The sequence below is a fragment of the Myzus persicae genome, unplaced genomic scaffold (genome assembly GCF_001856785.1).
Source record: "Myzus persicae strain clone G006 unplaced genomic scaffold, MPER_G0061.0, whole genome shotgun sequence".
Classification (NCBI taxonomy): Eukaryota; Metazoa; Arthropoda; class Insecta; order Hemiptera; family Aphididae; genus Myzus; species Myzus persicae.
The window spans coordinates 1-72,089 of record NW_019101761.1 but is presented as its reverse complement, the minus strand read 5'-3'; the positions used below and the strand labels follow the sequence as shown (position 1 = coordinate 72,089).

The 72,089-nt window shown below is 29.8% G+C and overlaps 4 protein-coding genes, 1 long non-coding RNA gene and 1 pseudogene across 7 annotated transcripts; 4 read left to right on the top strand and 2 right to left on the bottom strand.

Annotated features, from left to right (window-relative positions):
• Positions 1-148: 148 nt before the first annotated feature.
• On the bottom strand, positions 149-13,526 carry LOC111030334. Its single transcript, XM_022309769.1, is given in 4 exon segments — positions 149-250; positions 1,851-2,803; positions 11,081-12,068; positions 13,233-13,526. Coding segments are annotated over 3 exon segments (1,989 nt in total). The 5' UTR covers positions 12,015-12,068; positions 13,233-13,526.
• Positions 13,527-43,272: 29,746 nt separating this feature from the next.
• On the top strand, positions 43,273-44,274 carry LOC111030333. The gene is made up of 2 exons (XM_022309768.1): positions 43,273-43,816; positions 43,901-44,274. The coding sequence occupies exons 1-2, from the start codon at positions 43,273-43,275 to the stop codon at positions 44,272-44,274; spliced, it is 918 nt and encodes a 305-aa protein (XP_022165460.1).
• Positions 44,275-45,838: 1,564 nt separating this feature from the next.
• LOC111030344 lies at positions 45,839-51,173 on the top strand. 2 transcript variants are annotated; one of them, XR_002604092.1, is made up of 4 exons: positions 45,839-45,980; positions 50,516-50,738; positions 50,880-50,927; positions 51,063-51,173. It is a non-coding gene; the product is annotated as an uncharacterized LOC111030344 (long non-coding RNA). The 2 variants fall into 2 exon arrangements; XR_002604093.1 differs by lacking the exon at positions 45,839-45,980 and adding an exon at positions 50,010-50,181.
• A 79-nt stretch (positions 51,174-51,252) lies between these two features.
• LOC111030343 lies at positions 51,253-53,630 on the top strand (annotated as a pseudogene).
• Positions 53,631-61,845: 8,215 nt separating this feature from the next.
• On the bottom strand, positions 61,846-68,380 carry LOC111030346 (E3 ubiquitin-protein ligase RNF8-like). Its single transcript, XM_022309784.1, has 6 exons — positions 66,121-68,380; positions 65,567-65,661; positions 63,626-63,692; positions 63,514-63,551; positions 63,011-63,204; positions 61,846-62,872 (listed from the first exon to the last, which is right to left on the bottom strand). The coding sequence occupies exons 3-6, from the start codon at positions 63,628-63,630 to the stop codon at positions 62,621-62,623; spliced, it is 489 nt and encodes a 162-aa protein (XP_022165476.1). The 5' UTR covers positions 63,631-63,692; positions 65,567-65,661; positions 66,121-68,380; the 3' UTR covers positions 61,846-62,620.
• A 247-nt stretch (positions 68,381-68,627) lies between these two features.
• LOC111030345 lies at positions 68,628-72,083 on the top strand. Of its 2 annotated transcripts, XR_002604095.1 has the most exons (8): positions 68,628-69,303; positions 69,383-69,695; positions 69,792-70,431; positions 70,503-70,712; positions 71,029-71,157; positions 71,251-71,593; positions 71,664-71,861; positions 71,952-72,083. XR_002604095.1 is itself a non-coding variant. In XM_022309783.1 (5 exons), the coding sequence occupies exons 1-3, from the start codon at positions 70,370-70,372 to the stop codon at positions 71,495-71,497; spliced, it is 519 nt and encodes a 172-aa protein (XP_022165475.1). In that variant the 5' UTR covers positions 69,712-70,369; the 3' UTR covers positions 71,498-71,593; positions 71,664-71,861; positions 71,952-72,083. The 2 variants fall into 2 exon arrangements, 1 of the variants encoding a protein (XP_022165475.1); XM_022309783.1 differs by lacking the exons at positions 68,628-69,303; positions 69,383-69,695; positions 71,029-71,157 and having other exon boundaries at positions 69,712-70,431.
• Positions 72,084-72,089: the final 6 nt, after the last annotated feature.

The following is a 72,089-nucleotide window of genomic DNA, read 5'->3' as shown; positions in this document are numbered from 1 at the left end:
GTAAAGCTGTACCGCAAAACTCGTTTGGTATTGACTTTAGGTCGACTAAAAGTTCGACAGTATCATAGTGTATAACCTAAGCCCTTATTGTAATTTTTTCTGGCCCCCGGGTGAAATACTAAAATGTATATAGTCGAGTCGCGATAACCTAAACCTCCATAACTCGCAAAACTTGACAACTCGAATTTTTTTTTATTCCCATATCAATTCTCATAACACTCAATGTATTATGAATCTTGATAACTGCAATCTAAAATTGTGATAAAAAGCTTAGTAAAAGTTTATTAAATCTGTTTTTATCAATTTTTTATAACTTTTACAAATAACTCGAAGTTTTGATTTAATTTTGATAAATTCGAGTTAGGTACCTCGAATAATACATATCTCGAAGTGTATTATTCTCACCCTTCAACTTCGAGTTATCGCGACTGGACTGTAATTTGTATATTATAGTATATATATGTATATTATATTTATATACATCACTTTTTAATTAGGTAGTTAGCGCATATTATTTTGTAGTTGACTCGTTAAAAGTAACTTTGTTGAAAATCATAAACTAAGAAATTCAAAATAATCCCGTCCAATCTAAATTATTTACAAACACTGTTGTGCCTACAATATACAACTACATATCCATCAATGCTCGTACCGATCTCATCAATCTTCATATCCAGCGTTAAAATCGGAAGATTACAACTATATTTAAAACGAAAACGTTCTATTCAATGTTGACACAGTAAATGATATTTTATTTTAATCTACTATTTCAAATTTCAAATTGCTTTGTTCGAGTGACAATCTATTTATTATATTAAATATTAGGTTATTAAATCTGGCATCAATACATATCAATCATCATATTCTTATTATATATCGTATATACAATATCGTCAGTACCGCCTTCCGTAGAACCTCGAGCTTTGCGACTTGAGGAACCAATTATTTGTCAAACAATAGATTGGGTTTGGTTAATACATTAATGATGAATTAGATGGATGATTTTAGTAATTATTAATAATTTTAATGTTATATTATATTTTAATGTTCTTATAACTTAATAATGTGTTATTAAACTACACGAGTTTATAATACAAAATTTGAAAAAGATATGTATTCCTTTATACTGATATTTACTATTTAGTAATGTGATGAAAATGTACCTGTTGTGATTATTTAATTGTATTAACTATTTATTGTGAACTTGAAACTCAACAAGACTTCTACATAACCTTGTTCAGTGGATACCATTATTTTCTTGAAGAATATTAAAAATTTTAAAAATAATTGTAAAATAGCATTTTAAAATACCGTATTATTGAAAAAATCTATTTATTCATTTCAATTAACATCGACATTGATGCATTTTTTTAATAGAAAAAATCAATAAGGAGTTTTCGGTACTTATTTTATTTAAACATAATATCTTGTTGTCCCTATACATAGTTACGATGCAGATGACGACAACTAACATAGGTTAGATAAGAAATAAAATATTTTGTGTATTGTATACGTATATCTATCGAAATAATTCGGATACTGATACAACTACTCATACATTTGTTTGTTAATTTTAGGTTTAATGTACCTGTACATTTTTAATTCATAAACAAAAAAAAAACCACTTAATTTTTGACATGAAATATTTACCCTTTTCTACTAATATTTTTTTTCTGAATTAAAATGAATAATAGGAATATTGGGTGCAAAATATTCAAAAAAATGATTGAAGTATCTATGTCTAATTATATTTGAAAACAAATTATTCATAAATAGTTACAAAAAATTTAATAATATAAACAATAGGTATACAATTTATGAACGACACGGGTAAATAGGTGTCGAATTACACTTCTTGACATATAGGGCATTACTCGTACAGCTACAACACTTTTAACTGGTGTATGAAAGAAAGAAAACTCCACTATAATGCCGGGCTGATTTAAATGCTTTAGGCGGGTTTGAAGCTCAAACTTCACAACCGAGTGGCTAGAATTTCGGTTAAACCGGAATTCGTTTTCCGTAACATATTTGACGAACTCCGGATCCCCGAAGTGCCCATAAATGTTTAGTAAGTCATCTTCCCATGGGCATCCTTTGTCTCTGCAATACTTAATGCACTCCACTTTTCCTCCCATCATTGCCATGGTAGATGTGTATTTATTCCACGGACAACCATTTTGTCGTGCGTAAGTCAAACACTCGATTTGTCCATATTTCGCAGCTTGGGTACAAGTGTCCATGTCCCAGGGGCAACCGTTATTGTGTAAGTACATAAGTCAGTCCAAATGACCCCTTTCCGCGGCTACCATGCTCGTGTACTCGTTCAAAGTACTGCCGTTCACGTGTGCGTATGCTAGGCATTCCAAGTGGCCCGATTTCGCGGCCTTGTAGCTCGCCGACTCATAATCTTCGGTCGAAGTAGACCACGGGACACCGATTGCGCGAGCGAACTTCATACAATCGATGTGTCCGAGGCTCGCAGCCGTTTCACACAGGTTGTCGATTATGTAGTCGTCGCCGAACTGCGATTTTGCGATGGGCTGCACTTTGGCGAACATGGATCGCCGGTCTTCAAGTGGCCGAAAGCGCTCGACGTCCGAATTCAGTTCCATAACTCTGAGGAGCGATTTGCAACAAATTTGTAAGTCAACGGGTAAAGTCGGCAGCTTGTCGTACATTTTCTGCTGAGTATCATTGCATGCGTTGTAGGCCAACTTCAGTAGACTGCAGGGTAAATTGAACTCGTTCGCAGCCATTGCGGTAGTGCTTTTTAATAAATTGACGGTGAATTGACAGGTATGTTAACCTTACTGTAAACATAAAAGCCAAAATATTAATCCATATCGACGGGATAGACATATAATACTCTTATATACTCCGTGCCATATATGACGACCAGAGAAGTGAAAACTCAAATAGTTGGGGCGTAAAAAACAAAACACAAAAAAGTATGCCTATAATGGCTGCAAGATGACTGTGATTTAAATTTTCAACCGGCGGATTATATGAACATATAAAATATTGCGATTTAAAAAATGCTTACAACCTTTTTCAAGTGTAAGATGAGTCACGGGCCACTAACCTCGCGTCGTGGGAAGCCGGCTTTGTATTAAATATTTTATTAATTGTATAAATTGTTCTTAAGTTTGTTGTGCTTAGCGAAATCGATAATAATATTGATTTTAACAGTGTAGGGCCAAATTATCTTAGTTTAATAAAAATAAAAGTGGCGGCTGGAAAGTATGATAGAAACCTAACCTAACGGGCGAGCTCACACACCCGCTAAATGAATGTTTACGTACTGTATGCACATGAAACAATATTTTATATTTAAAAAAGTTAGAGTTAGGGTATATTTTATTTTATTTTTTCGATTTTATAATTTCTATTTATTTTTATTATCTAATTGACTATAACTATTACTAATACTATTTACCACCGTATTTTAAGCAGTTTGCGTGTGTGTGTGTGTGTGCGTGTGTGTGTGTGTGTGTGTATGTGTATGTGTGTGTGTGCGCGCGTGTGCACGTGGTGTGTGTGTGTGTGTGTGTGTGTGCGCACGCGCGTAGTGTGTGTGTGTGTGTATGTTAATTTTTATAGCATTATTAGATTCATTGATAACATATATTTATAGGCTGTGAATATTGTTATTATTTTTCATTATTATTATAGGCAGCACCTTCTTATAGACTACATTGGTTGTTCTTCCGTTTGACGCAAGAATTACTAAGCTTGTAGGTGAACTAACTCTGGAGCATGCCGCATAAAATTGCCCATGTGTAAAGCAGTCATCACTCAAGTCAATCCCTAATATCTTCAACGACTGCCCGTATAGTCATTCGCTGAGCATGGGCCAAGGCTCGTTTTGGAAAATAACATTAACGGGTTCATACGTTATTTTTGAGTCATTGTGCAAAACCCATCATTTTAGAAAAAAAACTAACTTACTCCTAACTGTTTCTTTTATTCTAACAAAATAAAATATTTTAATATTATTATGTACTTACGGATAATAATTATTATGATTTTCTGAATGATGATTTGAATGTACCTGGCGTCACGGACGGTCACGTGCTGAACAACTACTGAACTGCAGCCTGTAGAGCGCAGCCGTGTAGTCATAGCAGAGATCTTTTTTGGCCTCCCCCACCATAAATTCGATGTGTCTGGCCATTGCGGGTTTTCTCTATAATGTTGTATATTATGATATCACAGCGTACATTTGGTCCAAATCCCAGCTTACTATGATTTTAAAATGCGTATTTTAAATTGGCCTGACGGTCTGTATAACAATATGACAATTTCTTCCACATAAAAAATAAAATATTATTTAATTATTTCTCGGAAACAAAAATACTCATGTAGAAGTCTATTCTTTAACTTACACAAAATTAATTAGTTAATAATTTATATAGAATAGCGGAAACATTTTCCCACAATATTTATAGTTGTTTATCAAAAAATGTAAACATTATGTAGGATAATCGTCGTATAGTCGTATATAACCATAGTGGTGAGGAGCAGGGACGGATCCATTGGATGGAAGGTGCCTAGACCTTCCCAAATACATTATTATCCAAATTCTACAGCTCCTGATATCGCTATATTTCAAATTAACGGATCGGGAGAATGGCCGAGAACATCGATCACAAAAGTCCATCGTTCATCACAGATACACCACAACACAAAAATATTCTGCTTATAATATAAACCCCTCAAGTCATAATCACTCATATAAATTTTTTGAATGATGACTACATTTATATTCAACGATCACTTACTCGGGAGATCAATAAGCACCAAGAAGCTACTTTTGTAGACCACGCAAAGCATCAACTTTCATTTCTTTTACATACAAAACTCATATCATTTAAATATCATTATTTACTGAAATGAATATTTTAAAATATGGGGATATATTTTATTTTACATTGTAATGTGTAGTATCATACATAAACATAAAAATTATTTACAATAAAAATACTAACTAGGTTAAGTAAACATGTATGTAACGATATATAGTATTACGCCTAAGTTCTAGAAGATGTAACAAAACAAAAACTAGGTTCAGCGATGATAACATATTGGTCAAAGTACCTTCTAGACAAATGTGGTGGTGGTGGGGGGGAGCAGTGGTAGTGGTAGTGATTGTGGGCCTCGATTACCACCAGATACTGGTGTATATGAAATGTGTTAAAATAATATTATTTGTTTATTTAATTGTGTACGTCTAAGTGATCGGCGTATATGAAGCGTCCTTAAGTTTTTCGTCATATCGTATTCATATATTACTATCATTGTTGGGTATATTAAGAACAATAAATTATGTAGGTGGGTATTTTTTGTTATGACTTATGGACTACGTTAATCCAACGAATGATTTTTCGAATTTCGATAAAATAGAAAAAATATCATATTAATTACTAAAAATAATGATTTCAGACATTTTTTGACAACATTGAAAACATATTAAATGTAGAAACTAAAAACATTCTACTTATGTTATTGTAACTTAATCACTCAATAACATTATAGCTTACTGCACAATAACGCTGAACATACATTTTCTAATGTTAGGAGTAGAAAAACGAAAATTTAAAATATGCATGATTTTCAATTAAAAAATGATCGGTGACAAAAAATTGAGAATCAATTAGTTGTGACGTAACAATACAAAAAAACAATTTATACAGATATTAAAAAAATGAATTCTCAATAGTATATATTAAGTGCAACACAGCCGGTTGTTGTAGGTACCATGCCATGTACATCACCCAAAGCTGTACCACAAAACTCGTTTGGTATCGACTTTAGGTCGACTAAAAGTTCGACAATATCATAGTGTATAACCTAAGCAATTATTGTAATTTTTTCTGGCCCTCGAGTAAAATACTTAAATATATATGTTACGGGCAAAAGTCGAAATCGGGCAAACCTCAGAAATGCCCGGGCAAAACGCGAACTGCCCACAATCCTTGGGCAAAATGTCATATTTCGGCTTTTGACCGGGCAAACCTAGTTATGACCAACCTAATTTGGGCAAAACCATATACTGACTTTTATTGTAATGGCAAAACCATAGTGTCTTATATACGTTCGGTAATATTAAATATAAATAATTTTAAAATAAATACAGTAGACGCCGCTTATAAGACTCACTTTGGGACCAGCACAAAGTGAGTCTTATAACCGAATGAATCTTATAGGCGAAGTGGAAAAAAAAATTAATTACGTATTTATAAATTTTATTTTACTACATATTTTGCTTTGATTTTAATACTTTAACACATATTACATATTACATACTTTATTGTTGAATAAATTTAATAATCCTGATAAAAAGAAACTAAAATTATAATAGGTAAATAATACATATAAAAATATTATAAAAATTATACATTAATAAAAAATTATAAAGGTTAGGTATATACGTATGTGTATTTATGTACCCGTAATTACGATAACTGTGCAGCCGCCAGATAATCAGATACCTCACTATAATAACGATAATCGTTGCGATAAATGTGAACTTTTATCTGCTATAAAAATTATTATACGTTATAAGGTACCAACAGAAACTAGGAATAATCAACACGAATATTATTTAATTTTTCAATACCAATTTATTTCTAAATTATAACCAAAAAAGTTTATTTTCTACTATTTATTTTACGAAATGTGAGTCTTATAACCGAAGCGTTGAGTCTTATACCCGATTTTTTTTTAATGTATTTTGATACGTCCGGTCCGTTCCAGACGATTTTGAGTCTAATAAGCGACTGAACAAATATAATTGAATAAACTTAATTAATACATTTAAACCCCACTTGAGCCAAACCGTAGCGTTTATAATCCTGGTTAGCTCGCTCAACACTCCCCAGCTGGCTTTGCGAATGACGTGGCTTCTCGTGTAGAATTTTTAAACCATCCCTGTGACAAAAATCACTATTTATATTTAATATTATCGAACGTATATAAGACACTACGGTTTTGCCATTACGATAAAAGTCAGTATACGGTTTTGCCCAAATTAGGTTGGTCATAACTAGGTTTGCCTGGTCAAAAGCCGAAATATGACATTTCGCCCAAGGATTGTGGGCAGTTCGAGTTTTTCCCGGGCATTTCTGAGGTTTGCCCGATTTCGACTTTTGCCCGTAACATATATAGTCGAGTCCCGATAACTCGAACCTCCATAACTGTCAAAAACTTAACAACTCGAATTTTTTTTATTCCCATATCAATTCTTATAACACTCAATGTATTATGAATCTTGATAACTGCAATCTAAAATTGTGATAAAAAGCTTAGTAAAAGTTTATTAAATCTGTTATTCCTGGATAGTGGATATAATATTATAATGTTTTATTTTTTTGAGTACTGTATAATAAAGATTAAATGAGTAGATAGAAACTGATTATTAGAGCATGCAAAATATAATAAATATGTATTGGTTAGTATGTGTCTACCTGTTGTGTCTATCGTGTGTATTTTTATACGTCTTTAACATGTCACAAAAACGAAAATTAAATCATTTAACTATAGTTGTCAGCTGACAAAGTTCATGCGATACAATTGGTGGAGAAAGGTAACCGGAAAAAACAAGACATCGCGAATGAATTTAATTTTCCACCAAATACGCTGTCAATATATTTAAAAAATAAGGTGGATATTTAAATAAAAAAGTTGAGGACAATAAATCTGACAATAAAAGGTCGAAACCAGCTGAATATCCAAATGTAGAGGTATGTTTATTCAAATGGCGTACTCAATGTAGAGATAAAAATATACATATAAGTGGACCAACACTAAAAGAAAAAGCAGAATATTTCGATTTTGTCAATAAACAGCCGAAAATTACAAATTAATTTTCTACTGTACCTAATAAATGATACATATATACATACTTATAATACCATTGTATCTATTTTAGTTTTTGTATAACATTTATATACATATTATATTGATCTCAATTTTTTATAACTTTTACAAATAACTCGAAGTTTTGATTTAATTTTGATAAATTCGAGTTAGGTACCTCGAATAATACATATCTCGAAGTGTATTATTCTCACCCTTCAACTTCGAGTTATCGCGACTGGACTGTAATTTGTATATAGTATATATATGTATAATGTATATTATATTTATATACATCACTTTTTAATTAGGTAGTTAGCGCATATTATTTTGTAGTTGACTCGTTAAAAGTAACTTTGTTGAAAATCATAAACTAAGAAATTCAAAATAATCCCGTCCAATCTAAATTATTTACAAACACTGTTGTGCCTACAATATACAACTACATATCCATCAATGCTAGTACCGATCTCATCAATCTTCATATCCAGCGTTAAAATCGGAAGATTACAACTATATTTAAAACGAAAACGTTCTATTCAATGCTGACACAGTAAATGATATTTTATTTTAATCTACTATTTCAAATTTCAAATTGCTTTGTTCGAGTGACAATCTATTTATTATTTTAAATATTAGGTTATTAAATCTGGCATCAATACATATCAATCATCATATTCTTATTATATATCGTATTTACAATATCGTCAGTACTGCCTTCCGTAGAACCTCGAGCTTTGCGACTTGAGGAACCAATTATTTGTCAAACAATAGATTGGGTTTGATTAATACATTAATGATGAATTAGATGGATGATTTTAGTAATTATTAATAATTTTAATATTATATTATATTTTAATGTTCTTATAACTTAATAATGTGTTATTAAACTACACGAGTTTATAATACAAAATTTGAAAAAGATATGTATTCATTTATACTGATATTTACTATTTAGTAATGTGATGAAAATGTACCTGTTGTGATTATTTAATTGTATTAACTATTTATTGTGAACTTGAAACTCAACTAGACTTCTACATAACCTTGTTCAGTGGATACCATTATTTTCTTGAAGAATATTAAAAATTTTAAAAATAATTGTATAATAGCATTTTAAAATACCGTATTATTGAAATATATTATATTTTTACAAATTTTAAACTGAACGAAAGTGGAACCTTTAATTAATTACATTTGTATAATATTAATTTATTGCTTCTCAAAGATTATAGTCGCATTAAAATTAAAAATTATTGAACTAAGAATTTATATTCCTTACCTAATTACTACTTACATTAGTATTCTGTTGTCTTTATATGAAAATTACTGTACAATTTATAGAAGATATTTTTTGACTTGAGCCAAAATTGTTTGTTCCTTATTTCTTTATAGCAAAACCTTCAGTACGAATTTCTGAATTACAGTAATTACTTACCTCGCACGGAATAAAATTTCAAATATTTAAATACTCATACATATTATTATGTATTATAAAGCTTTAGTCCAACAGTTTTACACCATTAAATTTTTTTTTTTTTTTTTGGGGGGGGGGGAGCTGACGAAAATATGTTCGTATATTATACATCTAACAGTCGGACATGCTGAGTACTAACAATAATAATATGTCCTGTCGCCGAAATACATCGCTAAGTACATTAACAAAGACAAACAAAACACTGTATTTTATGTATATTTCATTTAATTGTTGGTGGACTGCAGGTTAGCCGAGCAAATTCTAAGAGTGTGTGAGTGGTGAGTGTGTACGTGTAACTTGAACTTATGGTTTACAAACGTAAGTAACTCGAAAAAATAAATAGTAATAGTCTTGTACAGTTGTACGTATTTTCTATAAATAATTTATTAAGTAAAAAATAATGATTTTACGGTCCCGTTGGTCCTACTACTAAAAAGGGTAAGATAAAATAATGATAATCAATTGCCTGCTATTGGGTACAATGAATTTATATATTAAGCAACAATAATAAATTAATAATATCTCACGAAATTAGTTGGCGCACAGCCGGCCAGCTGCTATACCAGCCTATACCAGGACCTAATTTTAGTTGTTTAATATTCAATCACAAAATAATCGTGTTCACAAAGGGAGTAAACTAAAAAAAGTATAATACTTTTGTTGCCGAACGTTACAGAAATTTTAAATTTATTTTTATATTTTTTCTAAAAAAATAAATGTCGATAAAAATTTTTACCAACAAAATCCTTGCCACTCATACATATGTGCCCCAATCAACCTTCCTCTCCCCTCAAAGTACCTGGCTAATAAGCTCAGGAGTTGAACATTAAATTCGAATGAAAAAAAAAAAATAATAATATCAATTTGAGTTGTTTTGTTGTAATTTAATGTTATATATATATATTATTCACGAGTACTTGAAACTTTAAAACTTTAAAGTATATTTTTATATTTTATGCCTACAAAGATATTTTAACATTCAATATTTTCGGAAAACATCAATTCAACTTACTATGTATTACCAATTGTAACATATATTACTTTATTAGGAATAATATCATACAATATACTTACCTTGTAGGTGATAATATATACTAGGCCGTCGGCTGATTCATTCAGAATCGTTTTTCGTATAGAATGGTCAGTGATAATATGATTTAATTTAATTTATCTAATATTTATTGGTGATCCACTCGACACCTTATTTAATATATACAGCAGAATGGTACTAACATTTTATTATCTATTTATTCATTTCAATTAACATCGACATTGATGCATTTTTTTTAATAGAAAAAATCAATAAGAAGTTTTCGGTACTTATCTTATTTAAACATAAAACCTTGTTGTCTCTATACATAGTTACGATACAGGTTACGACAACTAACATCGGTTAGATAAGAAATAAAATATTTTGTGTATTGTGTACGTATATCTATCGAAATAATTCGGATACTGATACAACTACTCATACATTTGTTTGTTAATGGTAGGTTTAATGTACCTGTACATTTTTAATTCATAAATAAATAAAAACCACTTAATTTTTAACATGAAATATTTACCCTTTTCTACTAATATGTTTTTTCTGAATTAAAATGAATAATAGGAATATTGGGTGCAAAATATTCAAAAAAATGATTGAAGTATCTATGTCTAATTATATTTGAAAACAAATTATTCATAAATAGGTACAAAAAATCTAATAATATAAACAATATGTATAAAAATTTTCAATAATACGGGTACGTCGGAGTCGAGTTCCTCTTCTCCTCGACATATCGAGCCTAACTCGTACAGCTGCAACACTTTTAACTGGTGTATGAAAGAAAGAAAACTCCGCTGTAATGCCGGGCTCATTTAAATGCTTTAGGCGGGTTTGAATCTCAAAGTTCGCAACCGAGTGGCTAGAATTTCGGTTAAACCGGAATTCGTTTTCCGTAACATATTTGACGAACTCCGGATCCCCGAAGTGCCCATAAATGTTTAGTAAGTCATCTTCCCATGGGCATCCGTTGTCTCTGCAATACATAATGCACTCCACATCTCCTCCCATCAAAGCCATGGTAGACGTGCATTTATTCCACGGACAACCATTTTGTCGTGCGTAAGTCAAACACTCGATTTGTCCATAGTTCGCAGCTTGGGTACAAGTGTGCATGTCCCAGGGGCAACCGTTATTGTGTAAGTACATAAGGCAGTCCAAATGACCCCCTTCCGCGGCTACCATGCTCGTGTACTCGTTCAAAGTACTGCCGTTCACGTGTGCGTATGCTAGGCATTCCAAGTGGCCCGATTTCGCGGCCTTGTTGCTCGCCGACTCATAATCTTCGGTCGAAGTAGACCACGGGACACCGATTGCGCGAGCGAACTTCATACAATCGATGTGTCCGAGGCTCGCAGCCGTTTCACACAGGTTGTCGATTATGTAGTCGTCGCCGAACTGCGATTTTGCGATGGGCTGCACTTTGGCGAACATGGATCGCCGGTCTTCAAGTGGCCGAAAGCGCTCGACGTCCGAATTCAGTTCCATAACTCTGAGGAGCGATTTGCAACAAATTTGTAAGTCAACGGGTAAAGTCGGCAGCTTGTCGTACATTTTCTGCTGAGTATCATTGCATGCGTTGTAGGCCAACTTCAGTAGACTGCAGGGTAAATTGAACTCGTTCGCAGCCATTGCGGTAGTGCTTTTTAATAAATTGACGGTGAATTGACAGGTATGTTAACCTTACTGTAAACATAAAAGCCAAAATATTAATCCATATCGACGGGATAGACATATAATACTCTTATATACTCCGGGCCATATATGTCGACCAGAGAAGTGAAAACTCAAATAGTTGGGGCGTAAAAAACAAAACACAAATGAGTATGCCTATAATGGCTGCAAGATGACTGTGATTTAAAATTTTCAACCGGCGGATTATATGAACATATAAAATATTGCGATTTAAAAAATGCTTACAACCTTTTTCAAGTGTAAGATGAGTCACGGGCCACTAACCTCGCGTCGTGGGAAGCCGGCTTTGTATTAAATATTTTATTAATTGTATAAATTGTTCTTAAGTTTGTTGTGCTTAGCGAAATCGATAATAATATTGATTTTAACAGTGTAGGGCCAAATTATCTTAGTTTAATAAAAATAAAAGTGGCGGCTGGAAAGTATGATAGAAACCTAACCTAACGGGCGAGCTCACACACCCGCTAAATGAATGTTTACGTACTGTATGCACATGAAACAATATTTTATATTTAAAAAAGTTAGAGTTAGGGTATATTTTATTTTATTTTTTCGATTTTATAATTTCTATTTATTTTTATTATCTAATTGACTATAACTATTACTAATACTATTTACCACCGTATTTTAAGCAGTTTGCGTGTGTGTGTGTGTGTGCGTGTGTGTGTGTGTGTGTGTATGTGTATGTGTGTGTGTGCGCGCGTGTGCACGTGGTGTGTGTGTGTGTGTGTGTGTGTGTGTGTGTGTGTGTGTGTGTGTTAATTTTTATAGCACTATTAGATTCATTGATAACATATATTTATAGGCTGTGAATATTGTTATTACTTTTCACTATTATTATAGGTAGCACCTCCTTATAGACTACATTGGTTGTTCTTCCGTTTGTGGCAAGAATTACTAAGCTTGTAGGTGAACTAACTCTGGAGCATGCCGCATAAAATTGCCCATGTGTAAAGCAGTCATCACTCTAGTCAATCCCTAATATCTTCAACGACTGCCCGTACAGTCGTTCGGTGAGCATGGGACAAGGCTTGTTTTGGAAAATAACGTTAACGGGTTCATACGTTATTTTTAAGTCATTGTAAAACTAACTTACTCCTAATTTTTTTTTTTATTCTAACAAAATAAAATATTTTAATATTATTATGTACTTACGGATAATAATTATTATGATTTTCTGAATGATGATTTGAATGTACCTGGCGTCACGGACGGTCACGTGCTGAACAACTACTGTACTGCAGCCTGTAGAGCGCAGCCGTGTAGTCATAGCAGAGATCTTTTTTGGCCTCCCCCACCATAAATTCGATGTGTCTGGCCATTGCGGGTTTTCTCTATAATGTTGTATATTATGATATCACAGCGTACATTTGGTCCAAATCCCAGCTTACTATGATTTTAAAATGCGTATTTTAAATTGGCCTGACGGTCTGTATAACAATATGACAATTTCTTCCACATAAAAAATAAAATATTATTTAATTATTTCTCGGAAACAAAAATACTCATGTAGAAGTTTATTCTTTAACTTACACAAAATTAATTAGTTAATAATTTATATAGAATAGCGGAAACATTTTCCCACAATATTTATAATTGTTTATCAAAAAATTAAAAATGTAAACATTATGTAGGATAATCGTCGTATAGTCATATATAACCATGGTGGTGAGGAGCAGGGACGGATCCAGGGGGGGGGCAAGGTGCCCAGACCTTCCCAAACACATTATTTCCCAAATTCTTTAATAATTCTACAGCTCCTGATATCGCTTTATTTCAAATTACACGAATGTTCTGATAATATATTATATTATTATATATGTAAGTATCATTGTGGATTGCACAAACTAAGTTAGTCCCCCCCCTCCCCATTGACACAGTTTATTTAAGCCATTAAAGATGTTAATATATTATTGATATTATATATTATAAAGTACCACGGTTTGGTTAGGTTAAAAAATAAGTGAAAAAAATATATCGGCGGTACGACCGTGTATATTATCACGAAACAGGAGATGCCTATTTTAACAGTGTAAATGTTGGGGTTTTTTTTTAAGCGGACCTAACTAATCTATCTACTGATCTACTTAAGCAATTAATACCTAAATAATTGGAAAAAATCAAACGAATTGTGCGGATGATCTTTTCACAAAAATTTTCGAAATCCTAATGTTAGGAATTAAGTAATTAAAGGAAACTTGCAAACATTTTAATGAGAGATTATAATTCAATCTGGAATCATGGCGGCCGCATCTCGCGTTTTCTCACCAACCGGTTCCCTCTCCATTTCGTGTACTCAATACAAATTTATTGCCATCTCACATTCGCGTATTTATTATTTATTTAATTTCGTTATCGACTATCGCTTATTAAATTAAATTATATTTTCTAAGTTATAATATAAGACAGTGTGTTATTACTTATTACCATGTTCGAAATTGTAAACATGCCAACTAAAGTACACAAACAAAGAATGCAAAATAAACATAGTGATAAAATAAATTAATAAAAAATAAGTATAGATATAAAAGGGTACCATCCACGGTATAAATAAAATATATATATATAAGAAACACTACCAAAAAACGATGTAGGTTGCGTGCCGCCCCAAAGGCACACCAGCAAAAACGGCGCTTACTCGCTGTTCATTTTTCTGAGGTGGGAGAAAAAAATGAATTGATCGGCCGTCGTCCTGTCTGCCGATCTCAAACCGTTTTTCTTTCAAGAACAGCTGACGGGCGATAGAAGGGGCCTAAGTGCTCGGGGTTCATTTTTATGTATACAACTTCAATACACTTTTGGCATTAGATAAAGGTATAGTAGTGCGAGAATACCTTAACCTTTAGTCTTTGCCACTGGAGGAAGGTGGTGAGCGGGTGTGCGACAGTCTCATAGCCGCACCGCCTTTATTTGACGAAGACCTGAAGCCCGCGGTATAAGTTGCCTTATCACACGTTGCAATCTTAATGTACATGCTTGGTATATATATATATCGAATTGTGAATTTATTTGCGTTGGACGTCACATTCTACTAAAAATACATATCTTATACCTACTATATTATTTTAAAAAAGGCTTAACTATTGAATATCAGATTTAATGATGTCATTGATTTTTTCAACACTCGGGGTCTTCTTCAGCATCAACACATATCTTGTTTTCTAAATAAAATTTTTATAACTCGTCGAAAATGAAATTTTACATTAATTTTTCTAATTTACTAATTTACTATACAAATTACGGATGAGTAAATAATCAAAAATTATTTTAAAATATGCAAAATAAATCAATAAATATTAAAAATATGCACAAATAAAAAAAATTAAAAATGTGCAAAAATATGCAGCGTAAAGCTTTAAATCCAAACATTACAGCACATATCTGTACTGAATCAGAATTATTCTTTTAATTTCCCGAACAAATACATGAAGTCCCGAGCCCTGGAAATGAGTATCACGTCCTTATCTAATATGAAGTAATATTCACGCGCTTATTGTTAAGAGGATGTCAACTATTAGCTATGTTGCGTTTGGCAAATACGAGTATCTGAATACCATATTATAATATAGCTACATTTGTGATCCTTAAAGGTGCCTGCGAGTCGAAAAAACAATGTTTACGATACAAAACGATATAAAACAATCTTACATAAAGCATAGCTATTTTAGTTGTACCATTTTATTTAATTATTATGTTTCGACGCATATGGGGTTTTCCGTTCAATTTTTTTTATAAATGCATGTGCCAGGCTGTCAAAAAGGGTTCATTGAAATATAATATATAGTTAACGTTCTCTTCACGGTCGAAATGAGATTATCTCATTCACATTGTATCCCGGGAATCATATCGACAAAATGTTCCCGGATCCAAGACGTTTTTGTTGTGTTCTTGAAGCAAAAAAAAAAGACACCAAACATAGTTCTACACTCACTACAATATATATCGTTGTAAGCCAGAAACTGTCATAGTATTAAGTTAAAAATATTGTGTACTCCGCTCAGGCTTATAAAATTTGAAGTCTTATTGAGCGTTCACACATTTCTAAAATTCAAAATAAATACATTCAACTAAGACGTTTAAAATCACTAAAGTACTAGGATTCCTAAATAATTGTATTAAAGCGCAATCAAGTACAAAGAAAGTAGGTACTTATACGAGTAATAACAACTGTAATTATTTCTGTTAGAAGGTTAGGTTAGGTTAGGTTATTGACATATTAAAAGCATTGTTTTGTAAAACATATTTAAATGAATAATTATCAGTAAAGTAGGTTCAGTAAATTTGAACCGCAGAACAATTTTTTTATTAAAATAATTTTCAGTTCAGTAAAGCTATTAACTAAAACACGTAGATATTCAATTGTTTTCTTTTTGAACATATGAAAATTAAAATGAGAGTAAATAATAATATTATTTAGTTGTTATCGTAATCAACGGATGGCATATTATGATCAAATTCACACCATAATATTTTTGATATTTAGTTAAGTGAAAAATTGATGTACTTATGATTTAGTTACAATGGTAAACGTTGTAGTGAAATTCCAATGAAAAAAAATGTAATATTAAGGGTTGAAAAATAAATTAATGACGTCATCATATAACCCGATCTCAAGGCCGCCGCCCATATCTTACGTCTAATGGTGGTACTGCCATCGTCGAAGAATAAAACATAAACATTGTTTTTATGCATCTTATACCCAGCAAAACGATCAGATACAATGCGATATAAAATGTATCAGTAGATTAATATTACTTAACTAAATATTAATTTTTCACTTGCCAATTAATAATATTCAACCTTACGTTAAAGTACAGATTGGATATAAGGGACGTCTTCGATGCGTTTGGAGGGTAAACAGCGGACAGTTGCCCCACCTTACACCTTGTGCTTTTTTTAATTTTTAAGCCTTTAATAATACTATGAACGTTATGTGAGGTATTTTAGTGGTTGTAGGGGGAGGGGCATGTTTGTGCTTAGTTTCCGTATTTGCTCATACATATAGAAAAACCTTTACTGTTAATACAATTTTAAAAAAAAACGTTAAAATACTTGTTTGCGCCGAGTAAAATTACAAATTAATAAATTTGGCAATTCTTGTTCCACTTTTTTCAGAATTGTAACTGTTAGAATAAAATAAATTACAATTATTCTGGTGTTGTTAAAAATTTTATTTTTCGTCATTAGTAAAGGAATGATAAGTCTTAAGGGACAAAGCATAATACAATTGACTGTAAAACAATATTGTATAGTGTATGAATTAAGCTTAAATTTTTTCTACTATTTTGAAATGTGAACAAAATATACAAGTGTGTTACTCAGATTCCAGCCAAACGGCCGTTAAATTCACCGCTATTATAAACTAAGGGGAGGTATTCAATGTAAATATAGAAATTAATTAATATTATATGAATAATAATTATTGGTTGTCATTGACCCTAGCTATGGAGAGATATGGTCTACATCCCATGTTTTATTAACCCGATACTGTGATTCATAGCTAACTTATATCTACCCAACAAATGTGCAAACTTTGCGCATTCAGTAGTTGATTTATTTATGTTAATCTTATAGGAGTTCGATCTTTTCCCATACACTAGCTCGTTTTATATACATTACTCTGAAAATAGTTAGTATCAATATACATAAATAATCTCAGTTCGACGATACGTTTTCGTGGCCTTACATGTGTAGAGCAGCGAGGTCCGTCTTTGCGTGTGGTGTGAGTCTCGGCGGGCGTCGGTCGTCGAACACAAGGGGTGGTATGCGTGGTGGTGGTGTTTTCAAGGACGAGGCGGCGTTATTATTCTCAACACGTTGGAAAAAAAACTACTCTCACGCACAACTAACCATTTATTGTATTGCACCCTTTTGTCGCGAATGCTCTAAACGCGTCCAAGTATTGTTAAATGGTTTATCCCGGCTCTGGACATAATACCATTGTGAGATAGTAAAAATTATATATACACAATATAATAATATACTCATTGGTGATATATTATGTTTCCAACAAATGCAACAGGTTCTATATTATTTGTATTCTTGGTGTGGGCTGCAACGGGCTAACTATCACTTATAATAATATTGTAAACCTATATTGTTTTAATCGTACAGCATTGAACGAAATAATGCTATTGTGTTGTCAGCAAAATATCATAAGAGGACGCCATACTAGAATGTGCTGTTTCCATCTTACAAACGTACAATATAGAAAAACTGCCTTGCGCGGAATAGAAATATTCAAGCTATAGTCCAAGCTAAGTAACCAAATTTTTATCCTATTAAGAGGAGAACATTTCCTGTGCAACGCCGTTTTTATTTTTTCGATATCACAAATACAGAAAAAGTAATTCAAGTTTGTAATGATGAATTTTTAAACAATAAGAACTGAAGATAAAAAATAAAAATAAAATAATAATATTAACTATTAAAGATATTGAAAAAATAAAAATGATGTTGCACAGTAAAAAATTCTTTTGTTTATTATGTGAAAATTTAGTTGCTTGCTTTGACTACAGCTTGAGTGGTTCTATTTCATGCAAAACAATTTTTGCTATGTTGTACGTTAGTAAGACGGACACAACACTCTTAATATAATATTATTATAATTATAGTTTATATATGAATACGTGAAGTTAGTTGGACTTAAATTTGTAATGCTACGAGCCTGTAAACTATAATACCATCAGACGGAGACAACAAAATATATTCACCCCATGATGATATTATCTCTTTATTTACACGCCGCATACCTGACGGTCGTATATATAAAACATATTTTGTATAATATTATTGTAATACTCTGAAAAGAAATAATATATATATTATAAATTAATTTTATCGCTGTATAGTGTATATGTATAATATATTGCGGACCCTCTCTCGTAATAGGTTATACCTACTTACGGCTTTTATCGGATCGACCGTGTGATCAAATTATATTCAACTGTCGGCCGCTCGTCGCTTATATAAACGACCCGAAAATAAATTACCTACCACCAGTGCACCGGTGAGATACATACATGTGCGTGAAGGGGGTGTATATAATCCGTTATCCTTTTCCTTCTGTGAAGCTATGACGAGCTGCCGCCGCCGAATACAACTCTTACACAAGCACTCTCATGTCAATACGTCGTATAAAATAATTTTGATCTAAAACTATTGTTTTAAGTGTTATTTTGAGTTTAAAATAATGAGTTCATTACAGTTTATACTAGCAAAGCACTAATACGAGGACGCATATACTTTACATATAAATATACAGTATTAGGGTTTGAGATGTATCCCTTATTTATTGAATAATATAATAATCGTTGGAATATCAGTTATAATTTATTGGACAAAAAAAATTCATAATTTAAATTTAAATTAAATTAACTTATGTCCGGTATGTTGAACTGTATAGATGATGTGAGGGAGCATAGCCCCCATGGGCCACTTTGGGGTAAAACATTTTAGCACTCCCAAGTTTCAGACAGCATATGCGCCTATGTGTGTACCTGTACTTGTTACCACCATCACTTGCGTAAGTGCTAAAACGTATATGCAAAATACCTGTGTTGTGTTAATGCGATTAGTGATCTCTACAATCAAGTACGAAAAGTTTTTATCGTATAAATTATGAAACTATGGGGTGGTGGTTTCACGGAATATAGTTTTTCCCGAATTTCAGTATCTTTCCAGAGTCGATATTTTTTTGTTCCTACTGCGGTCATTGCACTATTACTATGTAAGGCATCATATAATATTATAGGCGCCATGTAGACGGTGGAAGGCAATTTATATATATGACATAGATGTATACGAGGACTGCAACGTGATAAATGTAACTGCGTATTACCTATATATTTTTATTGTGATCATGGATTTCGGATAAATACGACTGACGGCGACGCAGAGTCGAACACCACCGCGTCCTACGAACAATATATAATAATATAACATAAATCTTACAACCGGTTCCTCCATTGTTCACACCCGTTTCCAAGAAATCGAAAAGGTTTTTCACCCTACTATGTAAAATTAACAATGTCAACCAGAGGTTCTCAAACAGTGGATCTCGAGTCAAAAGTATGTAGCAAGCATATTTTTGGTGGGTTGCCTGCAACGAACACAGTAGTAATGATCTGTAACGATATCATCAGAGTGATATTATTGGGCACGGGCTGTCGTGTCATTATATAGTATAAACACATTTATAATTATAATTATTAGCATAACCTTATTACTACTTAGGATATCATATAATATCGAATGTTTGTATAAACATTTATTGTATCGTTTAAAAACTTTGAAATGTAAATCGTTAATACTTTTTATACTTCTTCAAACGTGATAGGGTTCTAGGACGTTTCCAACCATGCCACCACCTCCTCCCCCTCCCCTCCCTACATAAAAAAAATATTAAAGAATAATATACAGTGCAAATCAATAAATGTAGTAATGATCAAACTAATATAATAATGTTTTAATTAAGAAGGTTACCCGCCGATTGGTGTCACAATAATATGAGAAATTTATAGCACTATGCGCACACAGTTTTAATGAAAATAAATAGAATGACATATACAATCAATAATAATAATCAACTGAGGAACGCCCAAAATACAAAATATATAATAATAGTGTATCTAGCATACAAATGATCCGTCCATAAGAGGGAACTTACAATGTATATAAATACATGACCAACGTTACCACTGACCACGACAAATGTGACAAGACGATGGCTGGTTGCAGGAAAATGCAGCTGAACTGAGTGCTCGGCGCTGGTAATGCGACTGAGACTTGAGACGACGGATAACGGAGACATGCAAATAGTATTTCTGTCGGACACTCGAATGTACGTACGTCGTCGATAGTTTGCGCGATTTGCAACACGCTATTATTCTCGTGACGTTTACAACGACGAATCACGGCACTTGAAATACGCGCGGAAAAGCTCGGCGAAGTCCGACACTCCGAACGCCGAAAGGGAACAGGAACAACGACGAACAATCGGTCGGTGGTGGTGTCCGCTGCGACTGCGCCACGAAGCGGCAGCGTCGACCACCTTGCGATCTTTCGTCTTTTTTTTTTTTATTAATATAAAGTTTTCCTGACAGTCGACATCATCTAAACCTAGGTGTAAAGAATTAATTATTTTTTAACATTTATAAATTAGATCACAATTATGGTATAAATAGTTGAAACTATGGTTTAAAATATATAGAAAAGGATAAGATTGTGAAACATTAACAGACAATAAAAATAATAAAATATAAAACAATGTTTACATAATAATAGTAGATTAATGATTTAGGACGTCGTGTGGGCGGCCGCGTTGGAGTCTGCGACTGTTTGGTCGGGTGAATCGCTGAAGCCTGAAGTACTGTGGACCACTTGCTTTAGATAAATTGTTAAAGAAGCTTACCGATAATTCTTTTATGTAGTTTTTGATAGTGTCTTTCGTCTTACAGACGCACTGCCATAGGGGAACCGGTTGATCAGGTGGCGGAATACATATCAGCGTTCGAACTAGTTAAGATTATTTGAGTTTCGTTAATCAACTGTTACCCATTAATTAATTGGGTGGTGAATATATTAAGCGAATGATTGTCGTCGATAAATTACAGTGTATTACGGGTAAAATCAAAGATCCTATTTTCCAACATATTATGTGAAAAAAAATATATATTGATTCCGAAGGGGGGGGTCTTAATCCAGGTGTGTGGCCTCCAGTAACTGGAAAAAAAGCCCTGGAACGGCACTCGAACGGCACGGGGGAAAGGTCCAAATATCACGTGACAGATGTACCTACTGTTATATAAAAAATATACCTATGTTTTATTGAAATAAAATAACAATCTTTCCCATATATATCCAGACATTAATATAATATTATTATAAATGTATTTTGTAGTTAACTACTAAATGGTACCAGAATATTTTATAAATAAAAATGTATTTACAAGTATAAATTTATAAAATGAGTTTTGTATTTTAGGTCCTGAGTGTAGACAGCGAAGGATCTAAGATTATTTTATGGGGGGTGCTAAGGGACAACAATTAATTTGCTCACATTTGCCTTTTTTACAACCCATTTGCACACAAAACCACAACTCATTTTTTTATGATTTAAGAACAGTAGAAAGCTTTTTTCAAATAAATTTAAATACGTATGTACTCATAGCTCATACAACATTTAATACCATCAAAGGTGGGCATTAATTAGTTAGTTAATTTTTACATCAACTCCTCTAGCTTAATTGACAGTTTACATAACTTAATTTTCTTCAGTTAATTTTAAAATAATCCATAAAGTTAACCATTTTTTTTAATTTTTCGTTTTTATGGTTTTATGCGTAAATATTAACACCCAAATAAAAATAAAACAAAAATAATTTAATACTTTAATAGTACAAACATTTCTGTTATTTTTCTTGATTGATAAAATAATTTTGTAAATACACATATTTTAATAGATTAGATAGGCATATTATCATGAGTATTATACTCGTATAATATTGCTATTTGATATAAAAAAAACTTATATTTGTTAAATTATTAAATATTAATTAGGATGTATTGGTTTAGTTTAAATATTTAATAATTATGTAAAGTAAAATAGGTACTTACACTGAACATTACGTCGAAAGTTTAATAAAACAAAGGAATTCGGTTTAATCATATTCTGGTGTCGTAGACTGGCAGGCTTAAAAATGTTTCCTGAGCTCTTTAGTTTAGCATATTATTTTTGGCCACCATTCACAATTTTAATGAATAAAAAAAAAATGTAATTACCATTCCAATCACTTTTACAATACTAGGTCATTGTAAATACATTTATTAATTATTTATTGGTATGCGTTTGATTTAGATTAAACTTTGTCTAACACAAATCACGTACTTTTCGAGCACCAAGCACAGAGGTCGCGATTATAACGCGTACATTACTGATGGATGAAAACTGAAGGAAAACCACAATTAAAAATAATTGTTGTGCTTTCAGTTTAAGAGTTTACTGTCCAGTCTCGTGTAGTCAAGTGGGACTCGCCTGAGACAATCAAAATGTACAAGCTCGTTTTAATTGTTCACAATTCAAATGAGTCACCACAAGCTAAAGTTAAGGTCTAGTATTCTGTAACTCCATAATGATGGCAAGACTTTTTTAGTAATCAAAATGAATGTGTTTAATGTTCCAAAAGTGGCAATTCAATTTTTCTTTCTGGTACCAATTTTGTTAAGAAATGTCTCTAGCCTACTTAAAAATACATGTTGTGTATAGAACTTATTTCCCAGGAAGTAGCTTGACAAGGGGGGAGGCACCATGGCACCCCCTCTGGATCTGCTGCTGAGTAGAGCGATTAATGAATTGTTATATACAGGTGTGATTTTATTTCTTTTGGTTATCACTAGGGAACGGATTTTATACTAAATACATATTTTTTATTGGGATGAGATATATTTAATCTGAAAAAGATGTGTACTATACAGATAATTCTAATTGAAATAAAATCAAATTAAGCTTTAATGTTTTTACATGTTTTGGTATAAACACTTATTTTTACAAATTTGGTAAATATTTCGTTATTTTGGATTTTCTCCTATTTTTTTCGTAGATTTTCGACAAACACTGTCTGCTTTATCTAAACGACGTCCATATATCCATTACCACTATTAAATACACTGTTGATAAGTTAAATAGGTACCTACCGTGAAAGTCTACAATAACAAGATTAGTAATTTTTGACGACGACTAAAACATACTCTACGTCTACGTAATTTAAATTGAATTTACATACCTATATGCTGTAATAAATCACTATAATATATGCTGTCGATAAGTACCTACCTAGGTCAACTCTTTAAAGGAGTATAAATTAGTATAATGATAGTATGTCTGGACTCTAGTTCAGGTAGAATTTATATTATAACTGTTATTTTTTTGTCTTCGTACATATAGAATTTGTGTCGTTTTTAAATATCTAACTGCTTAAAATGTCTAAAGTTGCAAGTTCATTAAATTTATAAGGTGCGTACTTGAAATAATCAAACTCTTCAGAGCCAAATTTAAATATTATTGTAAACATTTAGAAATCATTGAACAAATAATTTCAAATCTAGAAACTACCATCGTCATTTATAAAGCTAACAATTTGATGGAAAATGTTAATTTAAAAAATAATTGAAAATACATTGCACCCACGAATTTTGGTTTTATGGTACATACATTAAAACAACTTTTATTTATTATTATTGTTATTAATATACTTAAAATTTGTAAATTTAATTCAAGGTTCTTAATAAGTTTCGCTAACAAGAACTACTAAAATGTTTTGATGCACTCGTAACTCAAAAACAGATACTGAAAGATACTTAAAAAATGTTGATCTATTTATAGACATTTGTGATTTTCAATTATTAAAAGTTTTTTTTCATAAAATGTGTCGATAAAAATGTTTTCTCAAAAACGTAATTCAAGATAACAAATAAAGACGTTTTGATGGCTGTATAAAAATATTGAAAATACATATGCTCATTTTTCAGTGAAACATTTGACAACATGCCTACATCAAAACGATGATCCGAAAAATATTCATAAAATAAATATTAATACAGGAAATACCTTTGTCGATACTGAAACCCTATCAGTCAATTTATGGATAGGTATTTAAAATGTTTAACAAATTAAGTTATATTATTATTTATTATAAATTATAATATTCGGTACCCAATTGAAGTAGAATTAACGTCTTTAAAGTATCCAAGTGAAATGGTTTTACTGCTAACTCCTACTTAGACAATCATAACACCTATAATATATTATTATAAAAAAAGATAGATTTTATACAGTAATAGAAAATAATAAAAATAATATACGCGCAGACTATATTATTGGAGACCAATAATTACGAAATACCTTGTATCATAATATTCTAAAATGTCTTTTATACAAAAAATATTATTACAATATAAACATGTATGAACCACAAGGTAATTAAATAATTATTTATTTCGCAATGTATTATTACAACAGACATATGACTACTTTTAAATAATATTTTAAAAAAACATTGAATTTCGGATAGTAGGTATGTGGTGACATGAAAATTATATTTTGGAAACGTATTTGAATATCAGAGGTATTGAACTTTTACCATTTTAAATGTTTATTGTGGTTATTTGATGGAAACATTTATATGCATGTCGAAGTCATCGCCAAGTAATAAACATATGAACCTATTGGCCTATCGGTCCAATATGTAAATTTTTATGAATAGATTAATTTAGAATAAATTACTTAATAATATATCGGTGTATTATGTTTATCTAATTAGTCATCGCCATACCATTTTTAATCACCATCTAATATTTTATTTTAAAGTATAACTACTATAACCATTTAATGTTACTATCAACGGTAAAATCATTGTTAAAATTGAAGGGGCTAAAATGGACAAGTGCTTCCTATTATAGTTTTGAATATTATTAGAACGACATGTATCTCTGTGTAACTAACCAAACCTCACCTTACCTTTTTATAAAATTTAACTCGTTGGTCGTCTCTGATCAAGTAATATTATGCAAGCTTCGATAAAAAAAAGTTGTCTAATTATAATATACCTATTATAATATTAAATGCATTTGTCGTAATTTTAGTGAAAATTATAAATTATACTTAAATCTATGATTTGATCGATTTGACGACCGACTAAGAAACTTATTTCTTTCCAAATCGTCCTCTAACGGTAATAAAAATGTCAAAAACCACCCGCCACACTCGCATGTGTTGTCTCCGTCTCACAAACTCGTAACATACCACATTTAAGAGGACGCCACACCCGCATGCGTTGTCTCCGTCTTACAAACTAGTAACATACCAAATTTACGCTCAGCAGTTCAAGTTTTATGCCGTTAGCTTATAAATTAGAGTGAATTAACCTATTATGAAACTTGATGGTAAGAACTTTATCCGTGTTTTGTATGAAGTTTTTTTACGATACTTCAGTTTTTAAGCGAGGTATGCTTGTATAATAAATGTAAATTAAAAATGCTCATAACTCACTTAAAAACTGAATTATTGTAAAAAAACTTCCAACAAAACACAGATAAAGTTCTCACCATCAAGTTTCATAATAGGTTAATTCACTCTAATTTTTATGTTAACGGCATATAACTTGAACTGTTGAGCGTAAATTTGGTATGTTACTCGTTTGTAAGACGGAGACAACGCATGCGGGTGTGGCGTCCTCTTAAGCTTAGCAGTTCATGTTTTATGCCGTTGGCTTTAAATTAGAGTGAATCGACCTGTTATGAAACTTGATGGCAAGAACTTAATCTGGGTTTTTTGAAAGTTTTTTTACGATATTTCAGTTTTTAAGTGAGGTATGCTTGTATAATAAATGTAAATTAAAAATGCTCATAACTCACCTAAAAAATGAATTATTGTAAAAAATTTCTAACAAAATACAGATAAAGTTCTTACCGTCAAGTTTCATAATAGGTCGATTCACTCTAATTTTGAAGCTAACGACATAAAACGTGAACTGCTAAGCTTGAATTTGGTATGTTACGCGTTTGCAAGACGAAGACAACACATGCACGGCCGTTATCAAATTTACAGACAAATTATTACAAGGCAATGTTGCCCATTATCGTTTTCTATTATACATTATCATTAATATGTTTTAAATCTATTGAGATAACTATAAAAGTATGTAGACACTAGACAACTATAAAAATTAGTGATATTATACTATCGCTAACAAAATATATTCGTTAATGACGTTTCAAAGAAGACTTAATACTTAAACCCACATGAGTCACTGTGTCGAACAAAAAACTATATGTATATAATGAATAATGATATTATTTTATTATTATCTTATTATTACCAATGAAACCAGTAATAGTTGTATGGAAATAATTATTATAATAATTGTGTTTAACTATATTAACTCGGAGACTTGATTGTGTGCAATACATTTTAAACATCATTATTATTATTTATTATTTTAATTCCTTACACATTCTAAAATTCTTACAGCAGTATTTTTATATAATTGACGTTTTTTCGTAGGTTTGATGGCTAAAGAAAATAAATTTCAATAACGTTGTATAATAATTTATTATAGTTTAAAGTAAGTGATGCTTTTCTGTTTTATGTATTAAACTAACCCCAGTTTAAATACTTTCGTCCTCGTAATCAGCTTCATTTTAGGATGGTTATCAGAAACCTCCATTATTTTACTCTCAGACTCTCAGTGCTGACATTTCGTTTTCACTATCGGAAAAATAACACATAGTGGGGCAAGTCCACAATGTAAGAAAAAATAATCACCCTCCCCCCAAAAAAAAAAATATTTGTCGACCTCGAACTCAATGATAATAACAATCACATCTATAACATCACTTCATTACTACACAAGAAAGTAGTAATTGAAAAACTAAATATAATGACTACTGTCCACCGCAATGTTTTAATTGCCAAGACTATGATCACACCATAAAATACTGCCCTAATCCATTCCAAATCACCACAAAATCAAGTCCTCCGCCTCTTACAGAAGTACCTCACAGACAAAAAACTGTGAGTCCCCGGGACCCTCCCCAACAACACTACTCAATTTTTTCCCAGCAAATGCCTTTGCTACTTCCGGTTCTAAGCCTCACATTACTCCACAATATTCAAATCTTAATTTAGCTATTTCAAAATTCCACTCCGACTTAACCTCCATTATTCACTCATTTCTATCTGCCATATTAATGAACAAATAATCAACACTAACTCTCAATTATTTTTGTTATTATATACATTATTTACGTTTATCTTTCTTATCTATGTTTATTAATTTATTATCATTTTTATCATTATACCATTATGCTTGATTACTTTAACTATCGCTTATAGTGTATATATTTTAATTGTCGGACTGCAATAGTTTTTTCTGAAAGTTCTAAATAAAATAAAATAAATATAGGGGTCATATTCCACATTGTCGTATACGCCGATAACAGGCATACACTAATAAATAGACTATAGACAATTATTAAATTAAGCACTTTTATTAAAATATTTACGTAATGTGGTAGTCGAGTCACACGACCACCACCTGGCTCTAACACTGGTGGTCAGTGGTAGTCGAGTCACACGATCTTCCTGTTTTAACAACTAACTTATATACACATCTTAAATTTTGATGAATAATGTAAAAATTATTGAATAATTCGTTTACAAAATAAATGTCTTCTTAAAATAGTTTTTACATACTAACATTTCTTTTTACTGCATCTTGCATAATTTATATTATTGTTATCCTAGCCTACTTGTATGCTTTTTTTGTTGTTTAATTTTATTTGTTATGATATTTCTTATTACCTATAATTGTTTACTTAACCTAATTTTTAAGAACTAACAATTAAAAGCTTATTACAACAACATTTATAGTTGAAATGCAAATATAGTACTGTATGATAACGAATTTATATTGACTATATAATATACAGTACCTACACCATACGTGTTCGCAATTACTCATTGTTCATTCATAAATGTAATACAAATTTAAATTAACGATATGATTATTACTAAACAACATTTATTTTTGTTTAAGTATGGGCCACGTTGAACTTTAATCTCTTATTGGCCTTCACGATCCAAAGGACGATTGATTTACGAACGTGTATAAAAGTTATAATGAGACAATAGGTAAGCATATTATAATCGGTACGGTGTTGAAAATATATTGTTTTGTATATGCTACACCTACCCAGCTACCACCCATCTCACTTTATATTTTAGTATGTAATATTAAACATGTAGATTATAAATTTTATTTTCTAGGCTGCAGTATCTGTGAATAATTTGGATCCGGCTACATTTTACAGTTACCAATATCAAATACGTGCGTTTACAATGTCTATTATCATTACGAAATTAAAATTTAGAGCAAGTGGTGCAATAATAGACCTTGTAATGAAATTGGGTATGAATTACCCTAGGTACATATTTTCCAAATATTACGACGTTTTTTGTTCGAAAGAAAATGTCATGAGTTTAAAAAAAAATTTTAATTTAAAAGATTTGTTATACGTTATACATACATTTTATGTACCTACGTGACTTGTATTTTTACTTACATAATATGTATATATTATAGAAAACATTTAAATTGGTGTCCATTGTTTATTTTTAATTATTGTTTGATTATTCACAACCACCTTGGTCCCGATTATGTTTCCAACGTAATAAGTATTGGTAAGCCACATAGACAGGTAGTAGGTACCTACTGTGATTTATGATTTGACCCATGATAGTGGGTGGTAATGTATAGGCAATAATTATATGATATATTTATTATTTAATTATATAACTGCTGCGTTTGCACATCGGTTACTTAGTCACTTAATTGTATCATCTTTCTCTGCTTACAACGCATAATCTTGTTATTATAGGCGTGGATGGTCTATGAATATAATAAGATCCATAAGTGTAACGAATCCAGAACGAAAAGTCTCCGAGAAAAAGTCCATTCTAAAAAAAGTTGGACAAAAAGTCCAAAATATTATTATTACTGTATAGTGTATAGTGATCGATGTTTCTATTTTTTTTTTTTAAATTCGTTAATGGGAACTATAATATTTGTAAAGATCCCTTTTTAAAGTTAACAAATAACATGTAATGTAATAGAAGTCTTATAGCTTTAAATAAATGTATGTATTAAAATTAATTGTTGTAAACACTTCGTCAATGGCGAAATCCAACAAAATATTATTGATATAATAAAATAAAATAAATAATGTTAATATATTTCATTATTTGAATTTTAAAATTAATTACATTTTTTATATTAATATTAATTATATCTATATGTATGGTTATAGTACCTATATAATAAATTATATAATAATAAATGAACATTTTATATTATATTTTATATTTTCGGACTTTTTATCCGACAATATAAATGTGCTTGGACTTTTTGTCACACTTTTTTCAAAATGGACTTTATGACCGACTTCTAAGTGCAGCGCATGAGTGAGCACGGCCAGTGAACAATCTATACCTTGTAGGTATAATCAATGATAAATGATAATAATATATTTGATGTACAATATAATTTTGTCATTTTGCGTTTTAATTTTATTATCATGATTAAATATTAACAGTAGTTAGTAAGGATACCATGACCAAAATTTGAATCTAAGCATGGTGCACTTTAGCTACTACTTATAGTATATATGCTTTTCGATCACAATTGAATAAGATACATCGCGCATATTATTATATCCATGTATGACATAATAATCTAATATTCATCGAAATATTGAATAATATATTAAATTACCAGTAAAATACGATTGAGCACAGTAGGTACTCAAAGGAGTGGCATTTTGAGTGTAACGATAAATCGTATATGATGCATATAATGTATATCTAAACGTAATACATTAGATGTAATGTAAATCTATGGTTTATTGCTAGACTCGAAATCTCAAAAAGAGTATGCTCAGTCGTATTTTACTGGTAATTTCATAATATATTATTCGACATTTCGATCTGTATTAGATTATTCGACGCGTAACACCCGCCGTCCTACAGGCTACAATAAATGAACTGCACATGTTTCTCGCGACCCAAACCGTAGCCGAATCGATTTTATTTTATTTCCATTTTTTATAATTTACTACTTTTATTACAATCGTCTTTTCCGGATGTAGATGTTTCACATGATCATATAATGGACATTGTACCTACATGTTATTTTACTTTATAAATTGTATTTTTTTTTTTGTCGTTTTGGATCCGGCAGTTCGTGGTATTGAATTCGAACTACGTGCTTCCAAGCAATTTCGAAAGATAAAATATTTTTAGTACCGCTATGTGCATGGGTCCAAAATAGAAATAATACAGTTCGGATCTATTATTACAACAATATTATGACTTAATCCGAATTCGCCATAGTTAACCTTAACAGTGTTTACACACTATACCGTATCGATACCGACGCCGACTTACCACCCACAATCGTGTTGATTAATGATTTCGGAATCAGAATTAGTATAGTAAAACTGTCAAAACGTACACAATCGTAAATGCACAAGCTATGTTAGTTTTAGATACCTGCCGCGGCGGTAACCCTGATGGCTGGTGTGCAGTCTCAGTGTCCACCAACAGTGTCGTACTGTATTTTTTTCTCCTATTTTTTTTTTTAATACATACAAATGTTATACTAAAACACAATCCGATGACTCTCCGTGGGGGATCGCTAGCAGACCTACAGCCAAATGTAACGCACTTATGGCTCTGAAATGCGGTACATAGTTAATCCCTTTACCCAAGGATGTTCACATCGAAGCCACATTTTTAAATCTTGTAATTGAAAGAGGGATTCATGCTGTGATTTGATGGCTGATAAAAAGTGATATTTTTCTTTGCTATAAGTGCGATAAGTTTTTGCAAAATATTGTGATTATTAAAATAATTGTTTAAAACATTACTATTAACTAACATATTAATATTTATTATTTCAAATAGGTAGGCAATAATAAAAACATACATCTATAATTTATTGTATTTATGAAAATATTTGGAAATCTATAGATACTGTCATAATTCAAAATTAGACATTAGATAAAAACAAATTACATATTTAAAATTTAAAATTTAAATACATATGGGAGCAGGAATGTCTGCAATATAAAAGTATTGGGAAAATGTTATACAACACCGACAGTAGCTGCAATTCCAAATTATTATTTATTTGAAATCAGAAAATTATGAAAGTGTATTATGTGGCCAATTGCAGGTTTATGAAAAAAGCGTAAAAGTTTTGAAAATTCTCAGGAATTATAAAAATAATAATGATGTTTAGGTATTGCACACAATTTAAGTCTCCAAATATAATATAGTTATATATATGTAGGTACCTACGATTATTATAATTATTTAGATATACAAAACTATTCATTCAACAATATTATAATGAGATATTTACTAATTTAAAAATTAGTAGTAATATAATACCATTATTCATTGTTTCATGTTTGTATGTTGTGTAAATTTGATTTTTGTATTTTTTTTTCATTAAATATATCCTTACCATAATTTGCAATAGCAAAGTATAGAAAAAAATATACAATTATTTCATGCGAAATAAAAACTTAACTGAATAAATATTTGTATTTATAAACTAAACATACCTAATATTAAACAGTACGTACTTAAATATACGGTGCTCTGATATCTTATTACTCTATCATTTCTGTAGAAGACGAGTTGAAATAAAATAGTGTTTCAGACAGGTCGGGCGTTGAAGTCGACGGAAAACAATCAAATCGATTAAATCGTCAATTAAATGTAATTTATCGTTTTTAGGTTCCTTTAATCTCTTATACTTTTCATTTTGTAACCTTTACATGTTATGTATTGTAACTGATTTACGAAAAGCTATAATTTTTTTTTATAAATCAGTATGTATATATATATATACATACTGATTTATAAAAAAAAAAAATATATATATATTATATAGTAACACAATTGTTACAGAAAATAAAATAGTTATAACGATTGGATTTAATTTTGGACCTGCGTTTTAAATTTGGTGAAAACCACCCAAGTAACTGCTAAAAATCTGTGCTGCTTACTTTTCACCGACTACAATATTACTCGAGTATTTATAATTAGTCACAACGCTGTGCAGGATAACAGCTGCTAGTAATTTTATAATTATTATTTATTTACTATAGGTAGTTAAGCCTATTTGTATATTATTTATTATACATGTGCTAAATATAAATTATTAGATGGTCGATCAAACGATGTGATACTGATGTGAATAAAAACCGTGGAACTCGTTGTTGTAGGTATAGACGTATAGTTAGATACAGAGTGTACATACGATACACACATATTATGTCATATAGTCAAATGAGACATTTTACTAAATAGTCAAATAGTCGATGAATTTAATATGTATGCGATTTTCCTAACGCCTAGACATTTATTCAAATGCCTAGTCATTTAATTAAATTGCCAAACGTTTAACTAAACTTCTATTTTAAGTCATGCAATAATAATTAATAGTAAAAATTGTATTATTTTTAAAATGTAACTATATTTTCTTATTAATTATTTATTACTATTCTGTTAAAAAAATTATTTATAATCTATTAATATGTAAATCATTTTTAATTTCGTGCCCTTCGGTATAATGTATACAAATTTTTGTTAATTTTTAGTTATTACTGCACTACTAAGTACTATAGCAAAAGGTTAAATTTTCCAGCAAATGCCACCCAGCAATAACATGTAGGTAACAACAAATAGTAACTAATAATTAACAAAAATTATAATTTTATTATAATATAACACTTTTTATTCATTTATTATTCTTGTACTATCGTACCTAATAAGTTACAGTCAACTCTTGGTGTAACGAAGTTCGATAAAACGAAATTCTCAACATAACGAATAAAACTGTCGTTCCATTGAAAATCTCATGATATAACGAAAAATTAAATGTATTTATGCGTTCTCTATACAACGAAGTTTTTATGGGTTAAGGATCACGCAATTACGAATGTAATTACGAATTTTACGAGTTTTTTTCGGCTATTATTATGCGATAAGATAATATTCATGTCGTCGTTTATAAGATACACTTCTATTAAGTATACATTTTTGTCAAACACATGACATAATATACGACAGTGTGTTTTGTAGCGCATTTTAAATTTTAAATCTTAAACACTATTGTCTGCGTAAGTGCAAGTAGCTACACACAAAGAAAATTACTGATTTTTAAAAAAAATAAATATTTATGTATGTAATAAACAAAAAATACATTTTAATAAATATGTATATAGTACCTAATATAACTCTTGTATGTATTTAATAAAATTGTAATTACTTGTAATATATGTACATCCAGTTATAATAATCTAATAAAATCTAAATTTTCAATTTTTTATTAAATCTTGTTGAATTTCGTTAATTTTATGCTTTCCTATTTCGATGTATCGAACTTTCGATGTACCGAACTTTTTTCTCAGTCCCTTGAAATTCATTATATAGCGAGTTGACAGTATTTATAATTCAAGTTTTAAAACCATAATACCGAAGGCTACTAAATTTAAAATATTTCATATAAGTGACTGATTTGACTATATGCCTAATTATTATGTAATTATCTGTAATGGATCTGACGTGTTCAATTTGAATTCAAAAGATAAACCATATTGGATGCTATATATATTTACTTGAGATAAATCGAAACAATTTTCGTTCAAATATAAATTGCATGTAATATTATATATACCTAATAAATTCATTATTATAATATATATTAATGTTATTAAATATTAACTCGCATGTCAATGCCAACCTCTGACCATGGGCGTAGGTAGGAAATATTTTCGGAGGGGGTTTTTGTCTAAATCTATATTAATATGATGAGTTAATAATATTGTCGAACAAATTCACAAAAAGCTCAAGATTGTTTTATTTAATTTCGGGGGGTGTTTGAACACCCCACCCCCCCCCCCCCCAAGATTGTTTTATTTAATTTCGGGGGGTGTTTGAACACCCAACCCCCCCCCCCCCTTACCTACGCCCATGCCACTGACACATCATATATTAAAATACCGAACCAGATATAAATAACATGGAATTAATCAAAATAATCATTACGAAGGTGTCCCTTGGTCCATGTACAAAATAGACAAAACACAGTCAAGCAAAATCATTTTCTTTTATGTTCTGGAGAATCTTTGAGTAAAATCACTCACCACAAATATCTACAGAATATTATTTTTGAAATACAACATATTGATTTAATTAAATATTATAATACAATAATATATTACATGATATTTATTTACTTTTGTCAAACGATGTAATATTATGGTGTTTTATGGTAATATGTATTTCAATGTTCAATTTAATATTTATTTTTAAAATCAAATATAGAGTCATAAAATAATAAAACAGAAATTCGATTCGTCAAACCTTCAAAAATATTATTTTCTATAGTTTTTTCAATAGGTAATTTTACTATAACATTAGGTACCTAATTGAAAATCTTGAAAAAACCATTTTACAAGAATGCCATTTATCTACACTACGTGTAGGTCTGAGAGAGGAAACAAATATTACGCTGACAACCTCTTGTGTAGGTATATAGAATGTTGTCAAAAATATTGTGTACAACAAGGAAATGGAAGGGGGGAATATTTTCATTTTTCAATTTGTGTATTGGTATCTGATTAGTAGTATGTTTGTGGCATGTTTTCTTTCATATAGGTACAGGGAATGTATAAATTGTTTATAAATTATAATATGAGATGTAATTAGTAATCTTTTGAGTGCTGCTAAATATAATATTCGGAACAAACTAATCAATTATTTACCAGTTAAAAATAAACTAGAAAACAACCAAAAATAATGATGAAAAAGGTCGTTTTTTATTATTGTTAATTGATTACGATACCAATATACCATATTTGTTAATCAATTAATACTAGTCTGCTCCAGTTATATTAAGTATTAATTATTATATTTGTTAAGAAGCTAGCAATTGTCTTATCATACAATAAAAATTAGAAATATTTTATATAACATAATGATTACGATAATTAATCAGAAAAAAAAACCAAGGGAGGAGCAACTGCCACTACTTGCTCCCTCTAAGGCAATGTTTCCCAACCGGTGTCCTCTATACCATAGATTTTTTCTTCGATTTCTATTACAAATTATTATTTTATTTTTTTTTTAAATAAATTCTTACGACAATGCTTGATAATAACTAATAAACAAAAAAAAGGTCTTCCTAGTTTTCGTAGAATTGAGGTGGTCTCCGACCTATTAAATATTGCCTAAGTGGTGCTTGGTGGTAAAAATATTGGGGAAAACTGCTCTAAGGACACCCTTGTTTAGTACTAACCAAACATAAAAACTGGACATTTGTAGTACAATTAACAATTACAATATTTTTTCTTATATCATCTTACTCAAATTATCTATTGCAAAGCATAGTCGCAAATTTAGATAATATCATGGCTATAAATAGATAAGTACCTATGTGGCTATGTGGCTATGTAGCCATGTAGGTATCTTTCGATAGTATACTAATATAACTAGTAAGTACTAGGTAGTAGCAGATACCCATGTCGAGTCACGACTGATATTGAAATTAAATTTCCTCAAGTTGGACAGTGGTTCAAAAATGAAAAAAGATGGCCAAAATTATATATAATATATTGTTGAACTACGCTTTGTCTCCAAATCTATCGATTTATAATATAGCTGGGCACAAACAAGTATTTTAATGTATTTTAATTGTATTAAATGCATTCGAGGTTTCTGTGTATAGGCGCAAACACATTCTAAGTACCCAATTATTATACAGTAAACTCTCGATTATCCGGTGAATAATGTGGCATGGTATTAAGACCATAGACAATAAAGAATTTATTAACTGTAGTGACCATGAATAATTTGTAGAAATAACTTCAAATTGATAATATTTATTATATTTGTTATTTTCTAGGAATAATTTAGGTGCCAACAACAGAGGCGCAACTAGGGGGGGGGGGTTAAGGGGTTGCGCCACTGGCCAACAATATTATACTCGTATTATTTTGGATCATAATATGCAACGGACTACAATGTACATGAACGTGTTTTGTAAAGGTTTTATTTCACTGTTGTATTTCAGAAAAAGAGAGAGTAGCCAAGGATGAATGTGTCTGGCGCGTCGTTTTTCTTTCGTCCCTTTTACAATAACACATTGTGTTTTTGTCATATGAACTCGGCGCGGCGCGACCGTTCATTTCCTGAGTAGCAGATAATGATTTCAAAATCATAATATAGTACGCCGGAGCAGTGACTGCGGGTGACTTAGGTCGAGAGAGGCGCCGATCATCCCGCAGAGATAATATTATTTTATAGTTGACCTACCCATGTACACATGAAGACAACACGGTCCGTTATGTACAATAGTGACAATATCCATATACTTGTTTCGGAGAATTATGTATTGAGACCACCCATCATCTGTCGGAGCTTCGGTCGAACCGTTCGACTCGAACGTGCCTGCACTCGTGTGTTCCGCGTCCACAAATCTGGATAATAATATTTATTGTTTATTTAACTGTATTCTACAGCCGAGCATTCTATCACCTTTGCGGATTACATTACTATTGTCAAATGTGTACTCATAACCGTACAAATTACAGAGTAATAATATTTTGACTTCGGTGTTTTATTTTAGAACATCGATATGTCATCATGCGTATGTATGCATTTGGAAGGATTGGTATTAGTCAAATAAAAAAAAGTACCAAATAAAAATTAGTATTAATGTTTTAAAATGAGCAACAATCGATAATTATTGTTTTAGACTATATAGAGCTAGGTGACGTGAAACGGCGGGACTACCAATGAATGATGCGTAGTTTCCTTGTCAGGCAAGACGTTCAAAGTACGCAAAGCGATAATATGTAAGAAGCCACAGTGTGCCCAATTCTTAGTCTGTTCATTACGACTTCTATAAATATATATTATTATTACACGAACATAGGTACTCCTATTAGTTAAGAACTTAAGGTAGGTAGGTTCTATCAGAGCCATAGCTAGCGCTTGGCGAAACTGGCACAGGCCAGGGGCGCAAAGATGAAGGGGCAAATACGCCATATTATATGGTATTATTAATAATACTCATTTTACTAATAATATGATCAAAATAGTTGTATTACTATAGATACACTATAGCGACTAGAGAGAGACTACCTATATTATTTTAAACTTTTATAGTGTATACAAATATTACAATTATTTACAAGACGTGTTAAAAAAAATAATATGTCATTAATCGTTATAATATCACGTAATATTAAGCTGGGTGCCGAATGGATATTATAAGAGCTGTTAGTAGCCGATAATATTGTGTTTGTATTTGGATTGGCGGTAAGTGGTAACTGCTAACTATACACCACCACCTCAGCACGCACGTAGATTAGTAGTTTTGAAAATCGATTATTACTATTAAATATTAGCTAAATGTTCAAGTTGAAATTAGAATTCTAAATTAATTACATTTTAAAGACTTCCGTCATATTTATAGGTAGGTCGTACGTAGACGGTAGACCTATACCTATTCCTATATCTACTATAAGTCCGTGAAAGGAAGAACTTCCCAGAAATTCTACGGTGAGTTCCTAATTATTATAAATTATAACTATACAAAATTAAATTAATTTACTTAATTGTAGTTAATATAATCATATATTAATATATCAAAGTTGTAACCTAGGTTTCATGCAAAATAATTATTTATAAGAATGTAAATATCTAGTACCTATACAAGAAGTCGTTATTACCATTTGTTGGTTCTTATCGATCAAATTTGAATTTAAACAATGTAAATACATTTAGATAGTTTGTTCACACATCAAAAAAACAATAAGACATTTATTCACTTAATTATTAAATTGATTTAAAATCGTCTAAATCTTATTTGGAGTTCAGTAAATTAAATTATATGAGTCGAACTGTCTAAATTATCTCCACACCAATTATCATCCATTTTATTTATTTTAATTATACGGACTGTTTGATAATCAAAGGTCAGATATTTATCACTAGAGTAATTTGGATAACTGGCTTGACAGTGATATCAATAAAAAAATATCTTTAATTCGGTTATTAATATTTAAACATAAATTGAATCAGTCTGAGAAATCGTATTTTCTAAAAAAGATTTTAGCATATTGAAAATATAAATTTATTTTACAATTTAAACGTTTTTATTTTTTTTAGTATTAGCTAGTAATTTTAGTATATCTGGATAGCTACCTATAATCTATATTTTTGTTATCTCCGTCTCTAACATGTACGACATAGCAAATATTCGTTCACTAGTTTAAATAGAGTGCTGTTTTTTTTGATATTAGAGTGAATTGACCTATTATTAAATTTTTAGCTAAGAACATTATCTGTGCTCAAGCGTCGACTTATATTTGATATTTTAATTTTCAAGCGTGATTCGAGCATTTTTAATTTGTGATATTTCACATACCCTAATCTTGCTTGAAAATTAAAACATCGAATAAATCCAACGCCTAAGCACAGAATAATGTTAACTGTTTTTTCTCGTTAACATCATAATTATTATTATTACTAATAAAAATAAAATAAAATAAAAAATGCATAAATCTTTTATATGTGTGTGTATGATGAGGGGGGTGTATTAAAAACACTTTATAAGGGCGGAAATATGTTATATGGCCAGGAGCGCAAATGAACATTGCTACGACTCTGCGGTACTATACAAGTAAGTTTTTGCTTGTCGGAATTGATAACATAATATAATATCATCGGGACTTTGTTTTTATATCAATTTGGTATCTTAAAATATGAACTATTAGGCCTTAATGGGCACAACTCGAATAGTTTTTCTATTTATTAATAATAATTTCATGTTTCGACGGACGGCAAGTTTTACATCACAGGTTTTATAAGTGGCCCCATGACTATAATACCGTACTAACACTATCTATACGTCATAGTAGTGTCGACCTCTTTCGGATCAAGTGCCAAAATGTTGCAATCAAAGTCTTGAAAATTGTACGAGCATAGAAATGCGAGTCCGCACAAACTGCTGCGGTAACGATACAGTAAACAATATTTTATCACTGTTTTATTTTACCGTCGTAGCTTGTACAATGATCCGGTAACGATAAGGGTTACCGGACGGTGAAATATCGTACGTGAACGTTTTTTCGGTACAACTAGCACACCCTACCGCAGTAGCGAGGTACCATTAACAGGCACGCACAGGAATTTTGTAGTTAATAACCCGTCGATTTATTTTCAAAAATATTTTTGTCGACAGCCATGTACAATTTATATGAATATTTTTGCTAAAAACACAGACGTTTCTAGTATAAATGCCCCTATGATACAAGTGTTAATATTTGTATCTAGTTGTCTTATTATTAGTTTTAAAGAAACTGTACATCAAAATTACTATTATAACATTAGATATCGGTGTAAAATTCTCCGAAAATAATGTATTTTTGCTTTCTTAATTTTGATAAGGTGCTCTTTTTATTGTATTTATATCAAATAAAAGTTTTTAAAAATAATTAAATACATACTTACCTGCAATCGGTTAGTACAATATTAGGTACATATATCATACCAAAGTAGTTAAATAGTTATTTAAATATATTTTTAAAAAATGGTTTTCTTTGTCTTCACATTCAGAATACCTACAAAATATAATTAATTTAAACATAATTCAGTTCTACTGTTCTACAGTTGATAAAAGATTATGGGTCCATCAAATAAATGTAGAGCTAAACACGTACGGTCAATACCACACACTGACGCCTCGACTTAGAAAATACCTTAAACCATTCTGTTTGTTCTTTTGCATTAATAGCGAAATAGCGAATGTTTGGATTTAATTCTTCTTTTTATACACAAGGACATAGAAGAACAGTTAACTACACAATATGTGCCTCGGGCAGTGTCGGCCCGGCACCTAAATAGGGATGCATTTCTTCAGAACGGCTCCAAAAATGTTATTTCATAAAATTATAAAAAATATACTTATTAGTAGTGTAGGATATTATATTTTTTTTAAGGTACCATATTTAAAATAAACCAACAATTAAGTTTGATTAATAATTTATTAAATAAAAAAAATTTTAATATATAAAAATTATACATACGATATAAATAATACCTAATCACATTATACAACTTAATATTTTTTTTTATGAGATTCAAATTCAAAATTAACTGTGCAGTTGATTTCTTTTAAATCAGTAATTTTAGATTCTGAGCGGAGCGATAGATGTATCCAACGACCCGGCAGAGTCACGCTAAGTATAAAAAAAACGCCTTTAAATGAACGCATCGGCAATCACAACGCGTGACAACTGCCGGGTATAATTACAGGAAACATCGGAAATCACGGAAAAAAATAGTTGTCCATGCATACCTAATTTCTTGTAGAATAGTTTAGTTTGACAATGCAACAAACTTATTGGAAATGTTCCGTAGAAGAGAATGCTGCACTTTTTAATCGGATCTGAACATTATAAATGGAGTTATAGCCAAATATATTATGAATTTGTATGGTAAAAAAGAAAATGCTATTCGATAATATTCCCTGCGGCCCGCATGAAGTTCTCCGCCCACTGAGGAGATACACACACGCACTGACCGTACGCGCGTGCTTTGTCACAGCGCTTGCGGCGGCGGTGTTTTCAGTTAATACGTAACGGTTCGCGTATATATTCAATTAATGGAAAAAAATAATTAAAACCTTAAATGTTTAATATATAATAATACATATATAACATTAAAATATTTAATAATAATGATTACAACAACAACAATAATAATAATAATAATAGTAACATAAAAAAAATTACTGATATCCCAACAAAAACACTACGCCAAACTACGTGTAAAAAAACGCTCGGTACAAAAAAAAACCACCTCAAAAAGTTGTGATATCATTTTATAACTATGTATTTAAACTATATAGGAATAGATATATTATTATAATTTATGTTAAAATTCACTGCTTATAAAATGAACTTAGCTGGTGACATTATTTTAAACTCATGAGAATTCATTTCGTATTGAGTATACATGTTATCTTTGAAAATGAGTGATACTAATTAAGTGTTGAATAAATGAAATGTTATAAATTACTAATTAAGTGTTATAATTTTACAGTCACCAGCTAAGTTCAATTTATAAGCAGTGAATTTTAACATAAATTATAATAATATATCTATTCCTATACCTATAGTTTAAATACATAGTTATAAAATGATATCACAACTTTTTGAGGTGGTTTTTTTTTATACTGAGCGTTTTTTTACACGTAGTTTGGCGTAGTGTTTTTGTTGGGATTGATTTTACAATGATGTGTGTTTTTATATTTATTTATTTTTTGTGTCTGTCATCACGGTTTCTTGCTGACTGCTGTTAAAGTGCTTCGATTTTCTTAAACAGAAACTTTTCTGGTAGGAAAGGGAATCTTATTGAAGAATATGGTATTGAATCTTATTTAAAAAATTATTACTTATTATCCTTATAAATTTGTCTACCTTTATCAAAAACAAAATGTCTGCCGAAAAGTCAAATTAAATTTTTTTGAGCATTCGAAGTTGACATTTTTACAACATTGGATTATCACTCGACTTTGAGTTAGATCGCCGTGTAGCAGCGGGAGAACATAATCTAACCATCACTTTCAAAAACGGTTCTCCGTGCATAATTTCCCGTTCAAAAAACGACGTTCGACTCCAGCAACGCTCATCATAAACAACACCAACACCCACATCACTTTCAGCCTCAATGGATACTACCAGAATTGTCGCGGCCGTCGTACCAAACTTGTTAATTTCAATTGTAATACCTCGTGTTTTAATTATGCGTTTATTGCTCTTACGGAAACTTGGCTCACTAATATTTTTCACTCTTCTGAGCTTGGTCTCAGCAACTACAATATTTTTAAATGTGATAGGTCTCCACAAACCAGTTCCTATAATCGTGGTGGCGGTGTGTTAGTGGATATACGTAAGGACTTATCTTCTTCCCCCCTTTTTATACCTAATAATAGTGTTGAACAATTATTTGTTCCCTTCTCTCATAACTCCTTAAATATTATTGTTTGCAGTGTTTACATACCACCTTCATCGCCTGTTGAGCTTTATAGTACCTACGCATCTAAATACTATTGATTTTATTGTTCAAAAATACCCTAACAACAGTCTAATACTAACTGGCGATTACAATCTACCATTTATTTCATGGTCTTATGATACGCATGGCCTGTGTTTCCTAACTCAGTCCATCTCTGAATACACTTCCATTCCTGAAAGACTTGCCATCCATGGATTCTACCAACATAACTGCATATTAAACTCTCACCATTCTCTTCTCAACCTCATATTCTCTAATCTTAGCTCCTTAACTGTAAATCATGCTCTTGACGCAGCGGTGTCTGCAGACCCTTACCATCCACCTCTCTCTCTTTCTATTAATCTCCCCGTACATTTTCCCCAATCTGTTCCCATAAAATCATTTTATAACTTCAACAAAGCAGATTACATACAGATCATTCAATTTTTTAACTCTTTCAATTGAAAACGTACCTTTCAGTCATCCTCCCCTGATGATTCCATGTCTATCTTCCTTGATGCTCTCCACTATTCAATTTTATCTTTTGTTCCTACAATCTCTTTAAAACCTTCCACTTTTCCGGCATGGTACACTAAAGAGCTCAAAGAACTAGTGTTTGCCAAATCTCGCGCTCATGCTAAATATAAGTCATCTCAGCTACTATCGGATTACAAGCTTTTTTCACTTCTTCGCACCAAATTTAAATTCATCTCCAAGCAATGCTACCGTAACTTCGCCTCTCGTACTGAGTCTTCCCTATTACGCAACCCTCGATATTTTTGGAGTTTCATTAGAAAAAACCGCTCTATTCCTTCTATACCTTCAAGTGTCACACTCCATGGTAAACAAAGTACATCTCATTCTGATACAGCTAACCTGTTTACTACACATTTCTCTTCTGTGTTCGCCCAGCCATCTCCAATTTCATCCCAGACACTTCGTTCAATAAGCCATTTTTCACTCCCGTCTAATGCCCATTTTTTGATTAGTGACGTCTACCAATGCTTATGTTCCCTCCGCAATATAAAGTCTATTGGTCCGGATGGTATCCAGGGAGATTTTTAATATTAACTACGGTCTGTTCTATCAGAACCATTATGGTTATTGTTTAGGCGTTCTATTGATTCAGGTATCTTCCTGTCTGCCCTCAAACTCGGCTCAATTAGACCAATATTGAAGTCCGGTGATCCTACAGATGTTACAAACTATCGTCCAATAACTATCCTACCTCATTTATCCAAATTATTTGAAACACTTGTACTTAACTCGATTCGCCCTTCCTTGAATCATATTCTAATTGATGAGCAGCATGGTTTCCGTCCCGGTAGATCAACTGTTACCTGTAATCTTAGTCTTCATTCGTATATATTTGATTCTTTTCGCAATAAATGCCAAGTAGATGTAATCTACATAGATTTTTCCAAGGCCTTCGACCGTGTTGATCATAATCGTCTTATGTCAACACTTGCCTCTATAGGCATCGGTGAACCTTTACTATCCTAGTTTCACTCTTATATTACAAATAGGATCCAATAGGTAACTGTTGATTCATCCTCTTCGAATCACTTTACACCCACCTCAGATGTTCCTCAAGGTGCTGTTCTTTCTCCTCTTCTGTTTGCTCTATTCATTAATTCTGCCTCCTCCGTCCTCCAGCATGCCAAACTTCTTATCTTTGCTGATGATATGAAAATCTTTTTCCGAATCAAATCCATCTCTGACTGTCTTCTTCTACAAAACGACCTTCAGCGATTAGTGACATGGGGTAAATCTTTGGGACTAGCTCTTAATATTCCTAAATGCTCAGTAATGGCCTTTTATCATATTAATACTTTAATCAAATATACCTATTCAGTCAATAATACCCCCTTGACATTTTGCAAAGATTCAGTAAAGGACTTAGGATTTACTCTAACACAGAATCTGTGCCCTAATATGCATATCCAGACAATCTGTTGTAAGGCTCTCAAACTACCAGGTTTCATAAGTCGTGTCTTTGCTGACTTTCACTTACTCTCTCCACTAAAAGCGCTTTTCTGTTCCTTAGTCTGTCCCATCCTTGAGTATGGATCTATCCTCTGGGACCCATCCACCGCTTCTGCTAGTAACATGATTGAAAGGGTTCAAAAAAAATTCCTCCGTCACGCTGCTTATAAATTAAACATATTCAGTCCACCTCACGATTACTCGCCAATCCAATGCCTTTTTTCCTTAGAAAGTCTCGCTGATCGCCGTCTCTCGGCAAACATATCATTTCTATCTAATCTACTCTCCTCTAAAATTGACAGTTTATAATCACTATCTCGTATTTCCTTTAAAGTCCCCTCCCGTCGTACTCGTTCATCTGTTCCATTCCATATACCATTCTCTTCCTCAAACTACTATTTTAACTCACCGATTATCCGTCTTATGTGTATTGCCAATACTGACCCTTCATTCACTCTCTAAATCTGAGCCTCGTTTCCACAAAGCTAATTACTATTACTTCCCTAACAACACATGACGTCCACGGGAACTTCCCATTTGCTTCCTGACTGGAAACAGCCCAGGTGGATTCCCTATGTACGTCCATTCAATATCCCTCAAAATGTATAGTTATATTTTGTAATAATAATTTATTATTACACGATTTTATTTATTTTTCCAGACTGGAAAATATATTTTATATATATATATAATCCTAATCACTTTTAGATGGAACTACATTGGACGTCCACAGACCGTTCGAAGTATAATGACATTTTACATCTAAATATAATAATAGTATTATTGTACTGCTGCAGCCGCCGGCTGCTGTTATACATTTTGCGTTTATACTGTTATCAATGAATTATATATAATAATATTATAATAAAATTTATATATTATTAGTACCCCGAATTCGACCGTGGCTCGTACGTCGTCTGACAGTGTCGTAATTTCGAATAGTTTTCTATAAATACAATAAACACGGTTACCCCGCGATCCGTGGTTAGTCGTCAGTGGAAGACGTGTTATTCATATTACGATGATAACATTTCCCTCACTTCACACGCTACCACAACAATGTTATTGCCAAGACACCAAGTTTATATTTATTAGCCGGTGCATCGTGGTCGCCAGAGCACAACAAAATTATTATAAACAATATAAACTAAGCAAGACTCTGTAATAATAGGACAGTAAACTAGTGAAGTATTACAGTGAAGTATTAAAATGGACAATTTAAGGTAGGATAATATCGGTATTTTATAGGCCTATGAGTTAAAAAATATTATAGGCATTAGGCATGAATTATTATTAATGTAGGTACTACCTATAGGTAGTTCTTCTTCAGCTAATATATAATTATATAGGCTTTTAGGTTCTTTGCCTGAACATACTGCCTCCGTTCTTGGAAAACTTTGTTTTGTGGTTTCTTCTGCATTCCTTACTCCCATGGGAGGTTAGTTACTGCAATATCCTTAGATCTTCCTTTACTCTATCTGTGAATCTTTGTCTAGGTCACCCTCTGGGACCTGGGTATATCTTTGTGTCAAGTTTCCATGATGTTATTTGTCCAATTATTATTGGTTACTATAGTCCATAATGATCACACTACATTCCAAGCCCAACTTATATTCTCGATTATACTTTTCAAAGTTCCAGCAGTGTTAATTTCTTTATAATATAATAGTTATTTGAAATTTGCATTGTTTTGTCGTTTATAATTCTGCCTTGTTATTTCTTTTTGGGCAAACATTTTTCTCAATATCTTCTTTACAAACAATATAGTAATTGAAAATAGTAATAAATTAAATAATTGTAATTATCTACCTATTTATTAAAAGGTTTTGAGATTGGTCTAGGTGTAAAATTTATATAGTAATTATAATTTGATCAACTTTCAGAATAACCCTTTGTATATATTTCACGTCGTGTGTTTTATTAAGTTTCCACATATTTTGGACTTATAAGGACATGATTCAACCTTAGGGATGGTTATCTAGGCATTGCTAATTACCATAGTACATTTTTATTTTAACTTACAAGTTATTTCTGGCTATAGTTTTTGGTATTAAATAATATATTGAGTTACAGCGTATCCTAACCTTTTTGATTTGGTGACCCACTATTTAATTACCTATAGGTATAGATGCCAATTAAAATTTTCATTAAATAAATGTTTGTATTTGCGAAGAATTAATGTATATATTATAGTTCATCCTACATTTTAGCATAATTATTATGGTGATAATTTTTAATTAAGTATTTAAAGAGTTATATTTAGGTACATTTGTTCTATTAATATTACAATATCATCACTGAAAAAAATTATGACATGGTCTTTATCGAGGTCTTTATAGTGAAATATTATAAATACTTTGAGGCACAATATGATATTTCCATATTCTATTTTAATAATTTATAAACTTATAAATGACAACATAATTATATTATATTTTGTTAGTATGTATAAACCCTGTATTTTGGATAAGTATATTATATAACATTTTTAATAAAATAAATGAATAATTAAACAAGAAAATTATATACCTATTAAGTACTTACAGATAGCTTGTACATAAAATAAAAATACAACTTTGCATATTCATCTTATTTAATTTATGGATTGTATTTTATATTATTTTTAAAAGTATTTTATATTTTATAAATTATAACTAATTGTTAAAATAATTTTGAAGTTTTCAACTACTATCTCAACCATTTCTATATTTCAAAACCAACAACATAATAATGTGATAATATGAATCAGGTTAGATCATTATTTTTATTGTATCAGTTAGGTATACTTGAAGTATATTATAAAAATTTAATGTATACAATAATTTTACTAAAGTTTGGCTATATTACATTATACCCATGGTTTTTTTTATGTTGATTTAGGTACAATGATTTTTTTTTTAAATTATAGGAATAATTCTTACCGTAAACCTTTGAATAGACTATCTACAAGGCAATTAAGAAGACGAATAGTTCATATCCAACAAAATATTGTAAATGATTGCAATGCTTGCAACAGTTGTGAAACTGAAAAAAATATTAGTGAAACGAAAGTGCAGCAAAAGGGTAAAAGAGTAGTCACATACCAAAATACAACTACTAAAATATGTATAAATGACGAAGGAGATCAAGAATTATCACTTGTTAATAATGCTTCCGGTGTAGATAGTACTGTTAATCTTGGTAATTTAGAATTCCAGATGGCTAATATGAGTAATAATAAGTGTAATGATAATATAGAAGTACAAAGCAAAAATTTAAAGGATGAATTGTCTGAGTGGGCTGTTCAAAACAATATAAGATTGAACGCATTATCTCGCCTTCTAAAAATAGTTGAGCCACATGTGTCAGAAACATTACCACTCGATGCTAGAACATTACTTAAAACGCCCAGACAAACTATAATAAGAGAAGTTTTACCTGGTGAATATTATCATTTTGGGATGTATAAAGGTATCATGCAATTTTTGAAATCGCACAGCAAATTTGCATCGCTCAAAAGTGATGTAGAAATAATGGTTAACATTGATGGTTTACCAATATCAGCCTCATCCAATAGTCAGCTATGGCCAATATTATGTTCTGTTTTTCAATAAAACCATGTTTTTATGGTTGGTTTATATCATGGGAAGGACAAAAACCCTAAAAGCTCTAATGACTTTTTATCAGATTTCATTAATGAAATTCGTGATATGACTATAAATGGAATATTTTATGATGGAAAAACATATGGTTTCAAGATTAAAGGCTTCTCGGTAGATTGTCCAGCAAAAAGCTTTATGCTTTGTGTAAAGGGTCATGGAGGTTATTCCAGCTGCACAAAATGTATGACTGAAGGGGAATATGTTGAAAATCGTATTTGTTTCCCTGATAGTAATGCAAGACTTAGAACTGATGAGCAATTTGCAAATCAAGAGGATGAAGAATATCATATAAGTGAAACTTCCCTACTTGAAATACCAAATTTAGGACTGGTAACTTGGGTACCATTTGACTACCAACATTTAATTTGCTTAGGAGTCACCAAAAAACTATTAAACTTATGGCTAACCGATAGTCTTCAAGTGAGGCTGTCTTTCAAAAAACATGAAGCTATTTCTACAGATATAAAAAAATATATCTTACCTTATGTACCGTTAGAGTTCCAGAGAAAACCACGTTCATTAAATATGTTTAGGCAGTGGAAATCAACCGAGCTAAGGATGTTTTTGTTATATTTTGGTGCTGTTATACTGAAAAATCATTTAAAAAATGATATACTTCAAATATTTTTATGTTTACATGTTGCCATTCGATTTCTGTGTGCAAGCAAATATTGTAATATATCTGAGTATTTGGAATATTGCAATAGTTTATTGCGCCATTTTGTAGAAACGTTCAAAGATATTTATGGGATTCACCATGTTTCCCATAATATACATGCTCTTGTTCATTTGACAAAAGATATAGAAAAGTATAGTTCATTAGATAACTTTTCTACATTTAAGTTCGAAAATTATATGCAACAAATTAAAAAAATGATTAGAAAAGATGACAGGCCTTTGCAGCAAATTGTTCGAAGAGTAAATGAAAAGAATTCTTGTTTTGTTAATATGAATTGTGATTGTGATTCAACTATAGATTATACATACGGAAGACAACATTATGAGGGACCTTTGCTCTTGAGTTCTAAGAATCCACAGTATTCAAGTATAAAGTGCAAAGCTTTCACCCTAATTCGTAATGATCATAAAAACTACTGCTGTACTTTATACAAGGGTGACATTATAATAATAAATAATATTGCTCATCAAAAAGAAAATAACCGTAAAGTCTTAATTGGAAGAAAATTTTTAATGTTAAATAATATGTTTGAAATACCATGTAAATCTTCTTTATTAGATATTTACATAGTAGAAAAACTTTCTGACAACTGTTTTGGCCAATAGAAGAAATTCAACATAAAAATTGTCTTTTTGCAATACCCGGAAAAAGTGGTTCTTTTGCATCAATTCCTCTAATACATTCAGACATATAAATATGCAATATAATAAATTGCAATAATGTATATTAACTGTAAATATAAAAAAATTTAAAAAAAACAAAAAAAAAAACTGTAAATATGTACCGGTACATACCGGCCTATACACAACATAGGTACACACTTCTAAAAATATTGTATTTTTAAATTAGTAAATTTGTCATTATTTTTCAGTATATTAATGATATATTATGTTGTTTTCAGGAATTTTATAATTGTAGGATTTGACGATGGACTTCAAATTGTTTGTAAAAATTGGAAAAAAAATAATGATTTTTTTTACCCTGATGGTATAACTAATAAAAACAAGTACTATAAATTAGTTTCAAAAATGGTTTCGCCAGGCTACCAAGCAGAGAAATGTAAATGGTCACTACACTCTATCTTAAAAATCTATGGTTCTGATGGTTAGTGTCTATTGTACTTCTTTTAGCCTGCTATTAAGCATATTAATTAATATTAATGATCTTATGTTTTTCCCAAATTGCATTAAAAGCTTTTTATGAAATTTTAATAATTGCTTTAATGTAACTTCAACTAAATTTCAACTTAATTTTATATAAACTTTAATTATTTATCCATATTAAAGATATGTACATTTTAGTGTATATAATAAATTAATAACATAATACTTAAACGCCAATAACCCTGGCAGTTGAGGCGTATTTCTAAATAAAAAAAAAAAAAATAACATAATAATTGTTAATTAACACTTGTCTTTTGTTATGAATGATTTTGCAGATGTATTTGAAATGGCTGTAAAAAAATTAAAAATTGCAGAAAACTACAGTGATGTAAATACGGATACTGATGTCAATAATGCAAAAAGTCAACTGCAAAAGTCATTAGGGCAAAAAAAAGTATGATTCTGACTCAAGCACTGAATCTTGGTCACAACTAAACCATCCAGTAAAAGTGTCATCTTCAAAGGGATTGAAGTATCCAAATCCTCCTTAACCTATTGGTATGAATAATATTATAAATTGTATTTATCAATTAGTAATGATATTACTAATAGCTACACTTAAATATATTGTTGTATTTGCATTAGTTAAACATTTTAATTTATACAACTATGATAACCTCTTAAATTCTTATGTTTCAGCATCATCAAGTACATTTAAAAAGAATACTCCTGACCAGAAAATGAAATGTAATAGCTTTTTTTATTAAATTTAATATAGAAAGTGTTTAATTATAATTTTAGTATTGGACTTGCATGTTTTTAATACCAACATTGCCTAACATTCTCACTTGTTTTATTTTATTTTATTTAAATACATTATAGTAGCACGTTCAACATCTAGTAGTTCAAAAATGTATAATCCATGCGATAGTTTTGACATAACTCCAACATTTGACAATCCTGCTACATCGACTCAACGCATGAAGATTAAATGTAAATAATTGCAATTTTAATTTTACTTATCAAATATAATAATATTATGTATGTCAAATAATTAATATTGCACAATATAATATTATAAAAAACATTTTGTTTTAGCACCAAATATGTTTGGCGACTTGAATCTCAGTAGTATTTCTAATTCAAGTGAACTCAACAAAAGTAATTTTTTTATTAGAATTTTTTCTACTTTCTAGTATATTAGTTGTATAATATTACAATATTTTATGTATCTAAGTTCCAGATTTAACCAATGAACATTTAGATGATAGCTTACTTTCCAATTCAAGCATGGAATTAACTAAAATTAATTCACTATTTCCAACACAATCCATACAAAAGATTTCTAATCAGCATACCACTATAAAAAGTAATTTTTTATAGCTATTTTGATTTATTTGTTTTTGATATTATTTTGATATAATACTCTATAATATTACGTAGTATTAGAATTTGTGCAAGTATGCATTGACAATTTGACCTACAGTTTTAGTAATTCTTGTAATCCTTCTCCCTATAGATCTTTAGAAAAAAAAACAGAATTATGATATCTTCATTATTTTAGAGTTATCATAATGGTTAAATCCTCACAGGACGCTGTATTTAATTATTTTAACAGACTGTTATTATAATGTATTTTATAAACAATTTTTGTAGGTTCAGATGTAATGAACAGTGAAGCAAATGATGATTTTATAAGATATCTTGAATTTGATGATGTAATAAAGAACAATTAAACATTTTCATCGAAAAACAAAAGTCAAGAATTGATTCAAGGTAGCAGTCAATGTAAACGTATGTTTCATATAAATTATAACAATAATAACACTTTAGCATGCCCAACCATTGATTAAATATTATAAATAATTTTTTTTAATGTATCTTTATTAAATTCAACTGCATTGGCCATTTTTCTTTTTAAACTTTAGAATATAAACTAGCTTAAATTTTATTTTTGTAGATTATTGGATTTGAGTTATTATTTTTTTTAAATTTAGTTGGTTCTAGATTTATAAGAAAAATGTTATTCCAAGAGGAAAATTTTGTAAGGTTCTATTTTTACTAAGGTCCTCAATATCCAACACTTGTATTATTATTATATTATAATGTATTATTTTTATTAATGCACTTTTTTAACATCATGATTTCAGATGATTTATCTGTTCTCGAAGATTTAGCTGAAGTGAAGGTAAATGTTCAAAAACTGTTGTTGAATCAAAAAACCATTCTAAACAAGTTGGAAAAATTACTAACAAATGATCGTTCAGTTGATAACTGCCTGCAGAATATTACATCAACACAAATTGATGAATTTGAAATACACTTCAATGACAATTTTCCTTTAAAAGAATTAACACAATTTAATCATATTAATGACATTTTAAACAATAAGGCATACTACAATCTTATGGTAAATATTATTTTGTATGCATATAGTGTTCATGCACAATAATAATAATATGTTTATCAATTTATTACTTATAAGATTTAATACATTTTCAGAAAAAGAAACTATCAATGTATGGTGGATCGAGCATTAATGATGTTACACGTCATATTCTTATAAAACTTTTGAGCAATGAAATATCAAGATTTATTACACTTACTGGCCCTAAAGGAAAAAAAACATGTTTTGCCAGTACAAACTATTTTAAAGTATTACTAGGTGTGTGTATTAATTTATCAAAAATAAATTATACTAACTCTATTACATTATATACATTCAACAAAAAATATGTTCTGTTTGATCAAATAGCTGCAACTGATACTAATTTCTCAGATTTCTTCGATCTCATTACTTGAGTATTACATTCCCATAGACCTTGATAGTAGCCGCTGTCAGCCGAACCTAAATTTTTACTTTTGCTCATTACAACCGTGTTTGATATCCAAACTTATTTTGTAGAATATTAATATTCTATACAATTGCACATGAAGGAAATTGAAATTGCAAGTGCATATTATGTAGTTATGTGTGAATTACTTTCATCAATCTTTTTTATTTTGTTTACATACAGATGTTGTCAGAGTCTTTTATGAATCAGCCACTGAGAATCATGTCAAACCTGCGATTCAAAGTTGGTTTAAACATGCACCTGACCGTTTAACTACTACACAGCACAAAAACAATGTATCCCCAAACATGTAGCAACATCAATGCATTGATTAAAATACATAATTCAACTATAGTTACCAGCTGGTATAATAAGAATTTATTATATTTTAAACAGTTAATGGTTAAATTACTTTTTCATTTATTTTTTTATTTTTATTTATTGTTATAAGAAATTAACTGTTGTAAACTTAGTATACATCTAATAGATATCTATTTAATGTGTATTATTAAATATTATATAAAATGTAATAATGTGAAGATTTCATAAAAAAGAAATAGTTATGAGTTCAAATTATGCACCTATAGTATACTAATTAAACTGTATATAAATAGTTATGTAATAAATAATATGTAACCTAATTATATAATTTTGTAATCATTTTAAGTCCAGAAATTGGAGAATTTTGAAAACTATTTAGCACAGATAATAGTTAAGTACCTAATTAAAAGATTTGAATTGATCAATCAATTAAAAAATTATAATTCATTCTGGTATTTTAGACTGCACAGCTAATTGTTATTTTAGTAGCAGTTGTCTATTAATATATTATTACTTATGTATTATATACTTCTATAGAATTATAATATAATACTTAAGTATTAAGTATATATAAATTATACTTGAATACAGGCTGGAATATATTGTGTGCTTACCTAGTTTAAAAATTGATTTTTGTTCAAGTAGGTACCTATATAGGTACTAATTAAAATTAGTTATTATAAATAATTAAACTATCTATAGTTAAATTATAACAATGGACATTTTTGGACCTATTCTTGAAGCTATCTGGCACAATAATGGTGTAGTTCCTATTTAAGTCATTTCAGGAAGTCCTTGGGAGGCAGACATTCGTAATTACAATAATAAGCCTGTGGACTTCCTTTTTAAAGCCTATGACTCAGAATGGCTCAGCCTAAGCAGTTCCCTTAGTTCCTGAAGGAATATCCTAAATACGTCCAAAGAACTTCCTTGTGTTGTTAGGGTTATTATTATATTCATGTATTTAAAAGGTTCGTCCCGTAATGTAATGTAAAATAAATAAATGAATAAATAAATAACTAAATCAACAGCCCATAAATCATCAATACCTTTAGTAAAAATTCTTCTTTTAGGAAATCTTATTCTAACAGGTTTATGAAGTTCTTTAGCTAATACCATTGTATCTGTATCATTTAATTTTCTATATGAAATTATTGATTTATTGGGAATATTCTGTTTAATTACAGGATATTTTATAAATTTACTTTTATTTGTTTGACAAATGAAACATTTTGATGAAATTCTCCATCTACCATTAACTGTTTGAATTTTAGTTGCATTTATATTTTTTGTTTGAATTTTACATTTATGACAATATATAGTTTGTAATAATTCATTGCTCATTTCTTATTTATTTTAAATAAAAAAAATTTTCAAACAAATTATTGAAAAAAAAAAAAATTATATTTACTAATATACATAAGAAATGGAAACAAAAATTTTAAAGATGGTTTCAATAAAATCAACAATGGACATACATTTATAAAATTAATGATTTGGAACAAGGAAAATCATACAAAGTAAATAGTTTCATAAAGATTGATACAAAGTTTGGAAAAAGATTAGCTGTTGTGTTAAACGATGAATTAAATTAAATGATAAAATAAATTTACTTTTATGAATGGTATTTATAAAAGTTAAAAATGGTTGTATTCTTTTAAACAAACCTATTCACAATAATGATGATCTTTTTTTAGGTCTCTATTAGACTGTTGTATAAAAATTAAACAGAATATAATATAAATAAAAAAAGGTAGATATAGTATTGAACAATTTAACAAAGAAATAGAACCTCTTATTTTAACATTTTATAATGAAACTAATAGAATTACAATTAAATCTCCTTGTTATTATAATTTAGATGAAAAATTAAAAGAATATTTAGGTTTTAAAAACAGTGAATTTAATTTATCAATAGTTAGTAGTGATCCAATGATGGTTTTATAAATATTTCAGCCTCAATCGGCATATGTTTTGATGAATATTTATCAAAATGTTTAGGTATTGATAATACTGGAGATTTTATAACACAAGCAATCCCAAAAAATAAAAAATTGCCTAATTCATACGGACTATAACCAGATATTTTTTATAAAATAAAAGCTATAAGCAAACCAATGATTTATACACAAGGTTTTATAAAAAATATTAAAGGTATTATTTCTAATGAAAATAGTAAAACCGAATTAAAAGGAAATTATTCAATTAAGCAATTAAATAGCTTATTCCCTTCGAATATAAAGTTGGAAAATAAAGATAATTATATTTAAATAATAACAAAAGATTATTATTCATTTGATCCAAATTTAAGTTTAAGTTTAAGAGGGTTTGATAAAGATATAATATATACACATTTTGGAGAAAATTCATCATTAAATAATAACAACAATATATTAGAAGTAAATTGTAATATAATTGAAGAATTTATTACACATGATATTAATGAGTATACTCATTATGGTGAAGATGGTTTATTTTTATTTCAATATAATTCTAATATAATTTTAAAACAACCTTCTAAAATTATATATAGAGCAATAAGTAAAAATCGGTTTCAAAATATAAAAATTAATATTTTCGACTTGAGAGGTAGGTAATATTGTTAATTTTGATGAAGAATTTATTGTTGTTCTTGATATAATAAAAAAAATATATATAAAAAAATTACCCTTCAGATTTGAAAAGTAGCTTTTGATTACTTGTTAAATTTTCATGATATTTTATCATGAAAATTAAAGTGGAGAAAGATTTTTTAATATATTTAAATCAATTCATCAACTATTCCTCTTTCAATATCAAAGGCATACACTGAACTAGAAATCAAACAAATGTAATAAATTGTTTTATCAGGTAAAGTTTGACCAAAATCCACGTTTAAAATTACTTTACAGTTGGTTATTGTAATTTGATTGGGGTGTCTAGTCATGTTAGCAACAAAAAATGGTCTAAATTGTTTAAAATTAGATTTAGATAAATGCATTAATGGATTTTCTTCATGTGTTTTATAATAGGTTTTTTTATAACTCATATGATCTTCATATAATTGACAATATCTTAAATCATTAAAATCTTGATTTTGCAATTCATTAGGATATATTTTTCCATTTACTTCAAATGAATAATTAACAACACTACAATTATCAAAATGACTATCATTACAATTTTGATTGTCTAATCTATCTTTTTGAAAAAAAAACAGCACCAAACAATGGGTGTTTACTATTTTGATAATTATTTGTTAAATCTAATCTTATCTTTTTTCCTGTAATATTTCTTACTTCAATACATTGCCATTTTTAAAAGCTAAAATACATTTTTTCTGATGAATTAATTCATCAACTATTTAAATTTTTGTTATTTCATCATAGTCTATTTCTTGCATTTCAACTTTTAATTCTAAAATATTAATTTTACCACGTTTTGCTTTAATATTTTTTGTCTCTGTTGTAGCACCAGTGTTTACCTAGAAACAACGCATCATCATCAGTATTTCTTGTAAAAATTATTTCTAATTTAGCATTGTAAAGAGGACATTTTATATCTTTCATCGATCCTAAACTTAAGTCTGAAAAACGAATAATGAACTCACTACTTCCTTCTCCTTCATATGCAGATTGAAATCCTGAATTTAGCGTAGGAATGTTTCCATCAATAGCATAACTCATAAAACCTTTTACTAGACTTGATCTTCCAATAAACTCAATTTCATCAATAATTTTATTACCTAATTTAATTGCAATTTTTTGAAACAAAAATGCTCCAGCATTATCAGATATCTGAACATTAGATTTTTTGGATATTTAGTATCATCTTCTTGTACACAATCAAATAATATATGAAGTTTTGAATTTTTAATATTCAGAAATTTATCTTTACCATCTACTATAACTATTGTATTTCGGTTAGGTTTATTTAATTCTGTTGTAATTTGAGGTATGTAACTTTTATATTGGGGCTATTCATTATATAATCATCATACTTATTTAAAATATTTTCCATTTCTTATTTATATTAATAAAATATATTTTTTTTTTTAATAAATGGATAAAGTCATAGTAAAATTTTTTATTGAAGATGAAAATAAAAAACAATCTTTATTTGAATTACCTTCACGTTGTTTAATTGTAGGATCATCGGGGTGCGGCAAAATAACCTTGTTGTATGATACTATGATCTGATTATAAATTATTGGATTCCTTATTTAAATCTATATATTTTTACAAAAAATATTGATCAACCAGTTTATAAGAAAATAAAAAATATATTTGATGATATACCTTCTATAAACACATATTTTTCTAACGATGAAATAATATCTGTAGATGATTGTGAACCAAATAGTGCAGAGATTTTTAATGATTTTCTAAAAGTAAAACAAGACATGGTAATTGAATATTTTATATGATCAAGATAAAAAAATATTAGTGTTATTTATTTGTTATACTTCAGTAGATATAAAAACAATAAGAAATAATTTGAATGTTTTAATTGTTAAAAATCAGTCAAATTATTATTTTGAAAAAATATGGTCCAATTTGATTAGCAAAAGTGTAGCTTTAGAAAAATTTAAAGAAATTTGTAGAACTTATTGTAAAAAATATGATAAAAAAAATAAAACAAAAACATATTATGGTTTCATAACAATAGACTTGATAAAAAATTTAATCTATGACAAAAAAGGTAATATTTTAAATACCGATGACTGATGAAGATGTTTTTCTTTTATTTTTATATAATAAATGGATATTAAACAAATTCAAAAAGAATTTCAAAAAAATTTTTTTAAAAATGTAGCATTTGAAGATCAAACACAAAACAATTCCAAGATAGGAAATAATTTAAAAAACACATCAGATATAAAAATGCAGAAAATAATTAATATTAAAAAAAATTTACAAAGTAGGTTTAAAAATGTATTATTAAAACCTAATGAAACAGAGATTGTTATTATAAAAAAAGATGATGATGAAGATAATATTAAAAAAGAAAAAAAACAATACACATCTACAGATTTAAAAAAAATAATTAATAGCGAGTAGTATAATATAATCAATGGTATTACCTATTACGAGGGAGGGTCTGCAATATATTATACGTATACACTGTACAGCGATAAAATTAATTTATAATATATATATATTCATACAGGCTGATTTTTTTAGCATACTCGCATCATTTTTATGCTTAAATTATGCATATATTCAAATTTTGATTTTTGGAATTTTTAAGTGTAGTTAAATACTATATTTTCGTGTACCTACTTAGATTTTTCACAATATTTAAAGATTATCCTGTGACGATACCAACATTTGTTTTTCAAATGACAAACTATATGTTGTAAAGCAAGATGTGATTCAGATAATTTTTCTGAACATTTTGACGTATTGTAATCAATACAATTATTTTGGGAGGGAATATTCTATGAGTAAAATTAGGTTCTGGTATAAGCTGGTAATGCAGCTGGCCGGCTGTGCGCCGACTTATCATGTGAGATATTATTTATTTATTATTGTCACTTAATATATATTTTAGTTGTAAAAATAACAATTGATTATTATTATTTTATCATACCTTTTTTAGTTGTACGACGGGACCGCAATATTATTATTTATTTCTTAATATATTATTTATACATATATAATATTATTACTATTCATTATTTCGAGTTACTTACTTTTTCAAACCTTAAGTTCAAGTTACACGCACACGCCACACACTCTCAGAATTTGCTCGGCGAACTTGCAGTCCACCACCCATTAAATGCAATACACATGAAATTAACTGTTTGGTCTGTGTGTGTGTAATGTACGTAGCGATGTATTTCGGCGACACGACCTATGATGTTATGTCAGTGTAGGATATTTTATATTGTTATTAATTATTATTAATATGGTAGCCGGTAGGTTGAATTAATATTATTCTTAAATCATCAATGATGCAGGAAAAATATTAAATATATCTATGTAAAATTGAGCTGTTTTGGAACAGAATTACAACAAAATGATACCTAAACGTTATTCTTGTGTTAATTTGCAATTTTGTCCAAATTTGAACTTAAAATGTCTGTAAAAAATAACTGTATTCATATATTTTTTAGATTTCTTAGTTATGGAAAAAACTGCTTAAGTGAAGCCTTGTTTTAAATTTTCAATCCTTAGCTATAAAAATTAAAATTTGTGTACATTTTTAACTACAAAATCATTTTCGATTTGATACATATTGTCAATATTTGAACTTAAGATGCTTATAAAAAAAAATCGTGCCTATGAATTTTTAATATTTTTCAACTGTACTTGTAACAATACATCAAGAGTCTTAAATTAAATTTTCATGTTTTTTGACCAAACCAATACAATTTTATTGTGACATTTATAGAAAAAAAAATGAAAGAAAATGAAAATTGAAAATGTCTGTCAACAGCTTAAAACGAGTCAAAATATTATTAATAATACTATCAAGTAGGTATATGAATTCATGAAATAAAAATTTGGTATAATTTCAAGTGTCTACAAAAATTCGTTTTAGAATTACAACAAAATAAGAAAATCACTACCTACAAGAAAAATCGAGTGTTGTAAACCAATGTTGTTTAAATTTCAACTTCAAACGCTCACTAAAGTTTAATTTGACTTTCCGGTAGAAATGTATAAGGAAGCTTGTACTACATTTTTAAATCTTAGATATAAATAGAAATTTTTTTATAAATTTATAACTAAATATAATTATTGCTAATTTTCGTGATTTTCACGAATTTTGTCAAAATTCTAAGTTTAAACGCTCATAAAAAATTATTGTGGATTCACGATGAATTTTTTTTTAAATTTCCACCAACAACAAGTTACAAGAAACCTTGTATTACATTTACAATTTTTTTGACGGAGCGAATATTTTTTTATCGGCGACTCGAGTTTAAAAAAAAACAAATAATAATCCAAAATTTAATATGTCTATAAATAGTTTAACACAAATCAAAATACTTTGAAAATTTTACTGTGTATAGAAAATGCTTACACAAATATTCAGTGAAAATTGCATGTAACTTCGGTCATTTTTGTTAGAGTTACACTAGAAACCAAAATCGATTTTCTCGAAAACTGGTTTTGCGTAAAAATTCCCCTTTTTCCTAATTATTTTGTTTGTTTTTCCTGTTGCTTTTAAATTAAAAATTTTGACCTTCTGATTGCATCAACTATATTCACTTTCCTTTCAGAAAAGATGCTGTTGATGAAAATCGAAAGACTTCTACTGCCCGAACACGCGATCACAGACACAAAAAATAAATAAATAAAAACACACATCATTGTAAAATCAATACATTTATCGTTCAGCTCAGAATCTAATATTCATGAGGATTTCAAATTTATACGAACCTACCTATAATATTTTATTTTTCTAAATGCGAACATTTTTTCCAAAAATTCAGATTAATTTTAAGATATTACACAATGAATATATATTGAATATATTATATTTGTCATACAAATATTATATAATAACCAGTAACCAGTACATATTGTTCCATGACTTAAACAGTCTTAAATTTTCCATTACTGTGATCCGCTATCCACCGTTAAATGCCAATAGTAAATAGATATTAGATACACAATATTATTATGCATTGAATTCAACCATAAAAAATTATGATTTTCATTCATAAGTCAAAGAATAGATGAATATTATGGTATTTAATTTTCTTTGTTAGCACTTCTAAAAGATAAACTTGTCCAGAAATGTGTTCAATAAGGCGGATGTAGCATTTTTACATACTGTAAATGTTGGGATGGCACAGTACTATAAAGAGGTTATTTTCTACAGTCTCAATTCTCAGGAGTTATTCTAATCGTGTTGAAAACGTTCAAGTTTGTTGTTACAGACATCTATTAATGATTTTTTCATAACTTATCATTGCTTTCAAATCAAATACCTTAGTACTTGATATCATTGTATCTTACAAGCATGCCCACAAGGTATGCAAGCCATTCCTTACTTGGAGTCGACAAGTTTAAAGTATTGTATATTCCTTTGAAGCAGGGGAGGCTCCAGAAACATGAAGCTGCCTCTGCTTTCAAGCGAGTTGCTTACATAATATAAAAAAATAAATGAAAAATGCTGTCTTCTAAAAATGGTCTCAGAAAATGTATATTGAAGAAGTTATAAACATCCATGAAAACATAATAACAACCATATCTAAAATTAATTGAAATAAGAATATTCATTTTGTAACTGTTTTGTACTCTAACCTTACACCAGGACTCATGCTATTGGACATATTATATTCTATGCATGGAAAACATTAATATGGTGTGCACAATTTTTCAATTTAAACTAATTATACAGCCAAAATATTTCACATAATTTGCGAAAACTAACATTCATAGTCAAATGCTAAAAGTGTACCTACATAAGTGCTATAATTTGTAGTTGTTATTTATTTGACACATTATTTAAATATTTATAATTACATTATAAAACACACATTTTTACTTTTTATTTATATTTCAATGCTTTATTAAAATTGTTATACATACAAACATTTTTTTGGAATTCTTAATATTCTATAAAAATAATATATATCAAAAGTATTTAGCGAATCTATTGCATTATATATTGTAGACCAGCGTTTCCCAAACTCTTATTTGGGCTGGCCCGGTAATTTATATATTTTTCACCTTCATGGCCCACCAAAATATTTTACATTTACCAATATGTAATAAAACGCAAAATAAAACACATTTGAATCATCTCTCCTGTCTATTTGACTTCTTCTTCATACTTAACAGTTTAAATTATCAAACGAAAATGATAAATAACAAATTTAATATGAGAATTTCATTAAATTCTGCGACCCGGTATTACATTTTGATGGCTCGGTAGTGGGTCGCAACCCACTATTTGGGAAACGCTGTTGTAGACTAAAGTACACTAAGCTTAGTTCATTATTATAAAAATATTTAAACAATCAATTGAAATCCTATTTTTTTAAAAATTAATGCAATTTTTTTATGTGGCACACAGCCACATATATGCTATTATTGATATTTAACCATAAGACATGATACAATGAAATTGCTAATTTTGTTACAAGTATGGGAAAAGTACTAATTCAAAATATGTCGTACAAAGTAATTTAGTGAAATTAAGATAAATTTATCAATGCACATTATAAAGCTTTAATTATTTGACGACTGACTTGCATCGTTTGGATACCTTATTCAAAATTTCAAAATTTTAATGTAAAAACAATTGTACAGAATTTTTGTTTAACTACAATAATAAAGAAATTTCTTAACAATTGCAAATATTCAAGTACGGTACACAAGCATTATTTATTTCTTTTCGGCCTTCTTCTAAATTCTTGCGCTCCAACCTAATTGCGGCTGGCATAATTTCCATTCTTTTTTCGATGAAATTGTTCATACTCAAACAGTGTACAACACTGGTTATAGGAACCAGACATATTGGACAACAATTATTTTTCTTTGACCAATTGTCAATGCACCATTTACAAAACATGTGAGTGCAACTAAGCAATACTGGCTAAAATAAAAATAAAATAAAATCATTAAAGTGATAAGTTGAATTCTTATGACAATGTGGTTCTCTAAAATTAGTTATATTTTTAATTGTATCATTATTACGCATATTATATTTCCTGAAAAGTTGATAAAGTTTTACCTTTATAAATATTTCATGACAAATAGAGCACTGGTAATCCTTATCTGCCAACAGATCTGCATTAAATTCCAGAGTAAGCATAGCATTTCTATCTTTTACCTCTTTCAACTGTGTGGTCAATGAATTTGATGATGTTGTAAGAATTTCAATTTTTCCGTTCAGTTTGGAATTTTTCTCTTTGAGTGATTTTAAATCTTTGGACAAAATTAAAAACATTATTTACACAATTAGGGGGACATAAATACTATGAAAAATTAGATCGATATCATCACAGCTGAAACAGTTTTTTTCAGTATGTCCTTCAGTCTTTCCGTCGCCTCTAGCCCATATTGTAGTTCTCCACTTCTGATTGGTTGATTTGTTTCTATGTTATATATGTATGTATATATAAGAACGGAGGATGGGTATCAAAAAACTGTGATGATACCTATCTATTTTGTCATGATTGAAACCATGTTATAATATACGGTTTTTTTTTAAATTTAGTATATTTGATTTCAGACCTTGTAACATCCGGTAGTAGTTGTTAGTTCTAGTCAGTCTAAAAGTAAATAATACAAATCAAAAATTAATTATAACTATTATAGTTATAATTTCATTTAGTGAAAAACTTACTCCATGGTGGACTTGAGGGTGGGTGTCTTTTGATTCTTCTGACTAATGGTAGATGCAGCTCCAAAATCTATTTAAGGGGATTTAAGATACAGTTTTGATAAGGAAAAAAAATTGATTATATAACTATCAGTTACTTATATAATGTTCTAATATTTGAAAATATATTATAGTATTCTATTTCTTTCATATAATTCATATTACCGCATGCCCCGAGAAACAAGGCACACTTTATCACTCATTACCCTAAAAACATTTTTCAATTCTGTTTGCGAGACATTAAACTAGACTAATGGATTATAAATTCTTATGACTTAAATGTTTTTTGTCTTATGTATATTGCAAATGCTCAACAAAACTTCATTTTTTTTTTAAATGACAACCCCTATTTGAAATATTTTCGGATTGATCTTTTTTGAGATATTTTGATGGATTAACTTCTGTTAAAAGTCTAGTTTAATGTCCTGCAAAAAGAATTGTAAGATATTTATAGGGTAATGAGTAATAAAGTGTACCCTGTTTTTTAGGATACACAGTACATGTAGTTAATTTATATCCATATACAATTTATTTTACAACTTTTCAGTTAAAATTTTAATATTTCAGAAATGTCAATATTTTTTTTGCTATTATTATTTCAATCTTATTAGTAAAACAAACTATATCTATAATCATAATCATTTACTTTTTGTGTCTAGTCTAGAATCATTTATTTTGATTGGAATCTTGTAAATAAAATTATGTTTAATAATATATTAATATTTAGCCACAGCCAATTTCTAAGTACTTGAAAGAATATTATCATTAAATACATGATACTCATATGACGGCTTGTCATGTCTATTACACATTTATTGCCCAACCCACAAGATCCACTCAAGTAAAATGTATAAATGTACAAAGGTGTCTTGTCAAAGGTTAATGAAAACAGATTTGAAATTAAATTTTATAGTAACTCAGAAAGAAAATTTTAGATTTTCATAGATTCAAAATGTTCATAATTATTTTCAAAAGATTACCAGAAAAAGTGACCCCCAATTTGATAATAGATCATTTAATATAGTTTCGATTTTTCTATTGTAAGTTTTTTTACATAGTTGAAATGAGCTATAGGTCATAATAATTTAGCGACATTCCAATATAATTATTTAATTTATAAATTTTAAATGTAATGAACAAGAGGTATTCTAAAATTGAGCGTAGGTAAACAATGAATATTAGAAGAGTGCAAATATTTTTATAGTTTAACTCTAATGTAGAAATCACAAAGTGGTTTAAAACGAGTAAATGGTATATTTATGAGATATTAGGTTCTAAATGAGTATTTTAATTTTCAATGCACGCATTATAAATATTTATAAGTTATAACATTATTTTAATATAATTTAATATTTATACATTAAAACCATCGTATAACTTATAATATCCACATTAATTAAATTATCATCTATTTTGTCTTCACACTATCTGTCGTGTGACATTTCCATCCAAAAGTTATAAAGAACTTCTAAACCGCAGTACAGCTTAATCTAAGAATCTATTATGTATATTATATTACGACATATTATGCATCTAATTGGAGTGTCGCAATTTTTATTATACATAAAGAAATCAGATATTGATGAAACATAACACACGGAAATATCTAATGGTTTAATATGTTTTAACACTAGTTGTTTAATTTGTTTAATAACACTAATTAGTAATTACAGATCATATGTTTTAAAATTGGTTGTAAATAATACATCCTCTTTTGCTTTTTTTGTCATATAAAATATATGATAAGACAATGAAAGTAAATTTATTGCCATATATAAACGTAGTCTGAGAATAGTAAAAAATGGCATATCTCCATCCCTTCCTTTCAATAAATCTGAGGACACCGCTAAGCGAAACTAACTCGTTAAAGTACACATATTTACCATCGTAGTAAGCTGTTTATACCTGAAATGTTTCCTGATAGGCACGGCTGTAGCTGCCTCGGACTGCTGAACGACGAATTGCAGGTGGTCAAGCGCAAGACTGCAGCAGTTTGAGCACTAAGAAAAAAATGACATAAGTAGTTTCTTTGTATGATATTAATTACTGTAGTTCGTCTCAAAAGTCGAAATAGAATACACCGATTTCGAGCACCATGAATGACGACCACAGATGCTTGAACCCAACAACTACCAAAACCAGTATCATACACCATGTTATAATAATCTGTAGAAAAATAATAAAACTACCGGTGTTGCCCTAAATGTATCTATAAAATGATTTAATGTTTAGAGGCAATATTAGGAGAGTTTTGTAGAACGAAGATGGCTTAACAGCCGATCCGAGCGCTCTGGTTCAAATAGCCCAGGTGCAGCTATAGATCAAATGCGTGGAGCCTAACCTACTTTTGAGACGGAGTACAATATGTATAAGTATAATATATTCACTCAAACGACGACACGTGGAAGTATTAAATACGAACACTGTTTACTTCCATACAATATACTATGTGTACACACCTGCGGAATGATGGCTTCGGAGTGTTCTGGACAGTACGCGCGGCGGCCGAGGGTTGGTCGCAGCAACGAGTCAGCGAGTGTTGAGTAGCCAATTGTAATTTGTTAGATGTCGACAGAAACAGGACAACAGAGCTCAGAACGAATGCAGAATGGACGAACGCCGAACGTGTCCGTCGTGAATTCAGTAGTGATGGCGTAAAATAGCAGTAGCACTGTGGCAGTGATTTTTTCACAGTGATTCCAAACTTCCAAAGCAGCAGTCACACACGGTTACTCAGATATGGAAATACCAGTAACCAGTGATTGCTACTTTTTCATTTTTGACATTTTTAATCACATATGGGGCGCTACTGATACCATTGACGCAGAGTAATACCAGCATTACTGTATAACCACAGACCATTGAACTACATAATAACGCTCGCCGCCCATATGACTAATGTAAATAACACGGAGCTAGTGTGTTAGAAAGAGAAAGCGAATCCACGGACCACAGATATATATCTGTGCCACGGACTAAGGTTATAATAATATCTAATATCTTGGTCCGTGACGAATATTTTGGGTATTTCTATCTCTGTCTTTATAGATAATACTCCGTAATGTATTCATTTTTCAATGTTTGCCGCCATAAATATTGTGAACGATGTCTCAGCTTTTTGTTTTAACTGCTTGAAATTGACGTGTGTTAACTTTGTTTTATAATATATTCTAGTCTATACGTACAAAAGACCATGGACTATATTTTAGTGCTTAGACTAGTATATTAAAATTTAAATAATGTTGTATTTTTATTCAAGCTTTATAGTGATATACTGATATTTTGATTTATGTATAGAGAACATAGTAAGTATAGTACCTAGTAGCATGAACAGTATGTATCACTGGTGATTGGTACCTATTAAACTAAACATCAATTAAATGGCCATAATATGTGGGTACAGCCGGTACAGGATATGTCAATGCTCAATATATTTTACATTAGTGATTATTGAACATTAGATGAGAAATATTCAATCATAATTTTGTTAAATCTAAAACAAAAATTATTTATTATTGAACTATAGACTGTCAATTTAAGGTAATGACTAACACACTAATGGCTCTATCTAATAATTATCCATTTTGATTTAAGAACAACAGCATCTGTGGTTTTTTAGAATTTAAATGGCATCTCCGGTCAGATAATATTAAACCGGCTTTTGAAAATACATGCTCGCATGGAACTGATGAACTAAAACAGCACAACATTCTTCTCACCAAAATGCTAAGAAATGGAAGATTGTGTTTTTGTTCTTTCCATCATATCAAAGGATTAGAATTTCTCAAAACTAATGCTTCTTCCGTGTAACGCTGAACTTCTATTATTGCCTGTGATCTTGAAGTTCTTTCAACCGGGTGAATATGAGTAACTTAAGTATCAATAGTTTCCCAAATTGAAAATGTCTTTTCTTTAGGTGCAGATGTGCTTTCTAAGGATTTTGAAAGTTCAATATTTGATGTAGTAGTAACTTCAGATCTGGACAAAGAAATTGATTGACTTGTGGAATCGATGATGTCATTTTTTATAGTATTTAGCATACTAATGTTGTTTACAAATCTTACATTTTTAAATCGGGGATCCAGAAACGTACATTTCCCTAAAGTATTACTTTTTTCAAGGTTTCCCTAGCTTTGTCTGTCATTTATACCGGTAACTAAATTATTAATTAAATCATTTGTTCTTTCAAGTAATTACATTTTTTCATTAGTTCACAGATATTTTGAAGACCGTGAACAATAATAATTGTCAATAAGCTGCCATGTACTGTTCGCCACTGATTGCTTTAATTGCTTCTTCAAATTGGCTTAACACTTTGCAAAATTCTCTAACACTTAACCATTCCTCTGAGTTTAAGCTGTCTAGGGCTTTGTCCTAAAGCCCTATTGTTCCTCTGATTGCCAATTCCAAATCAACAAAACGCTGTAGCATATAAAATGTTGAGTTCCAACACGTTGAAACATCTTGAAGCATTTTTTTTATTTGCTTTTTCCCTAAATTTGTTTGGTAAGTCATTAGCTTGTGATGTAAGTGATACTTTTTCTAAAATGTGTTGAATTCGCTCTAACATTATCAATGAGACTGGATTCTTGTTTTAATGCAGACTACAATTAAATTATGGGTATGAACAAAACGACCAAGATTTTTTAATTTTAAAGTACTTAATACATTTTTTATATTGTATACATTGTCTGACACAGAAGATACAATTGTTTTATCCACGCCCCATGTTTATAAGACATTTTTAATCTCCTTACTAAGATTTTCAATTGTATGACTTACACTATAAGGGTGACAACTCAACAAAACTGACCGAAGTACAAAATTTAGATCAATTAAATTTATGTGATAGCCATAAATCCTTTTGTATTTCTAGAAGTCCAACAGTCAGTTGTAATACAACAAGTTTCCAATTCTATATCAATTAAAATTTTCATTGCATTCATACATTTTTCATATTCTGCTGGGATTAAAACTTTAGATACAGAATGGCGGTTAAGAATTTTATATTTTGGATTAAGTAAATGTACAAATTCTTTGAAACTTGGATTATCAACTACACTGAATGATTGCAAATCTTTTGTAAATTGTTTTAAAAAAGAATGGTCCACTTTTTTTGACATTTTTTTTGGTGTATAGTGCTATGGACTGGCATCCTGCGTTAGACTGGTGGAGATGATAATGGGGTAATGCTATAGATTAACGTCTTTCACCCGTCTTAAAGGTAATTACGCGGTAACAACAGGCGTATAGACCAGGTACATTTCTTTGATTGCACAATCCTGTACCAATATTTACACCAGATGTCGAAGCCATAGACATAGGGTCACCAATAGGGAGGGCCGTAAAAAACGGGAAAGTATTTTTCAGGAAAATTAATATCAGAACGATATTTCTATGAACCATATTTTTCATGAACACTATTCAACAAGAATTTTATTTAATGGAATTATTTTTTTCAGAATGTTTTTTTTTTGGAACAATAATACCATTGAATATGTTTGTCAGGAAATTATTTTCTCAAAAACCGTTTACAAAGGATTGGTATGTATTAGAATTATACTACACAGAATCGTACGAATCGGGACAGTTTTTTAAAGTACGGTAAAAACAGAAGTTTAGCACTTATCAATTATGATAAGGTAGGTAACCATATTCCTGCATACTCTGTTGCCTATTCATATCTTACAAGGGTTTTTAAAAAAAATATTTATTTTTCAGATATAATTAAGAATTCAAAATCGTCAAAGGATGAATAATAATTATTATTATTTTTAAAATAATGAAATCTATTATGCACATTATGTACCTACCTAATTTAAAAAAATAGTAATTACCATTAGAAAATATAACATAATGAAACAATTTTGAGTAATATAACGATCATAGCTTTATACAATGTATGCATGACCATTGACCACTAAAAAAACAATGTCATTACAAGAGGAATAATGTTTATAATAAAAATAATTATAATTATACCATATAATGTTAATTCAGGTATCAACTATCAATAGAGTGCTATAATAACGAGGTGATTAAAATATTGTAAAAATATGATATTTAAAAATGTATAATAAAACATAAATAAAATACTAATCACTAAACATTTATTAAAAAATGTGTCTAGATCCTCAAAAGGTGAATTACAGATAGTTTCAGACGGATTCTATTTTATCTGTTAAAGATTTCGCATTATGATAAAGATTCAGAATATGTACTACCCATGTGCGGCACGTGGGGAACTTGAGCTCCAGAAATATAATAAAATTTCGACTATACGATATATTCACGATATTACCTCACATTTGGCTGCCCGGTGTACTTTGGACGGCTTTTTCGAAATGAATACGGAAAAATATGTTTTCCGAATTATTTTTAATCGAGCAACCAACGTAGTATTAATCTAACTTGAGTACCTACCTTCTAATTAGGTGATATACTAAAATGAGATACTGTATACGATCTGATGTCAGTAATATATAAGTGTTCAAAGTTCAATTTTTCCAATAATTGTTACTCGATAAACGATATCGATAGTGAACCAATGAACCAATGAACTACTCAATAAAGAATATTATTCAATCCTATTATATATAAATAAGTACTTATTAGTTGCTGTAACTGATAATATATTTGTATAGTTTATATTTTATTCAGTTTATGAAGACTTTTGGATCTTTTTATTTTGTTTGACATTACTAAAACATGAAGCATAAAGGTTTTGTATATAAAAATAATGGAGGCATCCATAAAAATAAGAGTGTTCGGTAAGTAAAATATAAACTAAATAGTAAATCATCATTCAATTTTTATGATTTTATTTTTTTATATTATACAGATATTTGATCTGCAAAACCAAATATTGCAAAGGCTCTGCTAAAATGCTTGCGAATGGGACAATTGTTGAGTTGGTGAAACATACGCATGACCCTGATGAACATGACCACAATCACGACATTTTAAAAAAAGCATTTAGGCAAACATTGAAAGACCGTTCTAAAAAAGAAACAACAAGACTCCGGACAATATATGACGAAGAAATGATTAGGTAAACATGAATTTAAATATTAATTATAAGTTATATCTTTAGTTAGCCACTATTAGACAAAAACTAGTTAACAATATATAACTACAGTTAATCATATAACTGCGATATTTTATTACGTACTAATAAAAAACTATTACAATAGTAACATTTTTCCTAGGTACCTACCTATTTATAATATTAGGACAAACGTGTTATATTTATTCGCGCCCCTAATATAAAGGAAAGACATAAAATCAAACAAATTGAAATATTGATCTCAAAGTATAAAATGAAATAAATTAAGATTAAACTTTTGGTATATTTAACTTCGTAATAGGTGCAGTAAACTAGTGATGCTCGAATGCGTAAAAATCGTAAAATAGCGAACTTCATTAGGACATAACTTCGAAACTAAGTCCGACCGCCAAATTCTGATTTCACCATGTTTTTCAGCATACTTAACTACGTAAGTTTTAATAAAAAAAGGGTGTCCGGTAAAACAGAAATGTTCCAAGCTCTTAAATGATAATAGGTACATATTTAAAATATATTTTATTAGAAATCCAGCTGCTGCAACCCTATACCCCTGGCCAGTGGCTGAAATCTCGATGAGAAAAGCCAGGAGAACAACTATGCCAGTTTTACCATCGTCATTGAGCGACTTGGCAAACTTCCTAGACTTCAATATGCAACGTTATATATGTTGTCAACAGCCCTTCTTCCAAGATAAGGTTACAGATACACACGGGAAATGTTCAATAATTTTTGCGTGCAGTACACTAATTAGAAAAATTGTTATGCTTTGAAGTAATGAGTTGCATGCTGACGCAACTTTTAAAGTTGTGCCTTCAATTCCACCAAGCCGTCAACTTTTCATCATGCATTTAATATACCAAAACCACGTGAGTTCTGTTAATTAAAACTAAACATTTTTAAGTAAGTATACATTAATAATTTTTATTATTTTCTTAGTCCATACCGATTGTTTATACTTTGATGGAATCGAAGACTGAAGAGGCATATACTCTATTATTAAGCAAGTGCAAAGAATTATTTCCATTTATAAAGCCGTCAAATATAATGACTGATTTTGAATCTGGGTTGCTGAATGCTTTTAAATCTGTTTATCCAGATGCAGATCAGCATTCTTGTTTTTTCCATTATGTACAGGTATTTATAATATTATTTAAACTACTTAATTAGATTATTTTTATTATATAAATCTTAAACAGTATTGTTTATTCTCACTTGTTATTTCAGGCACTAGTAAAAAATATCAGAACAAGAGGATTAACGCACTTTGTTAAATCCAATGTAAATGCACAATTTTGTGTGCAGATGTTTTGTGCATTGGCATTATTACCTACAAATAAAATTGATGAAGGGTATACAGTAATT

Excerpts from the sequence above, each read along its gene's own strand:
- LOC111030333 (XM_022309768.1), top strand. The coding sequence starts at position 43,273 with ATGTCTATCTTCCTTGATGCTCTCCACTATTCAATTTTATCTTTTGTT. Across the intron at positions 43,817-43,900 it reads AAAGTCTATTGGTCCGGATG|GTATCTTCCTGTCTGCCCTC; the intron begins GTATCCAGGGAG and ends CTATTGATTCAG.
- LOC111030346 (XM_022309784.1), bottom strand. Across the intron at positions 63,205-63,513 it reads CTACTACCGGATGTTACAAG|ATTTAAAATCACTCAAAGAG; the intron begins GTCTGAAATCAA and ends TTTTGTCCAAAG. Across the intron at positions 62,873-63,010 it reads GTCATGAAATATTTATAAAG|CCAGTATTGCTTAGTTGCAC; the intron begins GTAAAACTTTAT and ends TTTTTATTTTAG.
- LOC111030345 (XM_022309783.1), top strand. The coding sequence starts at position 70,370 with ATGAAGCATAAAGGTTTTGTATATAAAAATAATGGAGGCATCCATAAA. Across the intron at positions 70,432-70,502 it reads CATAAAAATAAGAGTGTTCG|ATATTTGATCTGCAAAACCA; the intron begins GTAAGTAAAATA and ends TATATTATACAG. Across the intron at positions 70,713-71,250 it reads TATGACGAAGAAATGATTAG|AAATCCAGCTGCTGCAACCC; the intron begins GTAAACATGAAT and ends ATATTTTATTAG.